The sequence below is a fragment of the Tenrec ecaudatus genome, assembly GCF_050624435.1.
Source record: "Tenrec ecaudatus isolate mTenEca1 chromosome 10 unlocalized genomic scaffold, mTenEca1.hap1 SUPER_10_unloc_1, whole genome shotgun sequence".
Taxonomy (NCBI): Eukaryota; Metazoa; Chordata; class Mammalia; order Afrosoricida; family Tenrecidae; genus Tenrec; species Tenrec ecaudatus.
Window position 1 is genome coordinate 3,928,229 of NW_027457623.1, and position 72,089 is coordinate 4,000,317.

Sequence of the window (72,089 nt, forward strand, 5' to 3'; positions counted from 1 at the left end):
TACTCTGTGCATTTTAGTTGTGTGTGGGTGAGTGGTTGTCAGTCTGGTTGGCATTATTGCCCCAGTCTGTGTCTTCCTCTTTCTCTCTTTTTCCTCTCCTTTCACTCTCTTTCCCATCACAAGACAATAGCTGTCTCCAGGCCACTCCCCTCTGCCTAGGGCAAACCTGAAGGCCCAACTGAGGGAGCTCCCACCCCCCACTTATTGGTGTGGCAAGCAGCTGGGGAATTCACGCTGGTCCTCTCCCACACACTAAGCCACAGGTTGTTCTCCCCTATAAAAAGTGGGGGCATCCCCAGCCTAAATCCTGAGGTCCTACAAGTGACTGTGGGAAACGCCTGACCACCACTTGTGAGGCTCCACGCTACTGTGGGAACATCCACCCAATCTCCAAGGCGATCTCTCTGTACATCCCCTTGTCTAGCCAGATTTGTAAAGTAGAATTTGGATCATGATAGTGGGGGGAGGAAGCATTTAGGAACTAGAGGAAACATGTTTCATTGTTGCTACCCTGCACCCTGACTGGCTTATCTCGTCCCCACATCCCTTCAGGAAGGGGGTGTCCAGTTACCTACCAATGGGCTTTGAGTCTCCACTCTGCACTCACCCTCATTTACAATGACATGATTTTTGTGTTCTTTGATGCTTGATATCTGATCCCTTCAACAGTTCATGGTCACACAGGCTGGTGTGCTTCCTCCATGTGGGCTTTGTTGCTTCTGAGCTAGATGGCCGCTTCTTTATTTTCAAGCCTGTAAGATCCCAGATGCTATAACTTTTGATAGCCAGGCACCATCAGCTTTCTTCACCACATTTGCTAGTGCACACATTTTTCTTCAACCATCATGTTGGAAAGGTGTTCATCATGGAATGCCAATTTAATATAACGTGTTCTTGCATTGAGTAAGTATTTGGCAATGTCCATCTACTGCCTTAATACTAAGTCTATAAATATATGCACGTTGATCTATTTACAAACCCTCCTGTATAAATATATTTACATATGTACATGCCAGTATGTAGACCTCTAGAAATACCCTTTGTCACCTAGTTCTTTCCTCTATTTACTTTTACTTTCCTCTTGTCCGACTATCATGCTCAGCTTTCACTTGGGTTTGAGTAATTTCTCTTGGTTACATTGCCCTTGCTGAATACCTACCAGGCTTCTCACACCCTCCTTGCGACGGATTTTGGATTACTTGTTGCTCCCCTGTCGCTGGATTGGTCAGCATCACCTCCTTACCCCCTCCTCTCTCTCTCCCATGTCCCCGGGAACCATTGGTCCTGTTGTTTTCTCCTCCAGCCTATTCTTCCAGCCTATCTTATCTAGATAGATCTGTTGAGATAATAATATGCACCAAAAATCAAACCATAGCAAGATAGGCGATGGGTGAGAACACAGTGATGACAAAAAAACAACAGAAAACCAATGATCAATAAAAGAGTAAATTAATTAAAAGACAAACAAAATTTTTAAGAAAGAAAAACCTGTAAATAGATCAAGGTCTGATTTTTTTTTTTTCTATAGGTGTGTCCTTCAGTCAGGTCTGATGGCGTATCATGCTCTGGCCCCAGAGTCTGTCCTTTGTACTCCCTCAGGGGCTACCCGCTCTGCTCCCATGGTTGCTCTGCTGCATGCTTTTAGTGATTTGCCTCCGGGTTGGAGGGCCAGTCGGGTCAGTCCCAACACAGAGTCTCCGGTATTGTCCCCATAGGGCCCTGGGCCAGCAAGGGATGGCATGTCTCATAGTGGGATCAGCCATATGGTCCACTCTGTACATTGGCTGTTCAGAGTGCCAAAATCATCCTCCAAGCCTGGTGGACCAGTGTGTGCTCCACTCTCTTCCTCCCCCTTCATTTGCCCCTGTGTGCTCTGATCAGACATGTCCATCTCCCCTAGCTACAGGTTCAGTGCCGTCTTCTAAAGTAAATTCTTCTGGGGGGAGGGGCAGTTGTCCACGTAGCTGGTATGGAGGCTGGACCATCCACTTTTCATTTAGGATCAAAAGCATCTAGCTTTTAGCATTAGGTGCTATTGAGTCAGTTCCAACTCAAGGTAGAATGAACCACTGCGCAGTCCTACACCATCTTCAAAACTGTTGTTATACTTGAACCTAACATTTCAGCCTTTTCCAGGGACTGGCATCTCCTGATAACATACCCAAAGCATGTGAAGTCTCCCCGTGCTTGCTTCTAAGGACCTTTCAGACTGTTCTTCTGACACAAATCTGTTCATTCTTCCAGCACTCAATGGTATTTTTAATATTCTTGGCTAGTGTCATCTTGATGGGTTGAAACACTATCTCGCTCTAGTGTTGATGTACATTTTTCTGATGCCTAATTATACTGAGTATCTTTTAAGGTAATCATTTAATTTTTATGGCATTTTGAAAAGATGTCAATGAGGTCTATTTAATTTGTGTTCAGATGGAAACACATAACTCAAACTAAATATGTGACAGTAGAATAAGAATCCATTTTATCCTAAATACTTGAGATATTTATACAGCCTACTCAAGTTTTTATCAACATAGATAAGGTGGTGGTGGTGGTGGTGGTGGTGGTGGTGGTGGTGGTGGTGGTGGTGGTGGTGGTGGTGGTGGTGGTGGTGGTTTTTAAGAGTTAATCTCTAAATAGGGGGCTGTAGTACCGAGCACTGAATCTCCTTTGCTTGATTAATTTTTATGTTAGGGAAGTAATACAAGGATTCCATCAAATGACCCATCAGTTTGAGGAAAAAGCATATCAGAATTGATGGTCAAAGCCTATATGGCTTTATGGTTTAGTCTCTAGGGGTATGTAATGCTCTTGTGAAAATAGTATTCCTCATGATAATAACGAGGAACTGGTGGGCCTCCAGGGCTGGGAGCTGAACTGAGGGGCAGTTCTACCCTGTCTAATAGGGTCACTATGAGTTGGCAAAGACTCGATGGCTGTCAGTTTGGTTTGTTTGACTTGAGTACTGGCATTCAGTGTGTTTATCGAAATCAATAAATTACAAGCATTTTTGATGTCTATTTTTTACATACAAAATTTAAATCCCCCAAGCCTCTGAAAACTGCGAAGATTTCACAGCACTAGGTTGGTACTCTCCCATCCAAGAATCAGTGAAACTGGCAGGGTGTGAGGCATTCAGGCTCCCTCAGTTCCTCCTGCTGCCTTCCCTGACCCTGGTCACTTGCTTCTATTACCTCTCTTGGACCTTACATGCATTTGAATTAGAACACCATAGAGTACAGTGCTCTACATGTGCAGCAGCTCTAACCATGTCACTCTCTGTCTCTATGAAGCCTCTTCCAACAAAATTCAAATGCGATTGTATGTGCACACATAAACACACGCATGCACCAGAGCACCCTTCTTAACAGAGAGTCAGGAGGGTCTCTTAATTATTTGCTGTCCTCACTTTGGACACAAGTCCCTTGATGATGAGTAGGAGAAAAGGAACATCAGGTAGTGGGGGAAACCCTAAGGAGGAACAGAGGAGAGCTTTAACTAAGAATAATGCTACTAGGGGAATGATGGCATGTGAGGAAAATTAGATACTTCCAGACTGTCAGATTTTTCCATACAGCAAAATTAACTTTTCTAGTTTTGTCTAAAACTGGCCCCAGGAAATTTCAAATAGCACATCTCAGATTATCTAACCTACAAAGGAGTAGCCGGCCTTCCACCCACCCCCACCCCACCCCCGCCAAAAAACCAAGCGGTACAAAGCTCCACTGGGTACACATTTCAAAATATACATTCTCCTGTTTGGGCAGGCATCTGGCAACTTGCTCTGAGCTAGTGCACCCACACTTTTTTCCCAAGGTCATTGCTGGTGACAAGACCTTGTGCTCTTCTCACAAGCCAGAATGCAAACATAAATCAAGTCAGTGTAAGACGCCATCATCACCTCACTCAAATACACCTCGTCAAGTGAACTCAAACTTCAAGAAGATGCTCATTTGTTTGGTTTTGTTGATGTGAGGGTGATAGTGCATTTGGAGTTTAGTCATTGCACTAGGTCAGACTGTTAATCAAGCTTCCTATATAGAGGTTCTGAAGATATTGTGTAAGAAGGTCTGAGTTGTCTGGCTAGACCAGAGCTTGCACACTGCTATTGACTAGAAGTTCCGACACACAGAATCCAGGACAGATAAACCCCTCAGGACCAATACTGAGAGTAGCAACACCACGAGGGAAGGTAGGGGGGAGAAGCAGAAGAAAGGGGAAACCAATCTCAATGATGGACATACAGCCCCACTCCACCACCCAGGGGAACAAACAGCAGAAGTTTGGGTGAAGGGATACAGCAGAGGCGTAAAATATAAAAATAAAAAGTATGTATAAAGTATCAGTGGTTCACGTGGGTGGGAGGAGGGGAAAAAAGGAGCTCAAGGAGAAAGAACATGTTTGGAAATGATGATAGCAATGTATGTACAAATGTGCTTCATACAAATTGGTGTATGAATTGTTACAAGAGCTGTAAGATCCCCCAATAAAATGATTTATTTAAAATAAAAAGGACTGATTAGTGGTAGACAGGGGACTGGTTTTGCCACCATGACAGTGCACCTGCTCACACACAAAAAACAGCATGCCTCTATCGCCCGATCTGATCCCAGCACACCGAGGCAAAATACTAAGGGTGTACAACAGAACAGGAAGGGGAACAGAGCAACGAAGTCCCCAGGGAATACCAAAAATAGACTTTGAGGCCAGGGCTAGCTGACCCATCATACTCTATGAGAAAGCACTCCTAAAGGCCAACAAACAGTCCTTGAACTAACTAAAAGCTTTTCTTTCTTGTGTTTTGTTTTGCTTTTTGTCATTGGCTTGTTGGTGGTGGTGTTGTTCTTTTGTTTCATTTTGTTGCTTGGGTTTGCTCTGTCTCGTTTTTGTGCATGCTATGATTTCCACAGGTCTGTCTAAATGAGATAGGCTGGATGAACAATCTGGAGGAGAAAACAATGGGACTGACAGCTGGGGGAGGGAGATGGGAAAGGGGGGTGTAGGGAAAAAGGAAGTGCTGTTAACAAACCCAGGGACAAGGGAACACCAAGTGATCCAAATAGATGGTGAGGAGGGTGTAGGAGGCTTGGTAAGAGTGTGACCAAGAGTAATGTAACCTAGAGGAATTACTGAAACACAAATGAAGGCTGAACATGAGAGTGGGACAATCAGAAAGTAAAAGGAAATCAAGGAAAGAGGTAGGAAGCAAAGGGCATTTATAGAGGTCTAAATAAAGGCATGTGCATATGTAAATATATTTATGTATAACGATGGGGAAATAGATCTATATGCATATATTTATAGGTTTAGTATTAAGGTAACAGATGTACATTGGGCCTCCATTCAAGTACTCCCTCAATGCAAAAATACTTTGTTGTATTAAAGTGGCATTCCGTGATGCTCACCTCCCCAACACAATTGCTGGAGGCAAATGGGTGCATAAGCAAATGTGGTGACTGAAGTTGATGGTGGTCGACTATCAAAAGTTATACATTCTGGGGTCTTAAAAGCTTGAAGTTAAACAAGTGGTCATGTAGCTGAGAAGCAACAAAGCCCACATGAAAGAAGCACACCAGCATGTGTGATCACGAGGTGTCGGAAGAATCAGGTATCAGACATCATCGGAACAAAAAAATCATATCTTTGTGAATACGGGGGAGTGTGGAGTGAAAACCCAAAGCTCATTTGTAGATAATTGGACATCCCCTTACAGAAGGGTAGCAGGGAGGAGAGGAGCCAGTCAGGGTGCACTGTAGCAACAATGAAACATACAACTTTCCTCTAGCTCCTAAATGCTTCTTCCCCCACAACTAAAATGATCCCCATCCTACCTTACAAATCTAGCTAGACCTGAGGATGTACACTGGTACAGATAGGAACTGGAAACACAGGGAATCCAGGGCCGATGATCCCTTCAGGACCAGTGGTGAGAGTGGCGATACGAGGAGGGTAGAGGGAGGGAGGAATGGAAAGGGGAAACGGATTACAAGGATCTACATATAACCATCTCCCTGGGGGACAGACAACAGAAAAGTGGCTGAAGGGAGATATTGTATAGTGTAAGATATGACAAAATAATAATTTAGAAATTATTCAGGGTTCATGAGGGATGGGGAATAATTATCAGCTGATGCCAGCGGATTAAGTGGAGAGCAAATGTTTTCAGAATGATGAGGGCAATGAATGTACAAATATGATGTATGTATCAATTGTGATAAGAGTTGTATGAGGCCCCAAAAATTGATTATAAAAAAAGAGAAAAGAAATAACAGTATGAAAACATCCCCCAAAAAAGCATGCCTCTCTTGTCCCTCATATCCTAATCACCTGAACTCACTCCATGTGACTTCTTTCTGTTTCCATGAATGAAGGACAGTGGTTTGACAACACAGAAGAGGGGGAGAAAAAACAAGGGTGTCACCCAAACTGCTGAGTTTGAAAAATGTTTCCAAGAATGTAATCACAGATTAGACAAATGTGTGAAGTGTAATGGAGAGTACTATGAAGGGGATAAAAAATTTAAATGCATAGTTTTGAAAAAATTGTAGTTTTTGTCGGGTTCCCCCTAGTAGCTTCCAATTTCATAGCAACTCAAGCCATCACCATACATCAAACTGACAGAGAAGGGGTGGGTTTTGTGTGTAGGTGGTGTTGGTTATTGCACAGGGGCAAGGGACTTCTGGTGGCATAGTACCTTATGCCTTGGGTGTCAACTGTAATGTCAGCAGTGGGGAACCACCAGTCAGTCCTCAGAAGAAAAGGATGAGGCGTTCTACTCCCATAGAGTTAGCCTTTGGGAAACCCACAGAGATAGTTCTGCTCTGATCTCATAGAGTCGCTATGGCTCAGCATCGACTCCATCGAAGTGAGCTGACAAACTAAAGGCAGGAGATCTGAAAGAGGATGCGGAGACGTTGTCTCAGGTACTTTGGACATATTACTATGGTGGAACCAGTCCTGCAAGAAGGGCGTCATTTTTGGCAGAGGGTTAGCAAACAAGAGGAAGACCCTTACTTAGGTGGATTGACACCGTGGCTGCGAGAATCGGCTCAAATACAGTAACAAGTGCGAGGATGGCGCAGGACTGGGCTTTGTTTCTCTCTCTAGTGCACAGGCCCCTATGAATCCGAACTGACTCCAGGGCTCTACAACATCAACTACTACAACCCTGAAGTTCAAACCTACCCAGTGGCTTCCCAAAAGGGAGGTGTGGCCATGTGCCTCTGTAAAGATGACAGCTAGGGAGCCCCTGCGGGGCAGTTCTACTCTGTGGCACAGGGGCAGCCAGGAGTCGGAATGTGCTTCACAGCAAAGGGTGTGCTTTGTCTCAGTTTGTGCCTGCTGCTGTTTATGCTATGCACTGAGTTTAACATGTGACACTCAGGAGCGAATGAATGGAAACACACCCATGATGCTTCCATGATGCCAGATGCAAGCTGACACTGTTTCTGAGTTCTGAGCATATTATTTTTTCAGAGATAATTTCCTGTAGCGGTGACACACCGAGTCCTATTTCATGTAAAAGCATCAGCAGCAGAGGAAAGCACTGCACAGAGAGAAGACTATGACACGTAACAGGCTTTCCATAGAGGAACAAAAGGGTGGATGTCTTGGGCTGCACTCTTTTCTTGTATACAGACAGTAAACAAGCTGAACACATCTCACCTAAGCATAACATTACAACTACTTGAAGCCCAGCTCAGGCATCTGGACAAGAGGCAGCAAGGAAGGATGGGAGAGAGTTAATGGGCTGGGCGTCCCCAAAGGTGCAGAGTGGGAATCAAGGGAGGATCCAGGACGAGCCAAGGCTTCTGGCAGAAGTCTGAGAGGAGAGCAGCAGAAAGGAGCTGCTCTCTGGGTCCTCACAGATGTAGCCAGTGAGAGAGCAGCAGTGCTGCCCCCTGGCGGTGCGCCGAAGGCAGGGCCGCTTCCCCCAGGGCTGGAGAGCTCTGGGGAAAGACAAACCGTGTCACTTTGGATGCCAAGTAAGGGGGCACTGTGTGCCGGTGGTGTACCTATGTTGGCCAAAGCGCTGCCCACTGTGCATTTGCTTCCCACAAGCACAGTTATCCTTCCTCGTGCATCCAGGAAAGACAGTTCTAGAAAAACACAAGCAGTAAAATAAAACACTGCCAGGTCTCGAACCATCCTCACCATTGTTACTATGCCCACTGGTGTAGCCACTGGTTCGAGCTGTTTTATTGCCCGTCCTCCACTTTTTGCCAAGCATCATGTCCTTCATGGACTTGATGTCCCTTCAGGGACTGGTCTCTCCTGACAGCACGTCCAAAGATATCAAATGAAGTCCAGCCATCCTTTGTCCCCATGTTCTCTTGGCAGTCCTTGTACTTTTATTGCTCAGTGTCTGATTATTTGGGACCAGGCCTTATTGCTGCCCCTTCCTCACCTTGGCCCCCAATCCCGACCCCAAGCCCTGCACATCCACTGTGTGAAACCTCCTGTTCCTGTAACCATCCCTGTGCTTTTGTGTGGGGGGTCTAGCTGGGTTCCCCTGGCAATTCGCCAGCTGCCCTTGGGAAAGTTCATGGAGTCGGCTAATTAGTAGAAAAGCCAAACGTCCAGCTGAGATTGGTTTACTCCCTAGCACCCTTGGGCAGGAGCACAGCCCCACTCCCGGTCCCAGGTAGCCAACGACCACACCTAGGTTCTCCGGACTTGGCAGCTGTAACATGTGGCCTGGGCTTCCCCTTCATTTCCTGCTCCTTTCTGGCTTGCTGTCTGACTTTTCTTTGCGGAATTAAAGCTGCAAATTGACAGGATCCCATAAACACTCTAAAGCCACAAAAAAACACCAAATGCCCACCCAAACATGTGAAACTTCCAAAAATCATCCTTAGAAGATTCCCAAACCCTAAACATTCCTAAACCCCATATATGCCCTGAAAACACCATGAAAGCCCTAAGAAAACCTAAAATGCTGGGGGAAAAAAACACATATAATATTAAAAATACCCTAAAATCCCTAAGGAACTCTGCAACATCACTAAAAACACCCTATTGTGCTGAAAAATACCTATACACTCTAAAAAAACCACCCCTAAATCCCTTAAACACTCCCTAAAATCTTATAAAACACCCTAAAAACCCCAAACCACCCGAATGCCCCAAACACACCTTGAACGTCCACAAACAACCTAAAAGCCCTAAAAAATCACATGCCACCAAAAAGCCCTAAATGACCGCAAAATTCCAACTCATAGCCACCCTATAGAGGGCTTCTGGAGCTGTCAGTCTTTTATGGGAACAGCTTTATCGTTCTCCCAAGGAGAAGTTGGTAGGTTTGAAACCCTGACCTCATATTTAGCAGTCTAATAATTGCTGGACAGTGCCACCAAGGCTCTACTGGTGTAGTGGGTTACACATTGGGCTGCTAACCTCAAGGGAAACGGTTCAAAACCACCACCCACTCCTTGGGAGAAAGAAGAAGCTTTCTTTCTATTCCCCTAGATTTCTCATTGAAGGTGTAAAGTAACCTGTTAAATGCGCGCAGTGGCAGCAGCAATGTCTCATAACCATGGGGAAATGTGGTTCAGAAACTTCAGAAGCAAGCATCCACCAGTAGGTGACTGACCAGCAGTATTGACTTGGGCAAAGAGAAGGTGACATGGAAGGGTAAGGAGAAGAATGCGTGCAGAGGGCAGGTTGGCAGCTGAGCCTAAGTCCAGTAGAAACAACAGCAGAATGGCCTGTTCCTGGAAGGGCCACAGGAGATGGTGCGACTTCATGTAGCCCCCACTTACATGTGTAACAGCAGCAATTGCCTGAACACGTGGTCTCCCCAGGGAGGAGCCTTTGTGTGGTGTTAAGATGCTGTTACTGTCTGTTGTACTGTGGTGGCCTGCATTTGGCTGTAATGGTGGAAATTTTGCAGCCAGTAGTTCAAATGCCTGCTGGGTCACTCACTGCAGGTAGACTTCAGCAGTTTCCAGACAGAGAGACGAGGGAGGAGGACCTGGTCTTCCACTTCTGAAAGAACTGGCCAGTGTGAACCTTGTGAATGGCAGAACACTATACCTGAACATGAGTACCGCAGGCTATAAGGCATGATGGATTGACACAGTGGCTGCAGCAATGTGCTCAAACATAGGATAGTGCTGGCCTGGAAAATAGTTCATCGTCCATTAAAAAAAATCATTATATAGGGGCTCATACAACTTTTGTTGTTGTTTTTCCCTAAGGGAGAGCAGTGTATTGGTACACTGAGAGGTATATAGATCAATGGATTCGAACAGAAAAGCTACACATATATTCACCAGTCAACAGGAAACTAGCCTTCGAAAAAGGACACAGAAATATCCAAAGGGACAAATTCTGCTTGCTCAACAAATGGTGTTGGACAAACTGAGATACCGTATGTAGGAAAATGAAGCAAGCCCCAAACCTTCCCCCATGCACAGAAATTAACTGAAGAGGGGTTAAAACCTGAAAGTAAACCTCCGGGCTATCATAATCAATTTTTCGATGACCTCATCGGTCAGAAATCATTGTAGGAACGCCAAAGCATTCTTGTGTTCAACGTCTACATACATAGCAGGTGCTCCAGTAAAGGGGAATCTTGGTGGAGCTGGCTCATCCATTCCTGAAGAGAGTAGAGCACCACGTTGGCCCATCACAGAGCTCAGGTGTAGAATCTTCCTCACTGTCATCCTTTATCTCAGCAGTGTCAGTGTTGGATTATGAATTTCCCAAAGAACCAGTATCGCTCAATTCTGTGCACAATGCTGACTCACTCTCGCTGTATCTCTTACAGCATCAGTTAGTGGGCTTGTTGTCTGCCTCAGGCTTTGTTCACGGAGATCCTCCAGCTAGTTGGTGGTGTGTGCGCATGAGCAGAGGCTTCCTGCCAATCCCCCATGAGTAGTAGAGCTCCCATGGTGTGGACTCCATGTAAGCCCTGTCCCAGACAGCACGCTTACATAGGAGGGTGGGCCCTGCAGCACAGAGGACCATTCCCCCTGTGGAATGGCCTCAGAGACCCACGTCCCTCACTGGCCAGCTGCTGGGGCTGTGGGCCCTAAGCTTCATGCCTGACTCAGGAATTGACACAGGGTGAGGCGACTCCAGTAGCTGTTTTGACTGGTCTAATCCAGCCTGAGATCATCCTTGCATGAGCCCTCTGCCCAGATTATTTTTGTTTCTTTTATGATCATTTTATTAGGGGCTCTTACAACACTAACCACAATCCATATATACATCAGCTGTTTGAAGCACATCTGACCATTAATTGCCCTCATTATTCTCAAAATCTCCACTCTTCACCCAAGCCCCTGGCCTCAGCTCCTCATTTTTTCCCCCCTCAATGCCCGCCACCCATCCCTCATCAATCCTTGGAAATGTACTAATTCTTTTGTCATATCTTCACCCACCTTTCTTTTGAGGTCAATGAAGATCCTTGTAATCGGTTCCCACTTTCCATCCTGCCTTTCCTCCACCCTCCCAGTATCTCCACTCATAACACTGGTCCTCACAGGCCCATCCACCCTGGATTCCCCGTGTTTGAAATTCCTATCGGTACTACAATACCTTCTCTAGTTTGGCCAGATTAGTATGGTAGAACTGGGTTCTGGTTAGTGGGGCAAGAGGAAGCATTAAGAACTTGAGGAGGCGGCCACCCGCCCGCTGGGTGCGCGGGCCCGGGCGTCGCGCGCTACAGGCCGCCCAGCGCAGCCAGAGGCTGGGAGCGCCCCGCAGGGCACATGGGCGGCCTTGCAGGCGGGGACTCGGGACGCGCCCCTCGACGCCCTCGCGCATCCCACCGTCTTCCTGCCCGCGGGGCCCCCCCGAGGGGCTGCGAGCGGGGGTGTCGCAGGACCTGCGGCTGGATAAAACGAGAGACCCCCCTTGGTCAGCAGCGCGAGACTGTGGGGACGCGCGGCTCCTCGAATGTTGCGTCGTCTCATTTCTGGTTCCTCCATCCATTCACGCAGGCCGACCCCGCTCGCCTGATCAGTGGCACACACCCAGCCCAGTGGGAAAAGGAATGCTCTCCCACGTATATGCATTTTAGTTTGGAGTCCCTACAGGGTTTATGTACCCCGAGTCCTGGAGATGGGGATTGGTTTGATCTAACTGCACTTTACTTGCAGTGCGAGCCAGCGCGGCGCGGTGTCCCACTGGAAGCGCCGAGCCACACGTGCGTGTCAACACTTAGGACCATCCCCAAACATGCTTTTGCCAGGTGTCCGTGAGGAAGCCAATCAAGAGGGATCGTGCTATTCGGATTCGGTCCCCATGTCGCCGTTTTCGCCTTGCTTTCTGTTTTTGAATTCGGTTTCCCAAATGTCTGCCTCCAAACGAATACCCAACCAGGGGGTCCGCAGCCCTGGAAGTTTCCGGGGCTGTTCCCCAGACGCGCCTCGGGGGCTGCAAGGACTGCGCGTGGAGACTTTTCCGGTCGTGAAAAGTCGGCGGCGACAGCTCGGGGGCCCTGGGTCACCGGGTGGTGTTGAGCAGGGACTCTGGGGCCCCTGCGTGGGACGCTGGCGGGTGCAAGTTCAAGAGGGTCAGGGGCTGATGCCTCCCCACGCCCCTGCCCTCCCCCAGCAAGGGCGCTCTGGGGTGCTGGGTCCTTGAGGCCCCGGCTGGCGGGGCCGCCCGCGGTCAAGGCTTCGGGCACACGCGCGGGTGCGCTGAGGCCTGCGCCGTGCGGGGGTCTGGGCTCAGGCAGGTGGTCGCGGCGGCTCCGCGGGCGGGCGGGCGCCCAGCAGGACCACCGACGACCCCCGGCGCGTCGCCGGCACCCAGCGCCCGGGCGTAGAGGCGGGCGGGGGGGGGGGGCTGCGCTCCGCCGCCGCCAGGGCCCCCTCCCTCCGCGCCCCCCCCGCGCCAGGTGAGCCGGGCCTGGGCCTCGGCGGGCCGCGGGGCTGCCCTCTCGCCGCCCTCCAGCGCCCCCTCGGGGCCGGGCCGCGCCGAGCCGGGCGGCCGCCGGCCGGGGCTGGGGGTTGGGAGGGGCGGGGGTCGCGGGCGGGTCGCTCGTTCGGCCGCTGGCGGGGGGCGGGGGCCGGGCGGCCGCGCGCGAGGCCGGGCCAGCTGCCGCCGCGCCCTCGGCCTCCGACTCCGGCTCCGGCTCGGCTCGCCCTGGCGGCGGTGGCGCCGTGAGGAGGAGTCCGCACTCCTCTGTGGCGGCGGCGGCGGCCGGCTCCAGGCCGGGTTTTGGCGCCGCCCGCCTGCTGCCTCCTGGCGGCTCCTGAACTCCAGCCCCCTCTCTATCAGCCTCTCACTCCATCTCAATATGTCTCAAGATGGCGGCCAATGTGGGATCGATGTTTCAATATTGGAAGCGCTTTGATTTACAGCAGCTGCAGGTCAGGCTTCTCCTCTCTCGGCCTCTCGCTCGGGGGTGGGGGCTGCGGGCGGTCGCGGCCTCCCCGGGGGCGCCGGGCTGCCTCGCCGCCGGGGGGCCGCGGCGGAGGGGAGGAGGGGGGTGCCGGGAAAAGCGGGGCCGACTCGTGGACAAGTCCCTCTCACTCCCCGGCCCCCATTGATAACTCGCTTGATCGGAAATTGATCCTCTTTGTTCAATTCATCGATCAGCCCAAGATGGCGCCGGGAGCCGCCGCTGCCACCACTGCTCCTGGTGTCTGCCCCCTCCCCTGGCGCCCCCCCCCCCCCTGTCCCGAGCCGCCGCCGCCGCCGGTTCCCCAAACTTCATGAGTGGAAAAATGGGCTCTTGGCACAAAATGACATTCAATCTTCACCAAGAGATTCAGAGCTAAATTGCTGCCCTATCTCTGACCTCAGCTTTTGTTTTATTTTAATTCTCATATAATTCACATATATCATTCAATACTTCAGTCATATTAAGATTTGTGTAATCCTCACCACAATCAGGTTTACATCATTTCCTTCTTTTATATTCATTTTTGTTAGCCCCCCCCTCACTCCCCCAAATCTTCCCTGCCTGTCCCTAGGAGATTGTTAATTCTGTTAGTGTCTCTCTGGATTTGCCTCTCCTGGATTTCATATGTATTAAAAAAAAATACAAAACAAAATCAAGAAACAAGTAGAAAAGAAAAACTAACAATGATAAAAGAGAGAAAAACCTCAATCGAACAGAAAGTGAAAAATACTAAAAACTGGAACCAAATTAAAATTAGTCTGAAGAGATCAAATGATCAGGTGTTACATTTGAACTTAACTGTATCTGTTCATGTCCATGGGCTGTGGTCAGAGGGAATTCACCCCGCATGTGCATTTGAGTCCTTTTGCAAACTGGGTGTTCCGAACTTAAGCTCTGATTCTTGTTCATACCTGCAGATTGAGATTCTATTATTTATCACCCTGGCATCACACTGGCTGTGCTGCTTGTTCTGGGCGGACTTAGTTGACATCTCACTTAGATGGCTGCTTATTTTCAGAAAAAAGGTTTAAGTACAAGGCCCTGTTCTTTGTGATAGATGTGCACCATCTGATTTCAGGGTTTTTTTACACCCTATGCTTTCCAGTCAAATATTCACTTGAGGTAATTCAAAACACTCACTTGGCTCGATGACGCCAGAATAGCTCCCCTCCATGCAGTTCCATGGAGCTCAGCATAGTTAGGGTGCAGAGATGAAAAGACGATTGAACCATGTACTGAACGTTCAGGTTTTTCCCTGCTTTTGAAAATCTGTTTGCGCTTGTAGAGTAAATGTTTTGTACTTTTTAAGAGTGTAAAAAAAAATAGATGGAGGGATTCAGAGAAAATGGCAACCAGATAGGACCCATCTATCTGGAGCTCCTGCTGCCAGACCAGAAAAATAGGAAATTAGGTGAAGGAAACGGGGAGGTGGAGTTCTGAAATTAGAACTAGGGTAACAGGGTTTCTCCTGAACCCCTTCTTTTGTGGGATTTCCACTCACAAAGCAAACCAAGAATGCTTTAAAGCAGCACTATAATTTTGACGAAGTGGCAGGCGCCAGATATGCCCTTGCCTGGAGCAGGGATCCCTGCAGGTGGACGCCCTGAGAGGGGGCAGAATCTCAGACACGAGGGGAACCCCACACTGAGCTCTCCATGCGGTTGGATGCCTTGAGCTCACGGTCAGGGGTTGGTGGTGGGTAGCCATAATTTAGAGTAGAAGAAAAAATATATTATTACCTTAGGAAGATCATGGTGTGGGAGAAAAAGGCAGAAAGTCGGGAGTCCAGGGAGCAAATTTAGTTCCAATTGGCCGACTAGTAAACAACCCCCCTGATAAGCTGCATCTCCCCCTCTGGGGGTCAGCTTGACAGCCACCAAATCTGAGCACATCACAAGTAGAATTTTTTTTAAGGGTGAAACATAAATGATTGGTTTAAAACTCAAACCCAAGTCTGGTTGCTCAGCTCCAAGCACCACATGGGGAGTCCCTTAACATAAATCAGCATAAGAAGCAACCTAGCTAAGGAATGCCAGAACTCAGCCACAGGGCCTGGCAGCTTTTACCATAACAAAGACCCGCTGTAGCAGTGTCAGCCTTAAACAGCACTGAGCTGTAGCCCAGAGACTGTGGGAGACAATTTCATTCTAGCTGGCCAGAGGGATAAAAAAGAAAATCCTCTGATCTAGGAAGCATCAGCAGTCTAGATAGGACAACAAGCTTCCCTCTCAGTGATTCTACACATAGCTGGGGAGGCCCTGCCGGTCTTGGAGCCCTAGACGGGGCTGAGGGAGCCCCCCAGTGCCCCCTCCCAGCCCCTGCTGCAGTGCTACATGCAGCACAAGGCAGGTACTCCAGCACCCAAGTGACCCCTGGCCACGGGCGCGATCTTGCTTTTGAAGTAATCTCACACAGCATCTGTGGAACCCTACATCAGGGATGGGAAAGTCCATTAACGCATGCCCAGGAGAGCCAGCATAGGAAAGCTGGATTTTCCTGCCCGTGGGCTCCGATGGATGTTGCACCTGGAGCAGCCCACCTGGGCCAGATGATTGCAGTTCAGCCAATGGGATTGACCTGGGGTCCTTCACCAGCCTCCCCGGGAACCCTTGAAAAGGCAAGAACCAGAAGGGAGAGGGGTGGTCCAGGTCGTCTTCCTGGGAGGAGAGAGATCCTTGCATGACCTGAGGCAGTCTCTGCCAGGCCCCATGGTCAAAGGAATCCTATGGGTGCCTTGTAAAACCTGAAGCTTCTTTTAACTCTCATTAAATTCACTTGGATCACGAGCCCGGCTTCCGCATGAAATTTTTCTCGCGGGGAGCCAAGGACTGGGGTTGGAATTTAGGCCAGAGAGAGAGACCTTACAAGTCCATGACCCTGTGACCTTGAGGAAGAGTTGGAATTCCTCTGGCCTCAAGGACAGGTGATCAAGTATCATTACCTCCTTACCCACTGCTCTACTTATTCTCACTTTATTCACTAGCCCTTCTAACTTTTCCACCGCACTCAGTTTCAACGTGCTCAGGTTGGTGTTGGGCTTTTATTTACTCGCTTTCTTCTTTATCCCTCTTTTTTTCCCCTTTTCCCCTCTTTTTCCTCTTCTCTCCCACTCTCTCCTCTCATATGCCACTAAAGGCTTCCAGGTCACTTCCCTCCGCTTAGGGCAAATCAACCCAAATAGCAGGAGGCACTCCAGCCTGCCCTGTGTGGGAGTGCTGTACACCACACAAGGCACCTGGGACAAACACCTACAGTGCGCTGCACCGTTGAAGAAACCTCCGTCATGCCCCTAAGGTGATCTCGTCAACTAGGGCAATTCTGCCCAGCACCACTGGGTCCCGGCATTAAAAGGGCACACTGACCTGCCATGTTGGAGCAGTGTCTAAACCCCTCTGGCCCCTCATCCAAGCAATCAGGGATCAGCTACTACTTTATACTTTATTTCCTCCTTCTCTCTCTCCTTGCTCTTTACCATCACAGCCAACCTTAGTGAACTCAGTTGGATTTATTTCCTTCTTTCTCTTTATTCTCTTTTTCTTTCTTTCCTCTTTCTGTCTTTGCTTTCTTCACCTCTCTCTTAGCTTGTACGATTCTCTCTGCTCCCTCTCATTGCTTGCACATACCACTGCTGGTTTCCAGAGCCCTACACTCTGCCTAGGGCAACCCTGTCCTCCTAGTGGGCAGCCTGACCCCTAAGACAGTACTGCACACAGGACGAGTCAGAGCTACACACAGCATAACACAGGGTCAGTTATTTCTTTAACCATTTAAAAAATACTCTCTCCTCCTCCTTCCTTTTCTCTTCTCTCTTTTTCCTTTTATTGGGCTCTTCTTACAGGTTTTCTGCTTTTCTCCGCTCCATCTAGCTCTTCTCTACTTCCTACCACAGCCTCCACAGATTTGGTTCTCCTTTTTAGTTGTTTTCTTTTCTTTTCTTTCTTTTTTTTTTTTTTTTTTTACTGTTGTCACCTTTGTTTACTCTGTGCATTTTAGTTGTGTGTGGGTGAGTGGTTGTCAGTCTGGTTGGCATTATTGCCCCAGTCTGTGTCTTCCTCTTTCTCTCTTTTTCCTCTCCTTTCACTCTCTTTCCCATCACAAGACAATAGCTGTCTCCAGGCCACTCCCCTCTGCCTAGGGCAAACCTGAAGGCCCAACTGAGGGAGCTCCCACCCCCCACTTATTGGTGTGGCAAGCAGCTGGGGAATTCACGCTGGTCCTCTCCCACACACTAAGCCACAGGTTGTTCTCCCCTATAAAAAGTGGGGGCATCCCCAGCCTAAATCCTGAGGTCCTACAAGTGACTGTGGGAAACGCCTGACCACCACTTGTGAGGCTCCACGCTACTGTGGGAACATCCACCCAATCTCCAAGGCGATCTCTCTGTACATCCCCTTGTCTAGCCAGATTTGTAAAGTAGAATTTGGATCATGATAGTGGGGGGAGGAAGCATTTAGGAACTAGAGGAAACATGTTTCATTGTTGCTACCCTGCACCCTGACTGGCTTATCTCGTCCCCACATCCCTTCAGGAAGGGGGTGTCCAGTTACCTACCAATGGGCTTTGAGTCTCCACTCTGCACTCACCCTCATTTACAATGACATGATTTTTGTGTTCTTTGATGCTTGATATCTGATCCCTTCAACAGTTCATGGTCACACAGGCTGGTGTGCTTCCTCCATGTGGGCTTTGTTGCTTCTGAGCTAGATGGCCGCTTCTTTATTTTCAAGCCTGTAAGATCCCAGATGCTATAACTTTTGATAGCCAGGCACCATCAGCTTTCTTCACCACATTTGCTAGTGCACACATTTTTCTTCAACCATCATGTTGGAAAGGTGTTCATCATGGAATGCCAATTTAATATAACGTGTTCTTGCATTGAGTAAGTATTTGGCAATGTCCATCTACTGCCTTAATACTAAGTCTATAAATATATGCACGTTGATCTATTTACGAACCCTCCTGTATAAATATATTTACATATGTACATGCCAGTATGTAGACCTCTAGAAATACCCTTTGTCACCTAGTTCTTTCCTCTATTTACTTTTACTTTCCTCTTGTCCGACTATCATGCTCAGCTTTCACTTGGGTTTGAGTAATTTCTCTTGGTTACATTGCCCTTGCTGAATACCTACCAGGCTTCTCACACCCTCCTTGCGACGGATTTTGGATTACTTGTTGCTCCCCTGTCGCTGGATTGGTCAGCATCACCTCCTTACCCCCTCCTCTCTCTCTCCCATGTCCCCGGGAACCATTGGTCCTGTTGTTTTCTCCTCCAGCCTATTCTTCCAGCCTATCTTATCTAGATAGATCTGTTGAGATAATAATATGCACCAAAAATCAAACCATAGCAAGATAGGCGATGGGTGAGAACACAGTGATGACAAAAAAACAACAACAGAAAACCAATGATCAATAAAAGAGTAAATTAATTAAAAGACAAAAAAAATTTTTAAGAAAGAAAAACCTGTAAATAGATCAAGGTCTGATTTTTTTTTTTCTATAGGTGTGTCCTTCAGTCAGGTCTGATGGCGTATCATGCTCTGGCCCCAGAGTCTGTCCTTTGTACTCCCTCAGGGGCTACCCGCTCTGCTCCCATGGTTGCTCTGCTGCATGCTTTTAGTGATTTGCCTCCGGGTTGGAGGGCCAGTCGGGTCAGTCCCAACACAGAGTCTCCGGTATTGTCCCCATAGGGCCCTGGGCCAGCAAGGGATGGCATGTCTCATAGTGGGATCAGCCATATGGTCCACTCTGTACATTGGCTGTTCAGAGTGCCAAAATCATCCTCCAAGCCTGGTGGACCAGTGTGTGCTCCACTCTCTTCCTCCCCCTTCATTTGCCCCTGTGTGCTCTGATCAGACATGTCCATCTCCCCTAGCTACAGGTTCAGTGCCGTCTTCTAAAGTAAATTCTTCTGGGGGGAGGGGCAGTTGTCCACGTAGCTGGTATGGAGGCTGGACCATCCACTTTTCATTTAGGATCAAAAGCATCTAGCTTTTAGCATTAGGTGCTATTGAGTCAGTTCCAACTCAAGGCAGAATGAACCACTGCGCAGTCCTACACCATCTTCAAAACTGTTGTTATACTTGAACCTAACATTTCAGCCTTTTCCAGGGACTGGCATCTCCTGATAACATACCCAAAGCATGTGAAGTCTCCCCGTGCTTGCTTCTAAGGACCTCTCAGACTGTTCTTCTGACACAAATCTGTTCATTCTTCCAGCACTCAATGGTATTTTTAATATTCTTGGCTAGTGTCATCTTGATGGGTTGAAACACTATCTCGCTCTAGTGTTGATGTACATTTTTCTGATGCCTAATTATACTGAGTATCTTTTAAGGTAATCATTTAATTTTTATGGCATTTTGAAAAGATGTCAATGAGGTCTATTTAATTTGTGTTCAGATGGAAACACATAACTCAAACTAAATATGTGACAGTAGAATAAGAATCCATTTTATCCTAAATACTTGAGATATTTATACAGCCTACTCAAGTTTTTATCAACATAGATAAGGTGGTGGTGGTGGTGGTGGTGGTGGTGGTGGTGGTGGTGGTGGTGGTGGTGGTGGTGGTGGTGGTTTTTAAGAGTTAATCTCTAAATAGGGGGCTGTAGTACCGAGCACTGAATCTCCTTTGCTTGATTAATTTTTATGTTAGGGAAGTAATACAAGGATTCCATCAAATGACCCATCAGTTTGAGGAAAAAGCATATCAGAATTGATGGTCAAAGCCTATATGGCTTTATGGTTTAGTCTCTAGGGGTATGTAATGCTCTTGTGAAAATAGTATTCCTCATGATAATAACGAGGAACTGGTGGGCCTCCAGGGCTGGGAGCTGAACTGAGGGGCAGTTCTACCCTGTCTAATAGGGTCACTATGAGTTGGCAAAGACTCGATGGCTGTCAGTTTGGTTTGTTTGACTTGAGTACTGGCATTCAGTGTGTTTATCGAAATCAATAAATTACAAGCATTTTTGATGTCTATTTTTTACATACAAAATTTAAATCCCCCAAGCCTCTGAAAACTGCGAAGATTTCACAGCACTAGGTTGGTACTCTCCCATCCAAGAATCAGTGAAACTGGCAGGGTGTGAGGCATTCAGGCTCCCTCAGTTCCTCCTGCTGCCTTCCCTGACCCTGGTCACTTGCTTCTATTACCTCTCTTGGACCTTACATGCATTTGAATTAGAACACCATAGAGTACAGTGCTCTACATGTGCAGCAGCTCTAACCATGTCACTCTCTGTCTCTATGAAGCCTCTTCCAACAAAATTCAAATGCGATTGTATGTGCACACATAAACACACGCATGCACCAGAGCACCCTTCTTAACAGAGAGTCAGGAGGGTCTCTTAATTATTTGCTGTCCTCACTTTGGACACAAGTCCCTTGATGATGAGTAGGAGAAAAGGAACATCAGGTAGTGGGGGAAACCCTAAGGAGGAACAGAGGAGAGCTTTAACTAAGAATAATGCTACTAGGGGAATGATGGCATGTGAGGAAAATTAGATACTTCCAGACTGTCAGATTTTTCCATACAGCAAAATTAACTTTTCTAGTTTTGTCTAAAACTGGCCCCAGGAAATTTCAAATAGCACATCTCAGATTATCTAACCTACAAAGGAGTAGCCGGCCTTCCACCCACCCCCACCCCACCCCCGCCAAAAAACCAAGCGGTACAAAGCTCCACTGGGTACACATTTCAAAATATACATTCTCCTGTTTGGGCAGGCATCTGGCAACTTGCTCTGAGCTAGTGCACCCACACTTTTTTCCCAAGGTCATTGCTGGTGACAAGACCTTGTGCTCTTCTCACAAGCCAGAATGCAAACATAAATCAAGTCAGTGTAAGACGCCATCATCACCTCACTCAAATACACCTCGTCAAGTGAACTCAAACTTCAAGAAGATGCTCATTTGTTTGGTTTTGTTGATGTGAGGGTGATAGTGCATTTGGAGTTTAGTCATTGCACTAGGTCAGACTGTTAATCAAGCTTCCTATATAGAGGTTCTGAAGATATTGTGTAAGAAGGTCTGAGTTGTCTGGCTAGACCAGAGCTTGCACACTGCTATTGACTAGAAGTTCCGACACACAGAATCCAGGACAGATAAACCCCTCAGGACCAATACTGAGAGTAGCAACACCACGAGGGAAGGTAGGGGGGAGAAGCAGAAGAAAGGGGAAACCAATCTCAATGATGGACATACAGCCCCACTCCACCACCCAGGGGAACAAACAGCAGAAGTTTGGGTGAAGGGATACAGCAGAGGCGTAAAATATAAAAATAAAAAGTATGTATAAAGTATCAGTGGTTCACGTGGGTGGGAGGAGGGGAAAAAAGGAGCTCAAGGAGAAAGAACATGTTTGGAAATGATGATAGCAATGTATGTACAAATGTGCTTCATACAAATTGGTGTATGAATTGTTACAAGAGCTGTAAGATCCCCCAATAAAATGATTTATTTAAAATAAAAAGGACTGATTAGTGGTAGACAGGGGACTGGTTTTGCCACCATGACAGTGCACCTGCTCACACACAAAAAACAGCATGCCTCTATCGCCCGATCTGATCCCAGCACACCGAGGCAAAATACTAAGGGTGTACAACAGAACAGGAAGGGGAACAGAGCAACGAAGTCCCCAGGGAATACCAAAAATAGACTTTGAGGCCAGGGCTAGCTGACCCATCATACTCTATGAGAAAGCACTCCTAAAGGCCAACAAACAGTCCTTGAACTAACTAAAAGCTTTTCTTTCTTGTGTTTTGTTTTGCTTTTTGTCATTGGCTTGTTGGTGGTGGTGTTGTTCTTTTGTTTCATTTTGTTGCTTGGGTTTGCTCTGTCTCGTTTTTGTGCATGCTATGATTTCCACAGGTCTCTCTAAATGAGATAGGCTGGATGAACAATCTGGAGGAGAAAACAATGGGACTGACAGCTGGGGGAGGGAGATGGGAAAGGGGGGTGTAGGGAAAAAGGAAGTGCTGTTAACAAACCCAGGGACAAGGGAACACCAAGTGATCCAAATAGATGGTGAGGAGGGTGTAGGAGGCTTGGTAGAGTGTGACCAAGAGTAATGTAACCTAGAGGAATTACTGAAACACAAATGAAGGCTGAACATGAGAGTGGGACAATCAGAAAGTAAAAGGAAATCAAGGAAAGAGGTAGGAAGCAAAGGGCATTTATAGAGGTCTAAATAAAGGCATGTGCATATGTAAATATATTTATGTATAACGATGGGGAAATAGATCTATATGCATATATTTATAGGTTTAGTATTAAGGTAACAGATGTACATTGGGCCTCCATTCAAGTACTCCCTCAATGCAAAAATACTTTGTTGTATTAAAGTGGCATTCCGTGATGCTCACCTCCCCAACACAATTGCTGGAGGCAAATGGGTGCATAAGCAAATGTGGTGACTGAAGTTGATGGTGGTCGACTATCAAAAGTTATACATTCTGGGGTCTTAAAAGCTTGAAGTTAAACAAGTGGTCATGTAGCTGAGAAGCAACAAAGCCCACATGAAAGAAGCACACCAGCATGTGTGATCACGAGGTGTCGGAAGAATCAGGTATCAGACATCATCGGAACAAAAAAATCATATCTTTGTGAATACGGGGGAGTGTGGAGTGAAAACCCAAAGCTCATTTGTAGATAATTGGACATCCCCTTACAGAAGGGTAGCAGGGAGGAGAGGAGCCAGTCAGGGTGCACTGTAGCAACAATGAAACATACAACTTTCCTCTAGCTCCTAAATGCTTCTTCCCCCACAACTAAAATGATCCCCATCCTACCTTACAAATCTAGCTAGACCTGAGGATGTACACTGGTACAGATAGGAACTGGAAACACAGGGAATCCAGGGCCGATGATCCCTTCAGGACCAGTGGTGAGAGTGGCGATACGAGGAGGGTAGAGGGAGGGAGGAATGGAAAGGGGAAACGGATTACAAGGATCTACATATAACCATCTCCCTGGGGGACAGACAACAGAAAAGTGGCTGAAGGGAGATATTGTATAGTGTAAGATATGACAAAATAATAATTTAGAAATTATTCAGGGTTCATGAGGGATGGGGAATAATTATCAGCTGATGCCAGCGGATTAAGTGGAGAGCAAATGTTTTCAGAATGATGAGGGCAATGAATGTACAAATATGATGTATGTATCAATTGTGATAAGAGTTGTATGAGGCCCCAAAAATTGATTATAAAAAAAGAGAAAAGAAATAACAGTATGAAAACATCCCCCCAAAAAGCATGCCTCTCTTGTCCCTCATATCCTAATCACCTGAACTCACTCCATGTGACTTCTTTCTGTTTCCATGAATGAAGGACAGTGGTTTGACAACACAGAAGAGGGGGAGAAAAAACAAGGGTGTCACCCAAACTGCTGAGTTTGAAAAATGTTTCCAAGAATGTAATCACAGATTAGACAAATGTGTGAAGTGTAATGGAGAGTACTATGAAGGGGATAAAAAATTTAAATGCATAGTTTTGAAAAAATTGTAGTTTTTGTCGGGTTCCCCCTAGTAGCTTCCAATTTCATAGCAACTCAAGCCATCACCATACATCAAACTGACAGAGAAGGGGTGGGTTTTGTGTGTAGGTGGTGTTGGTTATTGCACAGGGGCAAGGGACTTCTGGTGGCATAGTACCTTATGCCTTGGGTGTCAACTGTAATGTCAGCAGTGGGGAACCACCAGTCAGTCCTCAGAAGAAAAGGATGAGGCGTTCTACTCCCATAGAGTTAGCCTTTGGGAAACCCACAGAGATAGTTCTGCTCTGATCTCATAGAGTCGCTATGGCTCAGCATCGACTCCATCGAAGTGAGCTGACAAACTAAAGGCAGGAGATCTGAAAGAGGATGCGGAGACGTTGTCTCAGGTACTTTGGACATATTACTATGGTGGAACCAGTCCTGCAAGAAGGGCGTCATTTTTGGCAGAGGGTTAGCAAACAAGAGGAAGACCCTTACTTAGGTGGATTGACACCGTGGCTGCGAGAATCGGCTCAAATACAGTAACAAGTGCGAGGATGGCGCAGGACTGGGCTTTGTTTCTCTCTCTAGTGCACAGGCCCCTATGAATCCGAACTGACTCCAGGGCTCTACAACATCAACTACTACAACCCTGAAGTTCAAACCTACCCAGTGGCTTCCCAAAAGGGAGGTGTGGCCATGTGCCTCTGTAAAGATGACAGCTAGGGAGCCCCTGCGGGGCAGTTCTACTCTGTGGCACAGGGGCAGCCAGGAGTCGGAATGTGCTTCACAGCAAAGGGTGTGCTTTGTCTCAGTTTGTGCCTGCTGCTGTTTATGCTATGCACTGAGTTTAACATGTGACACTCAGGAGCGAATGAATGGAAACACACCCATGATGCTTCCATGATGCCAGATGCAAGCTGACACTGTTTCTGAGTTCTGGGCATATTATTTTTTCAGAGATAATTTCCTGTAGCGGTGACACACCGAGTCCTATTTCATGTAAAAGCATCAGCAGCAGAGGAAAGCACTGCACAGAGAGAAGACTATGACACGTAACAGGCTTTCCATAGAGGAACAAAAGGGTGGATGTCTTGGGCTGCACTCTTTTCTTGTATATAGACAGTAAACAAGCTGAACACATCTCACCTAAGCATAACATTACAACTACTTGAAGCCCAGCTCAGGCATCTGGACAAGAGGCAGCAAGGAAGGATGGGAGAGAGTTAATGGGCTGGGCGTCCCCAAAGGTGCAGAGTGGGAATCAAGGGAGGATCCAGGACGAGCCAAGGCTTCTGGCAGAAGTCTGAGAGGAGAGCAGCAGAAAGGAGCTGCTCTCTGGGTCCTCACAGATGTAGCCAGTGAGAGAGCAGCAGTGCTGCCCCCTGGCGGTGCGCCGAAGGCAGGGCCGCTTCCCCCAGGGCTGGAGAGCTCTGGGGAAAGACAAACCGTGTCACTTTGGATGCCAAGTAAGGGGGCACTGTGTGCCGGTGGTGTACCTATGTTGGCCAAAGCGCTGCCCACTGTGCATTTGCTTCCCACAAGCACAGTTATCCTTCCTCGTGCATCCAGGAAAGACAGTTCTAGAAAAACACAAGCAGTAAAATAAAACACTGCCAGGTCTCGAACCATCCTCACCATTGTTACTATGCCCACTGGTGTAGCCACTGGTTCGAGCTGTTTTATTGCCCGTCCTCCACTTTTTGCCAAGCATCATGTCCTTCATGGACTTGATGTCCCTTCAGGGACTGGTCTCTCCTGACAGCACGTCCAAAGATATCAAATGAAGTCCAGCCATCCTTTGTCCCCATGTTCTCTTGGCAGTCCTTGTACTTTTATTGCTCAGTGTCTGATTATTTGGGACCAGGCCTTATTGCTGCCCCTTCCTCACCTTGGCCCCCAAGCCCTGCACATCCACTGTGTGAAACCTCCTGTTCCTGTAACCATCCCTGTGCTTTTGTGTGGGGGGTCTAGCTGGGTTCCCCTGGCAATTCGCCAGCTGCCCTTGGGAAAGTTCATGGAGTCGGCTAATTAGTAGAAAAGCCAAACGTCCAGCTGAGATTGGTTTACTCCCTAGCACCCTTGGGCAGGAGCACAGCCCCACTCCCGGTCCCAGGTAGCCAACGACCACACCTAGGTTCTCCGGACTTGGCAGCTGTAACATGTGGCCTGGGCTTCCCCTTCATTTCCTGCTCCTTTCTGGCTTGCTGTCTGACTTTTCTTTGCGGAATTAAAGCTGCAAATTGACAGGATCCCATAAACACTCTAAAGCCACAAAAAAACACCAAATGCCCACCCAAACATGTGAAACTTCCAAAAATCATCCTTAGAAGATTCCCAAACCCTAAACATTCCTAAACCCCATATATGCCCTGAAAACACCATGAAAGCCCTAAGAAAACCTAAAATGCTGGGGGAAAAAAACACATATAATATTAAAAATACCCTAAAATCCCTAAGGAACTCTGCAACATCACTAAAAACACCCTATTGTGCTGAAAAATACCTATACACTCTAAAAAACCACCCCTAAATCCCTTAAACACTCCCTAAAATCTTATAAAACACCCTAAAAACCCCAAACCACCCGAATGCCCCAAACACACCTTGAACGTCCACAAACAACCTAAAAGCCCTAAAAAATCACATGCCACCAAAAAGCCCTAAATGACCGCAAAATTCCAACTCATAGCCACCCTATAGAGGGCTTCTGGAGCTGTCAGTCTTTTATGGGAACAGCTTTATCGTTCTCCCAAGGAGAAGTTGGTAGGTTTGAAACCCTGACCTCATATTTAGCAGTCTAATAATTGCTGGACAGTGCCACCAAGGCTCTACTGGTGTAGTGGGTTACACATTGGGCTGCTAACCTCAAGGGAAACGGTTCAAAACCACCACCCACTCCTTGGGAGAAAGAAGAAGCTTTCTTTCTATTCCCCTAGATTTCTCATTGAAGGTGTAAAGTAACCTGTTAAATGCGCGCAGTGGCAGCAGCAATGTCTCATAACCATGGGGAAATGTGGTTCAGAAACTTCAGAAGCAAGCATCCACCAGTAGGTGACTGACCAGCAGTATTGACTTGGGCAAAGAGAAGGTGACATGGAAGGGTAAGGAGAAGAATGCGTGCAGAGGGCAGGTTGGCAGCTGAGCCTAAGTCCAGTAGAAACAACAGCAGAATGGCCTGTTCCTGGAAGGGCCACAGGAGATGGTGCGACTTCATGTAGCCCCCACTTACATGTGTAACAGCAGCAATTGCCTGAACACGTGGTCTCCCCAGGGAGGAGCCTTTGTGTGGTGTTAAGATGCTGTTACTGTCTGTTGTACTGTGGTGGCCTGCATTTGGCTGTAATGGTGGAAATTTTGCAGCCAGTAGTTCAAATGCCTGCTGGGTCACTCACTGCAGGTAGACTTCAGCAGTTTCCAGACAGAGAGACGAGGGAGGAGGACCTGGTCTTCCACTTCTGAAAGAACTGGCCAGTGTGAACCTTGTGAATGGCAGAACACTATACCTGAACATGAGTACCGCAGGCTATAAGGCATGATGGATTGACACAGTGGCTGCAGCAATGTGCTCAAACATAGGATAGTGCTGGCCTGGAAAATAGTTCATCGTCCATTAAAAAAAATCATTATATAGGGGCTCATACAACTTTTGTTGTTGTTTTTCCCTAAGGGAGAGCAGTGTATTGGTACACTGAGAGGTATATAGATCAATGGATTCGAACAGAAAAGCTACACATATATTCACCAGTCAACAGGAAACTAGCCTTCGAAAAAGGACACAGAAATATCCAAAGGGACAAATTCTGCTTGCTCAACAAATGGTGTTGGACAAACTGAGATACCGTATGTAGGAAAATGAAGCAAGCCCCAAACCTTCCCCCATGCACAGAAATTAACTGAAGAGGGGTTAAAACCTGAAAGTAAACCTCCGGGCTATCATAATCAATTTTTCGATGACCTCATCGGTCAGAAATCATTGTAGGAACGCCAAAGCGTTCTTGTGTTCAACGTCTACATACATAGCAGGTGCTCCAGTAAAGGGGAATCTTGGTGGAGCTGGCTCATCCATTCCTGAAGAGAGTAGAGCACCACGTTGGCCCATCACAGAGCTCAGGTGTAGAATCTTCCTCACTGTCATCCTTTATCTCAGCAGTGTCAGTGTTGGATTATGAATTTCCCAAAGAACCAGTATCGCTCAATTCTGTGCACAATGCTGACTCACTCTCGCTGTTATTTCACTGGTCTAAAAACCCATTTAGGTTAAAATGACACTTTTTTGATGCCATGACCTAAAATTTTTAGTGAGAAAATGTTCCTAATGACATTACTTGGGTCTTCCTCTAATCCTGATGCCATGTTCTTTTTCACATAGGCCAGCTTCTTGTATAAATTGCTCAGCATACAGATGGAATAAAAACAGTGAAAGGATACAACCCTGATGCACACCTTTTCTGGTTTTAAACCATGCAGTATCACCTTGTCCTGTTCACAGTCTCACCTGGTTCTATCTCTTGGCCTTTGTATAAGCTCCATATGAGTACAATGAAGTGTTGTGCAATGCCCATTCTTTTCCATGGTATCCCCAAGATCCACCTCCTTCCACTCGTGGTTTCCAGAACGTGGGGTTGGGACAAAGCCTGGATAGTCTCATGGCAAGACCAGATCAGGAATGGAGCTGAGCCGGGAGCAGCTTTATTTGCTTGCTCCAGGGAAAGTCTGCCAGGGGCTTTCTACAAATGATAAAGGTGAATCCCTCTCTCGTTACCCACTGATCATCTCTGAGCCTCTTGCTCTCATATCCCTTGCACAGACCTCTACCATTAGATGGACAATTAGGTAACGTTTGAACACTTTTCTGATGCTGAGCCTGGGGAGCAACTAATAGCTGAGTAAATATTGATTGAAAGATGGTGAGTGGAAGAAAATAGCTTTGCCAGGTCCAGGTTGTGATGGAGATGAGAGTGTTACCAAATCCTGCTGTCCCCATGGTGGGTTTGCTGTATTGTGCCCAGTCCTGAAAGTCTGAGCCAGGGGTTTTAACATGGCCCCTTTCAAAACATATAGGTGGAATTCTTGGACCATGAGCTGTCCTTAGAGTGTGGCTTTACCAAGGTGATGTCCGCCCTGGAACGAAACAACCCAAGAACCTAGATCTTTGTGAAGGTGTTGGTAAGGGATGCCGCGGAAATCATAAACTTGACTGAAAGCAAAGGAAACTTTGCCTTCATGTGTCTGCAGCTGGACGAAGTGGTGCTGGAGCACACCCTCCTTTGCGATTCTTCTTGTTCTTTTTATGAGCTGCTCCCTGGCCTGTGCAGTCCCGTAAATCTGGAAACTCTTTGCTGGTGGGGGCAATTGTTATATCCTCCCCCCAGATCCAGATGTCTTGTCCATGGTCAGTGCGCAATCCTTGTTAGCCAGAGGAGTGGGGCATCTAAAGGCAGGCAGGGGTCACATACTTTTTTTCTACACTTTCTAGAAAGACCAGAGCTAAACATCTTGCAGCCCTTTTCATGTCCTCTTTCTTTTCTGTATTTATTTTCCAGGAAAGAGGAGAAGAAACGCGACAGCATCTACTGACAGCAAGTCAAATGCCATCGTGTGTGTTCAGAGGGCAGGCTGGTTCTCATTTGCCTAACTCATCAGTCCCATCGTGCCATGTCCATGTTAGATTGTTTAGGGAAACAGATGACATATGTTATGATGCTAAATAAGCTGAAACAGTGCCAGGATGGAGGCAGAAGGGGTTTATTTGTTTGTTTTTAAATGAAGCATGGCTTTCTAGTGACTTATTGTGGTGGGGAAGGGGGGCACCGAGGGCAACAAGACATGGTTGTGACAGTGGTCTGGGAATTGAGACAAATCATTGCTTCTGCAGCAGAGATGAGCTGCCTCTGACCTGTCAGTTACTTGAAGGGAGACTCTGCATTTGGTCAGACAAGTCTTAGTTGGAGATGGTACCAGCTTTCCTCCTGAGCCTCTGTGGTTCCCTTTGGACTACACAGGCCCGAATCGCTTTTAGCTGAGCAACAGCAAATGGCAACACAGACTTGCCATATTGCTCTTTTGCGTACACTCTTTAAAAATCGTACTAAATATACATGCATCAAAACATTCGTCACTTCCACGCTCTACAAGATTATAACTAAGTGGCATTCTGCATGTTGTTCATATTATCATCCTTACCCATTCCAAAATTATGTCATCACCCTTATGGAAGCTCAGTATCGTCTCAGGGATGGCACTTCCCCTCCAGGCCCTACTGGGTTAGGCTGGGTTGACTAGAGAAATAAATCCAAGGACACTCATATAGGTATAAGAAAGACTCCACCTCACTTATTTGTCCAATTGACATGGCATTATGTAACAACCATACTTACCTTCCTACCTATCCCTGGAAACAATTGGGATATGTTTGTCTCTATTCATTTTCCTAGCCTAGATATTTCTTGTAAGTGGAATTAAGCAAAATGTGTCCTTTTTGAAGCTGATTTATTTCACTCAGCATAATGCTTATGAGGTTCATTCCTCTTGTAGCCTGTGTCAAGAGTTCATTTCTCTTTATGGCTGAGTAGTAGTCCATTGTATATACCATAGGCAACATGTTTGACTTATCCATTCACCTATTGATGGGTATTTAGACCGTTGACACGTTTGCGAGATTGGGAATAATGTTGCAAGGGCCATCTGTGTATTTGTATCTATTTATGCGCTTGCTTTTAATTGCTTATATCCTTCATTTCCTTTTCTTTCCTTGTTAGACTCAGTATGATCCCCTTCTGCCCATCCTCTAGCCTCACAACCTCTGTGTCTGATGTGCCAGGATCTCACCAGGAGCCTTAACACCAAGATTCTGAGCCCTGACTGACCATTCTGATCATCCAGGGAATTGAATATTCCGGAGCACACAGAAGATGAAGTTATCAAAACTCCTTAGGCATAACCGAACAACTGGAGGGAGTGCTTTATTGGGCTTGGGGGCTGGGGATTATAGTTGTGAAGGACACCAAGGACAATTGTCATTACCTAGACTGTAAAGACTATGGTCGACATCCACACTGGTGAGTAGCAGCTGGATCTCAGAAGCTCACAAGTGGCCATCTAGGTGGCAAGTATTGTCACCCTCACTCTGGAGGAAAGAGTGGTGAGTGGACCACATGAACATTAGACTTCATGACTCTGAGCACAGAATAACTAGATGATCTCCAACTATCAATTCCAACTTCTTTGAAAGTGATCACATCAAAAGGTCCTAGATAGTGAAGCAAAATTCACAGTCATAAAAGAGACCAGGCTTATTGGCTGGATAGGGACTAACAGAACCTCTGAAATGATGGTCCTTATTCACTAAGTTTGAAAATGAACTCCTACCTGTGGTTCAATATTCAGCCAAATAATAGATTGGTCTATAATGGGAGCAATTACACAAGTGAGGCACACAAACCTGAAAACAGCAAACCATTTGATCTCAAAAGGGCAGTATTAATCCAAGGCCCAAGTTCAGAAGGGTAGGAAGAGAGGAGGAAGGGAAACAGAAGACATAAGTAGGGAGTGGAATAAGTCATGTTATATTGTGGAGATTGCAATAAGTGGCATAAAACACAATGTGTATGAATTGTTGAATAAAAAACTGATGATCTTGGTAAACCTTCACCCAATTCACAATAAAAACTTATGAGAGAGAAAAAAATCCAAGCACCTAGGCTGCATTCCAGACCAATAAAATCGGACTCAGTGGAGATGGGACAAAGATGTCTTTTGGACAGCTCTCTGGCAATCCCAATGAGCACACAGGCTGATACCCACCATCTGGAAACTATGGGGTAGCTGCTTCTCCGGTAATGCCTCGGGGGAGCGCTTGGGTCCGTCAAAGAATGCGGGATGATGAAGGGGCAAAGGTCATCAAACCTCACCCACAGCTTTACACTGGGGGGCTGCTCTCTGAGGAATGTGGGAAGGGTCCACTTGCATGCTGTCTCTGTGCAGCAGATCCAACAGACTCAACACCTTTCCAAAGCTGGCAAGAAAGTCCGAGAGACTAGATGTGGGCACCACGCTGTGAGTTTCCCAGAAGGCACGAGACATATTGAGAGCAGTCACGGGAACACAGACTCCTCCGGAAATGCTGCCATGCGCAGAACATGCATCTCTAATTTCATTTCACACTGACTCAAGCATTCAGTCCTTTTTACGAAAACCCAGCTTCTCATTACAGTAACCGGTTTAAAATGACAATCTTCTGTTGAGCAAGTCTAAGAAATGACCTTCCTTTATTTTACATGGTATAAAAATTCAGTTTCCTAGGCCAATGGGCTCTAGGGACAGGTGTTTTTATGTACTAGACATGGCTTTCAAAGTTCTTCAATTGCCTAAATTAATAACGACTTTTTTCCTTTGGCTTTTCTAAGGGACACATTAATTTCAATCTTTTTCTAAGGAAGTGAATCTCTAGCTATCTCATTGGGATAACTTTCTGCCTTCAGAGTAGAATTTGAAATAATCTGCAAGGTTACCCCTTCCCCACCCTGCCCCAGCAGCCCAGCCTCTTTCTTCCTTCCGGCCTCCAGCCACCGGGGTTTGGTTGGGAAAGGAGATGCAGAAGGGTGTCTCTGGATTTTTCTATCTAAAGGTTGGCCACAACCCCCAGTAGACCAAATGTAATTCATTATGGGGGGTTTTGGTTTTACTACTTTAAGAGTTATCCTTAGGGAAATTACAAACAAACAGAAATAGGAAGACTTTATATTTTATTAAGGGATGTACTGCTCAGTCTCATTATATTTTAAAAGACAAAGTATAAAAAAAAATCTGGCTCCGTTTAAAATGTCCTGACTAGCAGAACTTAAAATACACAAATCTTAACATGAAAGTCTAGATGAATAAATAAAATAAACAACGAAACAGCTTTCTCAGGAAAAGCCATAATAAAGAGCTCGACTACTTTTTGAGCTGTTTAAGATGCTCGTGTTAAAGGGAAAAGAGTATCATTGTTGACTTTGAAATGTAGAACCATTTGCTTAATTCAGTGATGCTAAAATGGGCAGTTTGGCTGAAGAAAGAAATTGGCTTGTAGCATTTGATGAGCAATTTCTTCTTTTGAATATAGAAATGACCAGGGATGCGGACACGCTTTTTATTCTTTTGAGGACCCTCTAACCAAGAAATCTTTTAAATGATCATTACACAGTGAATGCCTGGAGGCTCTGGAAACTATTATTTTGACATTATTATAAGCTCAAAATGATTCACCAATGCAAAAGAAGAAGAGAAAAAGCAATTAAATACTAAGCTGTAAACGCTGGAAGCTTTTCTGTGCTGAAAATAATTGAACAGAGTTTTTTCTTTTTTTAAGTAATAGTGTCCAAAGAGATTCAATGATCTTATTGCTTATGGATTTGGAGCTTAACTATATTCCTTATTTTAAATTTGATATTAGAATAGCAAGATTATAGACCATGATACAGTGTGACTTGGAGAAGTATAATTTCATTAAATTATCAAGTTAAGGCTCAAGGAGCCTGGTGGAATGTGTGTGACCATGAGGCCGGCCAGTTGGAATCCGCTAGTGGCTCACAGAGAAAGATGCGGTTCTCAGCTCCTGTAAAGATTTAGAACTTCGGGAACCCACAGGCATAGTTCTACGTTGTCCTTTCAGGGGTCCTCAAACTTTTTAAACAGCAGGCCAGTTCATTGTCCCTCAAACCCGCTGGAGGGCCGGATGATAGTTTAAAAATAAAACTATGCACAAATGCCTATGCGCACTGCACATACCTAATTTGAAGTTAAAAAAAACGGGGCAAAAACACCCGGCGTGCTGAATAAATGTCCTCTGAGGGCCATGCGGCCCGCAGGCCATAGTTTGAGGACCCCCTAGATTGATATAAGTCAGAATTGACTTGATAGTGTTAGGTTTCTGGGGTGGTTGACCTCAGTTCTTGCTTAGCAACGCTGAAAGAATTCATATGGCAGAAGCAGTTTTGTAAATCCAAGTGAATGTTATGGAAGAAAGTTTCAGGTATCGCAGTCCCCAAAAGTCCCCAGTATCTCCGGAAAGCACGCCGGGCTGCATGGCAGGGGTGGGGAAAGTTTGCAGCTGAATATGGCGGTTTCATGGGCGGAATACCTGAGCAGGAGTGCAGAACCAGCTGAGGAGCCACGGCAGGAACCCCCAAGGGCCTCACCCTCCACTTGCAGAGCACGTGAACAAGGGAGGGTGACAAGGAGCCCAGGCCTACTTCTATCACCTCCCAACACCACTGGAGGACATTGGTCGATCGTATTGGTTGATTTCGGTGCACTTTTGTGAAGTCCTATTCTGTATGACCAGGTGGACCTTCCACCTGGGTCTACATGACTTGGGTCAGAGCATGCTCAGTTCTGAATTTTGCCATAGGTGTCTAATGAGTGTGCCTGATGTATTTCCAACCCCTTTGTTGTGGCCTGGACAGCTCAATTTCGTTTAGTGCTGGCATTTGGGAAGACAAGCCCTAATCTAGCAACCTGTCAATAGCAGTAAGTGAATGGAATTACAACTCAACTCATAGCCATAAATTCAATTCGGACTCATAGTGACCCGAGAGGACAGGGCAGAATTTCCCCCTCAGGATTTCTGGGGCTGGAATTCTTTACAGGAATAAAAGTCTCTTTTTTCTCCCTCCCAATGGCTCCAAAGGACTGACCTTGCAAGGAGATGTCCAGCGGGTGCCAGCAGGCTCCTTCATTGAAAATCTCTGCTAGTTTCTGAAGCGGGAGGGAAATTTTGAGGAGGCCGTCTGCGGCAGAGTTAACTCCCCATTAAAGCCAATGAGCTTTTCCACATCTCTCAAAAAACAAACAAAAAAACCTAAAGTGACTACTTCAGATTAATATGCTGTAGGTAGAACCACCTCCCACTCACCAAACCAAACCAATCAACCAACCAAACAAACAAACAAACAAAAAACCCAAATCCTGTTGCCTTCAAGTCAGTTCTGACTCATGCTCACCCCTTGTGGTACAGAGTACAATTGTTGCATGAGGTTGGCTAGGCTGTACCCTTTATGAAAACAGATGACTCCTTCCTTTTGTGGTACAGCTAGGTGGTTTGAACTGATAACCTTTATATAAGCAGCCCTATCCAGCGATCTATGTCAACTAAAGTGTCAAAGCATGTAAAGACTGATCCACAACCCCCACTTCTCTCTTCCTCTTCTGTGATGACCTGGAATCCACCTTTTGATCTGGTGGCACCATATTTGTGAAGCAGCCCGAATCACTGACGGACGGTGTGCAGGACAAACACCCTGTAGAATTGCCCTTCCAGTGTCAGAATTTGCATGAACAAGAATAAACTTCTAGATTTTAAGCCACTGAGGTTCCAGGGGTAGCTTCTTTCTGCAGAACAGACTAGGCTATCCTGCCTGATCATCTCTTCACAGGGTTTTTGTGGAGAGCTACTGGAGCAGCTCGATCCAGGGGAGCTGCCAAAGCAGATACCTACACTTTATCTGGGATTGTAGGTTGTAGTACCAAAGTTTTTATTTGCCCGGGAGGCACTGAGTAAATTTTTTTTCTTCTGAAAACAGGACAATATGTAAGTAAGTTTGGAGACATATGTAGCTGGAGCTGAAAGTCCTCTTACCTTGCAGTTTTCTTTGGTAGAGATAGACTTGTTCTTAATGAAACCCATGACAGTCAGTGTCACAAATGACTTCTGAGGAGAGGCCAAACAGCTAAGTCAAGGCCAGCCTACCATTCTCTTAAATGCTGTCTCATGCTCTCATCTGCTCTGACGTGTCTGCTCAGGGGCATGTGGCAGCCACTAGGCGGGCCTTACCATTGGCACTGAAAATCATTGTAGGGGATATTAGAGGATTTACATCAAGAAGACCTGACTTCCTGGCCATTGCTCGGGGGCCACAGTTCCCAAGACAATCAGTGTCAAGGGCAAAACAAAATAAAACATGACGAGGGCTCTGGGGCTGGGTTGAGCTGGATATGTAACCAAAGCCCCTTTCTACCAGAATCTTCCCAAGAGGAGATTGCTCTTTTCCATAGCTAAACAATTTTGTTTAACACACGTTCTGCTGAGGAACCTTCTGGGAAGCAGAAGAAAATAAATCTGCCTTCCTTTGAATTAAGCTGGGTTGGGTCCAAGCCCTGTGTAGTGTCTATTCTTCTCATAACATCTAAAGGAGTCTGATTTCACCATTCTTAGCTATTAAAAAAAAGTTCCAGGCACAATAATTCAATTTAAAATTACACACCAGGAGTAGTTCATATTTAATACACTTTATACAGGTATTACAGGTACAAGGGACATACTTGTTAACTGCCAGGTTGCTGGCTTGAACCAACCAGCTACTCCACAGGAGGTACTGTGTTTCTGTGAAGATTTACAGCTTGGAAGCCCACTGGGAGAGCTCTCCTCTGGCTTGAGTCTGAAGGTGCTTGACAGCAGTAGCCTTTTGTTTTTATAGAGGTAAAAAGCTTTCTTTCTTTCTTTTTTTTTGGTATAAAGCTTTTTAGAACAACAAAAACAATTCCTTTTGGAAGTAAGCCAGAGCTAAAACCACAAGTTACATGCTTTACTTTTTTTCTGTCCTGCAGCTGGCAGCCACCCTTTCATCGATTGTGCACACCAGCATGGTGGTGAAGTGGTGAACTCTGCGCTCTCATTCCCCTGGCTTCACACTCGGTCTCCTCACTCATCGTGTGGCTTCACCCAACGCACGGAGCCTCCTGCAGGCTCCTCTCCCAGCGTGTGTAAAAGTGCGAAGGAGACAGACTTCCTCAGAGCTGTGCTTTAGAGAGAATCCTCCTCACATACTCAGCACCGCCTTGAATAGGGCAGCACTGCATACATGACAGCTACTTGATGATTGTTGATGGTGGTGGTGGTGTGTTTGTACGGATAAAAAAAGAGCCCTGAATGGTTATGTAACAAGTAAGGGAATAAATAGATCTTCCTTCATCCACCTTCATCTTTCATTGTTCTATCACTCTCTGATTGCAATATTAGAGGCTAAAATGGGCAGAATTCCCACCTCTGAACAAAGTTTGTGCACATGGGTGTGCATGCTTGTGTGTCCATGTGAGTGGGCCTGTACAATGTGTGTGCACGTGTGTGTGCACATGTGCACTGGAGCCTGGCAGCAGCAGGGGAGGCGCCTGTCTCTGTTCAGCAGTATCTGACGGCTGCTGCAGGTGTAATGAGAAGTGATTGATGATCTGTTCAGGGAGCTCCTGGGGTGGACTCAGGGAAGGAGCAGCAAAGAAGACATACTCATCTCCCCTGTATTTAGATGAGGTGACGGAGGTGGGTGGTAGAGGAGCAGCTACTCAGTAATGAGATCACAGGGGAAAGGCCTTGGATGAGGTGCCAGACAGCCCTGCTTTCCCAGAGAGGGTGGGGACTGGGAATGAGGCTGCATCCTGCCTAATCAGTTACAGTTGCTCTGTCACTCTGGGGAGGGAGGCAGATGAGGCAGGGAGCTTCCGGAATCTCTCATCTCCAGTCCTTCTAGGTGGATGTGGGAGCGTGTGAGGACGGCCACACTGGAGGGTCAGGGTTGATCGCCTTGCAGTGTGGAGCCCGGCCTGGACCTGCGTTGTGAAGGGTGACTAAGGAGCTCTGGGGGCAGGGTTCTGGGTGGGGGCTTTGTCTACTAAGACCCACAGCCGCGCCCTGTGTCGCAATGTTGGCATGCAATGTGCAAAGACTTGAGACAACGTGAAATGGACCATCCACTTCACTTGGAAAGACAGGAGGGCTGAAAATCAGATTGGGGGATCTGATCTCGTTTGCTGCACAGTTGTGAGAGGAGATATTCCTGGCTTCTCTCATGTTGGGAACCGGACATAATCAGCCTGACAAAACCAAGGCCATATTGCCTGCCCAGCAGGGCTAAAGCCACGTCACCTCAACCTTATCTCTACCCTGACACACACCAGATGGCCCACCCTTGTCTGCTCCAGCACCGGACATTCCAACTGCAGACTTGCGGCCGCCTGCCCTGTGTGCTCTACACCCCCGCCCTTCCTTTTTTTTATCTCCCCTTTGAACTCCCTTGTTTGCCTCACCCTTTATAGAGAGGCTTGTGTAGCAATAAACTCAGACCTTGACAAGAATCTGCTTGGTCTCGCTCCTCTCTCTCGCCCGTTTCTCTTTCAGGCTGGGTCCTCCTTGGAACCCCTCGAATAACTGAGTCCCTCTGGCATGAAGGAGGTGATACGAATGCATTGATAGCCTAGTATCTGTCAGCTGGGAGCCACAACATAGTGAGAGCCCTTATTAATCATTTGGAGATTAGCTGAGGGGTGGGAGAAGCCAGGCATGAGGCTTTCCAGGGCTGCTCAGCATGCACAGGAGTCCTTTCCTGGGTTGGACAGAGGTGCTGCCATCTGAAAGCTCAGATAGAGCAGTTGGAAAATTAACTGACCTGGTACAAGATCTATTTACATATATCAAAAGATCCTGGGTAATAACATCTCATGTTTGTGCAGCATGCCACATTTGTCAAAGGGCTTTCTCATTTACTGTCTTACTTGGTCCTCAAACTAAGAGGCCTTTGGGCAGCTATTGCTGTTTAATTTTGGGCGTGGTAACAGCTTTGGGTATAGTACTGGGCTTGGAATCAGGCTGTGCAACCCACAGCAGGTCACTTAGCTGCTCTGGATTGGCTTTCTTCCTCTACGAAGGTCAGCACTTGGACTAGACCATTTTCCCAGTGGCAGCTCTGCTGACATTTTGGCCAACATCCTTCTTGTGGGGCTGTGTTGTTCCCTGCACCAGGATGCTAAGCGAGCATCCCTGGTCTCAGCCCACTAGATGGCAGTGGGACTCCCTTCTTCAGAATGTCTCCAGGCATGGCCAAATGTCCCCAGCAGAGCATGCTGCTGGGCTGGCGCACGGCAGGATGATGCACTCAATGAGTTGGATTTTAAGTTTTCAGGTACTTTACATGTCTGCACAGGGAGACTACATCAACAATTACCCAGCAGTCAATGGGTCATCACTGACCCTCTCTATAATTCCAACTGAGATCATGAAGCACCGACTGAGTTTCTGAGCTTAGCACCCTGCATGGCACAAGTTGTTTAGCACTCAGCTACAAACTAAAAGGTTGGCAGTTCAAACCTATCCAGAGGCCTCTTAAACAAAATCCTGGTGGTCTGCTTCAGAAGAGTTGGAGCCATGAACACCCCATGGAGTGAAGAGATATAAACATGAATGTGGATGTGACTCTAGGTATAGCTAGAACCATGGAATCAACTACATCATGGAATCAACTTCAACTCCTGGCCTCCTTGTGTGTCCAAGAAGAACTGTGCTCCCCAGGGTCTTGAAAGGCTGCTTGGTCTGAAGTAGATTTGCAGGCCCTTCTTTCTACGTGCCGCTGGGTGGCCTCAACCTTCCAAGCATGCTATTAAAAGCCAATCCGTCACCTGTGTGCATCACTGAAGACACACGGACACAGGGAGCAATGCCCTGGCTGGGGCACTGGAACAGCGCTGGCATGCAGTGAGTGCTGCCCAGTTAGCGAACAGGTCTTCCCTTGGTACTTTCTTAGGTCTGTGTGAAGCTTTCTAAGCATCCAGAGTTCTCGGCCTGATTCTGCTGCCAACTTGCAGTGTGACTTCGAGCTAGTCTCTTGCCCTCTCTGGGCTTGATAACAAAAGCAGGGCAGGCCAGCCACAAATATCGTGTGGCTAGCAGGGGAAAGCAGTTGAGGACACAATTGCAGATGGAGTTCATCCTTTGGACTCATCGCCCCTCCTCCCTAACACCCCCCCCCCCCACTACACACACACACCTTTTCAACTGCACCAGATGGGTTTTAACTTTCCGGCACCAGAAAAGCAGACCTTGAGTTTTTTCCTTTATGGAATGTAGGCCACCCCTGCTTATGTGTCACATTCAGTCCTCGTTCTTCTCCCTACTCTTGTCCCTCCTCCAGTCTTCAACAAGTGACTGCAGGGCGGTTTCCCAGCAGGGCTGTGCTCAAAGATTCATAATGCTGGGTTTTCCTTTAGTTCTCCACAGTCTGGGGCTTGGGACAATCCAGGCATTACCTTATCAACTGCTCATTTTAGGGGGGAAGGACGGGGGCACTGGAAACACCACATGGGGCCCAATCCTTCTCTGCACGCATGTGAGGGGTTTCCAGGAGCTCGAATTTCAACTTAAGTGATTTATTTTTTGTTGTTTAATCGCGTGCCTGTCATCTGCTGGACATTTCTTCTACAGTGTTTTGTTGTTGTTAACCCCATTTCTAAGATCAGAGATAGAAGGGTCAGGCACAATAGGCAGTTAAATTGACTCAATCTGGGCTGTGAACCTGCTTCTGTCTGGTTCCTCATAGCCCTCAGTCATTTTAATGGAGGTGTTGTGAAGGGTGTGGGTTCAGCAGCCACACACTGCCTCATCTCGCCTCCTCGTTGAGAGGCTGTGTACCCTTATGTGAGTTGTTTAATCTCCTACCAAGCTTGTGAGAGCACTACTTTTATTAGCTTCAATTTACCGAGGCTGTGAGAGGTCAGGGGAGCGAAGGCTTACAGATTGCCTGGCATATAATATGCTAATGATAGTCAAGATATATAACTAAGCATGTCTCTGTTCTTGGTTCTGTCAGTACCTGGTGTGTCCACAAAGGAGAAACCTGGTTTCCTGCTATTTTGAGCATCTAGTGTGAATGGCAGGAGATAAGTCACATGCTAATGAACCCTTGTGGTGTATTGGTTAAGCACCCTGGGGCCCGGCTATCAAAAGATATAGTGTCCAGGGTCTTAAAGACTGGAAGATAAACAAGGGGCCATCTAGCTAAGAAACAACAAAGCCCACATGGAAAAAGCACACCAGCCTACCCCAACATGATCGCTGAAGACAAAGCGGGTGCATAAGCAAATGTGGGCATGTTTTCTTGATGTGCACTCACCCTTTACATAAAACTCTCTCTTATACATACGCGTTTCTGTGGATTTGTTTCGCTAAGGCACCCAGACTAACATAAGCAGCGTGGAACGCATTTAAGAAGCCTAGACAAGGGCAGGGCAGGATATTTGGAGGGACTGGATCGAGAATTAGAGAGGAAGGGGTGCTGGAGGTGAAACGGGCTGCTAGCTCCCTGTCCCAAGGAGGACAATGAGACTGCTGGCTCCCATGAAGATTTACAGTCTTGAAAACTCCATATAGGGTCACTGTGGTTGGAATCCACTGGACGGCAGTGGCCTTTTGGGATTGAAGGTGGAAGCCACCAACGGCTTCCTGCCATTGAGCCAAGGAGCCTCCGGAGAGTGTGGGAACTTCTGGAATACAGCGAACAACCTCTGCACATCTGCTTTTCGTGCTGCCCAAGTCATGCATTGACATTTTTCCAAAAGTGAACCATCACAGCTGCTCTCTCAGGAAGCTGGGGGCTGAGCCCGCTGGTTCCACTCCGTCAGCATTTCTGGTCCGGGTACCTGCCCTCTGCCCCGGCACAGGCAATGGGCTTTTGGAAGCAGTGCTCCCTGGGTAGTGGGTGTGATTTGGCTCCTCTGGCCTAACATGATGAATGCTGAGAGGGGGTGGATACTAGGGGGTTAAGCTCCCTGACCTTTCCCTAGCCCAGGGGAAAACTTACTATTTAAAGTAAGTTTTAGACAGAATCTTTAGAAAGATAAATTGTTTACTTAATGTACACAATTACTCCCCAACACATCTGTTTTGTGTCTGCTCAACTCAACCTCATAGGCTATGGATGACCTTGAGCAAGTTTTTAAAGTCACAATGGGTTTCTACCAGGATTGAGAGTTCAGCTCTCTCAACTCTCCAACTGGTTATTAGCACCATAGTCTCATTTCTATTTATGGATTTACTTTGTTTGAGGGAAAAAAGACTCCCAATTCAACTATATTTTATTAGGAACTCCTTTGCTATGTTTTACACAAGAAAAAGGCACAAACCGCTGTTCTGGATGAAGGAGAGCATCCGCATGAGGCCCCAATGGTGTCGGAAGGACCCACAGCCACAGTTACTTAAATAAAATGACACCCATTCTGTCCTGCTGACTCTGACTCATAGTGACTCTGTGTAGGGATCCTGAAGTTGCTACCTTTACAGGAAGCAATAACCTCATCTTTCTCCTGTGGAATGACTAGTGGCTTTGAACCAGCGACCTTGCTGTTAATAGTCCAACACTATCCAGCATCACCACCTGAGCTCCTGAAAGCTTAAATGAGACATGGAAAACAAACACCTTTGTCACAAAACTGTCCCTGAAGACGGATCAATTCATGGAGTTGCGGGAGGGCCTGTGAGAGCATGAGCGGGACCTTCATTGGGATGTGCACACGACCGTATATCGCTGAGTCTGGCCCGGGGAGTGGACGCAAGCACACTGCCTGATGGACAAGCTTTCTACTGCCAGTCAGCAGTAGGAAGGAACTCAATGGTGGCTGAATGTGTGGCCCCTCAAAATGGATTTAGGGTCTCCACATAGACTCTCACTGTGAGCCACAGCCTATTGCTCAAAATTTAAGCTCAAATATGACTTAAATGCCTAACATTCTGTTTCCTTAAACTAGAGTACTGCCAGGATCAACTAGAGGCCTGGATGACCTATTAGGTCTGAACAACGATCTCAAATCACTTCACATGATCCATTCCACCAGTCATGTCACCAGTCGCGCCTCCTCACTTACCCATTGCAGAGACTGTGCCTGTATAACCTATCGACTAACACATTCCCACATGTCGTGATTATGAAACCAACCATCATGCTGGAATAAGGACCAATCACGATGTAAGGGGCAGGGTCAGTGGGAAAGCAAGATAGGGGCTGAGGGGAGCCAAGAGGGTCCCATCACTCAATCCCTAAACCTGATCTAATGTCACTAGACTGGGGTCTTCCTCACATCTCAAGGGCACCCGATTCATGATTGAAGTGAATTGTGTTTATTCAATCTTTGTTCTGCTTGCCGTCCTGCTATGCTGCCTCCTCTTCTTGCTTTATGTTGTGGTGACAAATGGCTTGAGAGGGATTTGACATAGGGAGAAAGCCCACCCACATCAACTGTCACCAGAAGCAGACACTAAGTTCATTTCTCTCACCTCACAGAACTATGCACATCAGACACTGGTAGAGCTGCCCGGAAGGGGAACCCTTAGTGCAGTGGTTCTCACCCTGTGGGTTGCGACCCCTTTGGGAGTCATATGACCCTTTCACAGGGCTCGTCCAATTCATAACTGTAGCAAAATTACAGTGATGAAGTAGCAAGAAAATCATTTAATGGTCAGGGGGTCACCACAACAAGAGGACCTATATTAGGAAGGTTGAGAACCACTGCCTGAGTGTGCTTAGGACTTTGCTGCCCTCAGGGTCACCAGACATTCCTGAAGGCAGAGTCACTGCAGGAAGCCCTTCTGGGAAATGCCCTGAAGCCAGGTCTCAACCAACTCCATCCACCCTCACCCTCCTAGATCCTAATCATAGGCCGCTTGGAAATGCTCTCTGCCACTTCAAAGACTGTAAGTCCATGGGAGCAGAAAGCTTCCTCTTTCTCCCTTGGAGTGGTGGTTGGTGAGTTCAAACTGCTCACCTTCTGGCTAACAAAACCCACAGACCAGCTCCCCCTGAGCTCAGTTTGGTTTGCCGCACAGCACACATTGTTGGGAACCTTCTGAAGTAGCTGTGCCATGTGCAGGTTAGGGGATTTCGCACAAGATGCAGAATTCCACCCTCTTTTGGCAAAAATAATTTTTGCAATAGCCTTGTATTCTCTTCTGGATCTGAGTAGCAGCTACTCTCATGCAGTCCTAGCACATACATGCATGCACAGTCCTCCCAACTCCCTAAGGTCTTATGCCGAGTCTGCTCCATGCTTTCCTGTGTCCTATGTGGCGCTGTAGGCACCCAAGGCATGGGCTCTGCAGCCTGGGTTCAAATCTCTCCTTTCCACTTCCTCACTGTGTGGTCATAGGCTCATGACTTTATCATCCTGTGCCACTGATTTTTCATCTGTAAAATGAGGCAAGAATAGAGTCCACACATAGGCTTGTTAAGTGAAATAATTGAATTATTATATACAAAAAGCTTAGAACATTGCTCGGCATCTTGCAAATACTGTTAGGTAGCTTAGCATAGGGACTGGGTCATCCATTACATATGCTCAGGTTCAAACTTCCGGTGGGTGTTACATCTGGATTGGCCCATCTGGGCCAGGTGAATTCAATCCAGCCAATGGGGTTGACCAGGACCATCAACCATGCCTCCCTATGGAGGAATTGAAAAGGCACATCTTGACCTCTCCGATGTCTCCCTTCACCCACTTTTCTGTTGTCCATCCCCCAGGGAGGAGGTCACATGTAGATACTTGTAATCGGTTCCCTCTTTCCAATCCACCCTCCCGCTACCCTCCCAATATCACCACTCACAAATTATCAAGGTTTCTTGAGGGATGGGGGAGCGGGGAGGAGGGGGTAAAAATGAGGACTTGATTGATGCCAAGGGCTTATGTGGAGGCAAATGTTTTGAGAATAATGAGGGCAGTGAGTGTACAATGTGCTTTACACAATTGATGTATGTATGGATTGTGATAAGAATTGTATGAGCCCCTAATAAAACGATTTCAAAAAAAAAGAAAAGAAAGAAAAGGCAGGATCCTGGAGCCCACGTAGTGACTTTCTCTCCAGCAGCTTCTAGGCAAGCTGTGCAGGGGTGAGGGGCCCTGAGGTGCCTGTGTAAACCTGAAACTTCTTCTCTCAAAAAACTCACTTGGATCACAATCCAGGCTGCGGAGTGAATTCTTTCTCTCGCGAAGCCAAGGACTGAGGTATATTTCTCCCACGAGAGATCTAACAATAGTATCTCTTATTATATCATTAGGAGCCCTGGTGGTGTAGTGGACTATGCATTAACCTGCTAATCGCAAGGTCAAGGGTTTGAACTGACTAGCCCGTCCGTGGGAGAAATATGAGGTTGTCTATTTCTGTAAGGCAATGGTTCTCAACCTTCTGAATGCCGCCACCCTTTAATACAGTTCATGTTGTGGTCACCTGCAACCATAAAATTATTTTCATTGCTACTTTATAACTGTAATTTTGCTATCGTTATGAATTGGATGACCCCTGTTAAAGGGTTATTTGATCCCCAAAGGGGTCGCGACCCACAGGTTGCGACCCCTGCTGTAAGGATTTAAAGTCTCAAAACCCCAAAGGGGCAGATCTTTGTCCTACTAGGAGTCAATAAAATGGTAGTTAGGTTTTTTTCTGCATCAGTATCAGATTCTGGTGGCAATCTCAGTCATCCTGCATTGTGGTCTGGTTTGAACTCCGGAAATGACTGCCCTGGTTTGAGGTGAGGGCCACGGTGCTTCAGTGGTAGACCTCTCATCGACTTTCACCGGGAAGACCCGGGTTTGATTTGCAGCCAATGTGCCCCAGACTGTCAGTGAAGGTTTGTGTGTTGCTATGACACTGAGCAGGCTTCAGTGGTGTTTCCAGACTGAAACAGAATAATGAAGAAAGACCTGATCATCCCCATCCACACATTGACCTATGGCCCACCACTGTTGGCTTCCTCTCCCAGTCCTGGTGGTAGCACAGATAGGCACAGTTTGCTCCACTGCCCATGAGGTGCCCATGAGAGGCTGACGCGACAACCACAGTCAAGATCAACAGCTTAAACTCCATTCTGGGTCTATGGAAACAAGAACAACCTTCTGAATTGAGGTTGCATTGCTATTTGGGACTGGAAGGATGCCTTTGTGATATGGATTGCACTCTGGATCCCAAGGGGGACTTTTAAACACAGCCACATAGCAGCTCCGGAAATTGCCATAGTGAGAAGGCAGGTTTAAAAAAATTAAAAAAAAGCTTTTACTGGCTTGCTCAAAGGAGGCTGCGGGTAGATTGGGGGGTGGAAAACTCCTCTGGAAATGGAAAATTTTTTATCCTTACATATGCATCATTTCTTCTGGTCCTGAAAGAAAACACAAAGCAGAGGAGAGGAGGAAACGGAGACTGGCAGTCATCTTGTTGGTATTCCCACAGCACCCCCTCCTTAAGCGCTTGCTGCCATCTCATCCAACTCCACTCAGTGTATTTTCACCCGGCAGTGATGCAGAAATGTCTGCGTACTCCAGTTTTATTGTAGTCTGGCAGCGTTTATGGCTTTGACGTTCAACTGAGCATGGCAGGACGTCTAGAAGCAATTATAACCAGCACCTGCTCTGTCTGTGCGATGGGCAGGCAGTGACGGATTCCCAGCCTCCGGAACACTAGTGTTCCCTCCCAGCTCAGGATAATGACGGTGACACTCGGCCCCCTTGTTGTCTGGGGAGCTCAAGGAGCTCTCCTCTGAAACCTCAACTTATGGGCATTTCTTTGAGTGAAGACATCAAATTAGTGACTGGAAAGGAAGGCGTAGGAGATGATTATTGGCCACAAGACAAGCCTTAATCGCCTCCAGAGAGCATGTCTCCTAAGTGCCAAGTGTGGAGAGGGAGGAAACAATTGATCACAAATGGAATAGACTCTGAGTCTCGCCACACAATGTGTGTGTGTGGTCACTGAGGCGGCAACATTATGACTGGGGATGGATACGGTTTGTGCAGCCGTGATTGCCATCCAGAATGTGGCATGCTATTGTGAAAAATGATTTTTTATTCTGAGCAAATCTCTGCTTCCACTTGCTTTAATGCTTCGCCGGAGAGCAGGGGACTCTGGGAGGGGTGGGGGGCGCACAGGGCTGGGCTGACCTCAGGAACTCATGTGTAAAGGGCTTTTTCTCACTTGGAAGCAGGCTGTTCTTTCTGGTAAAGCTTGTTTGTGAACCTTGCCACATCTGCGTCCGAAGAGGGAACTGAAGGTGACAAATGCCATGAGGAGCCCCGGGCACATCTTGTTTCATTTGAATCCCAGTTTTACCTTTCTGGGTTCTGAAGCATCAGATGGGTGCCAAACGCTTCCACGGACAACTAAAGCTGAACAAGGTGGAGGCAGATGAAGAGCAACGGGAGGTTGGTGTTTGGGAGACTGAATACTTGGGCTTCCTAGGCCAGTCCAGTTGGTGGTTAGAGCCCTGTTTCAGATTCCACTGTAATCTCCTAGTGTCCAAGGACCAAGTGGCTCCTAAGTCCAGAATTTCTGTTGCATGTGTCACCAAGGAGGAGTTGGGCTAAAATGCATTGAAGAATAAAGCAGGAGCTTGGCTTATGAATCCACTCTCTGATTCTGAAATTTCAAAGGCTCCGTGCACAGACATTTCAACACTGAAAGCACAGCAGGGAAAACCAAAGACTTGGGCTTCCTCCTTGTCCCTCTTTTCGGGCTTTTACGGTTTTCCAAGGCGCCTCCCTGAGCCGAGTGTTGTATAGGTCAGGTTTAAAGATGTCCTAGTTCCGAGGGACTTGCTGTTCTGCTTTCTTTTTCAGGGAGACCTGGTTTCTTGTCTTGTGGCCAAACACAGAGCACAGATGTCTGTGGGCCTCCTCCCTTTCCCCTGACCTTTGCTCTCTTCTCTGGATACACTACTGACCTGTTCTCCCTTACAAGATCTGAACTGCTCACAAACTTCGATGAATTCTCATCCTAGCAAGAAGCATCTGAGCATCTTATTAGAGCCTGTATGAGTTCTGTTCTGGATGCTTATTTGTGCAACTTCAGGGTCTGGCATGGAAACATTCCATGTCCACAGACCCGCACAAATAATATAAACTCCAACAGTAGTTTAAGGTTTAAGGTGGTAACAGGGAACGCTGGGGCCTGTGGCTCCTGGTGAACCTCACAGGCTGTCTAAAGGGGCTACTTCCATCTCAATGTAACCATACAGGAATGTAGACCTGTTAGGTAGCAAGACAAGGGGTTGTTCCTCTCCATGCTTAGGGGGCCCCCTACAGGAGGTTGGAAGCCAATGCAGGCTAAAGGGCATGCACCAATTCAAGGCCAAGCCAGGAGAGCTTAATTGACGCCTCACAGCTGAAAGCCCTTAAAAGGCTGGAACCTTCCCTTCAGCTGCTTCTCTGCCTTCCGCTCAGCAGGGCTGGGTGTGCAGTGTCATGAGGGTGCCCGTGTTCAGTTTACTGTAACGCCGGAACCTTCTTCTCTCCTGTATATAAACCCACTCGGATCACCACCCAGGCTTTGGTGTGAATTTCTTTCTAGTGTGTAGCCAAGGACCGAGACATTTCCCACCCGAGAAACCTACAGACCCAGACTTACAATAAACCCATATGTGTGTGTGTGTGTGTGTGTGTGTGTGATACACACACACACACACACACACACACACACACACATATATGGCAAGAGGTGAACAGGTCTAGCCAGCAATGGTGAAGAGGGCCCTGGGATTGAGATTGAGAACGATTCTGAAGTAGAATCCATAACCCTTAGAAATGTATTGGCCTGCTATACCAATCCAATTACCCTCAACCTTCTTCAAAGAATTGGAAAAACTGACCACCAACTTCATATGGAGAGGGAAGAAACCCAGAATTAGCAGAGAACTCCTCAAGAAGAAGGACACAATTGGAGGACTCGCCCTACCTGATTTCAATGCCTACTACACAGCTACAGTGGTCAAAACAGCATGGTACTGGCACAATGATAGACACTCAGACCAGTGGAAAAGAATAGAAAGCCCAGGAGTAAAATCATCAGCATATAGACAACTGATCTTCGACAAGGGTTCCAAAAATGTCAAGTGGGAAGCAGATGCCCTCTTTAATAAGTGGTGCTGGAAACAATGGATATCCACATGTAGAAAGTTGAAATAAGACGTCTACCTCACCCCATGCACAAGAATACACTCAAGGTGGATCACAGATCTAGAAGTCAAACCCCAAACCATCAGGACCATTAAGGAGGGAATTGGGACTAATCTCAGAGTACTGGCCCAGGGAGCACATAGGCTCACTGCAACAGGGAAGGGGACACACACAGGTGAATTGGAAATCGACAAATGGGATCTAATAAGAATAAAATGCATGTGCACCTCGAAAGACTTTGCCAAGAGGGTGACAAGGCAACCCACAGACTGGGAGAAGATTTTTAGTAATGACACATCAGACAAAGGGCTCATTACTAAAATCTACAACACCATCGTGACCTGCAAAAAGAGGAAAACAGTTAACCCCCTAAGGAAGTGGGCAAAAGAAATGAGAAGAACTTTCACTAGAGAGGAGATCAATATGGCCAATAAACATATGAGAAAGTGCTCGAAGTCCCTTGCCATAAGAGAAATGCAAATCAAAACAACCATGAGATACCACCTAACACCCCTGAGGCTAGCCCAGATCAGTAAATCAGAGAGCAACAAGTGTTGGAGGGGCTGTGGTGAAGTAGGAACCCTCCTCCACTGCTGGTGGTCGTGTACATTTGTACAGCCACTGTGGAAAGCAATCTGGCGATACCTAAAGAAAATGGAAATTGATCTACCTCATGACCCAGCCATCCCTCTACTGGGCATATACCCGGTTGAAGCAGCAAATAAAACACGACCAGTCATATGCGCTCCAATGTTTATTGCGGCACAATTCACAATGGCAAAGACTTTGAAACAGCCTAAGTTTCCATCGACAGACGAGTGGATTAGCAAACTTTGGCACATACACACAATGGAGTATTATGCAGCACTGAAAAGCACCGATGAGCACATGAAACACGTTATTTCATGGGAAGAGCTGGAAGGAATTATGTTAAGCGAGGTAAGCCAGACCCAAAGGGACAGGTACAACATGAGTCCCCTGAGGTAAGTACAATCAGCATGACAGAAATAGAAGAATAAACATCCATCCCACAATAAACGGCAGGAAGCATAGATAGTTGGAGGGAGGACAGGCCACACCTAGGGAGGTACATAAGAGCCCAGCATAAAGAAGGGGTAGTGGGGTAGGGAGAGGGAGAACCGGGAGGGGGAGAATCCGAATGGATGGTATGGGGGGGGCAGGGTACTAACCCACCCGGGGGAGAGTATCGGTTATGTCCCCACAGATTTGGAACATGCATACGGACCCCAACACGACACACCAAACAAGGAGGACAACGCAAAGTACAGAGGTCTACACAAAGAGGCTGGACGACAAGCCGGCCCAAACCAGAATTAGGCCGACCCCCACACTCGAAGGGAATACCACAGAAAACAAAAATAGATCGTCTGGAGTGGGAAAGGAACTGACCCACCACACCACATCCAGAAGGAAGCTGAAACAAAAGAAGGAGAAAGGACATAGTGGAGTACACCTGGGTCCACCAAGCCCAAAGTCGATAGACCAGCTAGAAGAGCCCATCATACAGAGAGGACCATTCAGCTGACCACACTACGAGATATGACATCCTGCACCAACACATGGCCCTACACGGGACAGCACCTGAGACACAATGGGGGATGGGCAACTGAGCTGACCCCGCCACACTGAGGCAAACACTGGGGACATGCAATGGAGCAGCAGAGGAAGCAGAGCAAAGGGAGCCCGAGGGAGTAGAAAGGATGGTCTTCTGGGCCAGGACGTGGCGCCTCACAAGCTACACCTAGAAAACACTCCTAAAGGCCAATGAAAGGACCTTGAACTACTAGCAATTTTTTCTTTTAATATTTGCTATCTTTTTGTTTAGTCTTTTTAAACTTGTTTTGTTTTTTTACCCAGTAAATTTTGTATGTTAGTGGCTTTTCTGCTTATCAGCGTGTCGATGTTGCTTCTGTCAAAGCCATGTTCTTATGGGCCACTTGGGCGCAGTCAAAGTCATATCCATTTGTATGCACGTATTACTATGTCAGCAGGTCCACCTAGACAAGATAGGCTGGACAAATAATGAGAGAAGAAAACAACAGGACCAACGGTCCTGGAGGGACATGAGAGCGTGGGAGGTAGGGGAAGGGAGGAGGTGTCGCCCAACACAGGGACAAGGGAACAGCGAATGGTTCAAAACCAGAGGAGGGAGGGGAGGGGAGGACTGGAAGGGAGTGACCAAGAGCAAGGTAACTGAGAGGAACTACTGAATCCAGAATGAAGGCTAAACATGGTAATGGGTCGGGAGGAAAGCGAAAGGAAATAGAGGAAAGGAGTAGGAGGCAAAGTGCATACAGAGAAGCCTAAATACAGACATGTACATATGTAAACATATTTATGATTATGGGGGCAATAGATTTATATGCATATATTTATAGGTTCAGTAGTAGGGTAGCAGATGGACATTGGGCCTCCTCATGCATAATCCCCCAATACAATAGCACCTCGCCCTGCTAAGCAGCCATTGCAGGATACCCATCTTCCCGACATGATCACTGAAGACAGCCGTGTGTGTAAGCAAATGTGGTGAAGAAAGCTGATGGTGCCCGGCTTATCAAAAAAAGATATAGCGTCTGGGGTCTTAAAGGCTTGAAGGCAAATAAGCGGCCATCTAGCTCAGAAGCAACAAAGCCCACAGAGAAGAAGCACACGGCCTAAGCGAATACAAGGTGTTGAATGGACCATGTAGCAGATACAAAGGAACAAAAACAATCATTGTGTGATCACCTCTCTCACATAATGGCTGAAGACGAAAGTGTGCATAAGCAAGTGTGGTGAAGAAGGCGGATGGTGCCCGGCTACTGAGAGATGTAGCGTCTGGGGACTTAAAGGCTTGAACGCAAACAAGCGGCCATCTAGCCCAGAAGCAACCGAGCCCACACGGAAGCAGCACACCAACATAGGTGATCATGAAGGACAGAGGAGACCAGGTCTCCAACATCAAAGGTGGGGTGGTGGTGAGAATCACATCACCGTGAAAGAGGGGGAGTGCATGATGGGGACCCAACGCCCACCTGTAGACAGCTGGACCCCCTTCCAGAGGGGTAGTGAGGAGGAGATGGGCCACTCAGGGTTCAGTGTAGCAACAATGAAACTCAAAACCTTCCTCTAGTTCCTGAACGCTTCCTCCCCTCCCAATCATCATGACCCCAATCCTACCTTGCCTTGCGGACCTGGTTATACCAGAGGATGTACAGCGGTGCAGTGGGGATCTGGAGGCACAGGGAATCTAGGACAGACGAACCCCTCAACACCAGCTGTGGGAGTGGCGACACCAGGAGGGAAGGGCATGTAGAAAGGGAGAACCGATCTCAGAGATCTATGTGTAACCTCCTCTCTGGGAGATTGGCAAGGGGGAGGCGGGTGAGGGGAGACGCCGGGGAGTGTAAGATAAGATGTAATAATTATTTATAAATTATCAAGGGACCAGGGGTGGGATCGGGGAGGGAGGGGGATGGGGGGGAAAAAAGGGAAACCGAGCTGATTCCAGGAACCCAAGTGGAAGGTGAATTATGAGAGTGATGAGTGCAACGAATGTATAAGGGTGCTTTGCTCAATTGATGTATGTACAGATTGTGATAAGAGCCTTATGAGCCCCAATAAAACGATTAAAATAAATAAATAAATAATGAAAGAAAAAAAAAAGAAATGTATTGGCCTTAGGGGAGGGGCAAAGAGGGCTGGATTGAGAAAGTCTGTGGCATCCAGTTCTGACTTGACTTTTGGATCCAGAATCTTTCAGGAGTCATGGCCTTGCCCTCCAGCCAGAACTTCCAATAACCGTCTTCTCAGAGCCTTGTTAAATTCTCATAATACGTTACACCTGCCATCCTGTGAGCAGCTACCAAACCCAGGCACTTTTTTCTTTCTTTTTTTTTTTTTAACAGGAACAATAAAGTTTATTGAACCGTAGCTTAGTACAGGCGCTGGGGTTTCCCCACGGTGCTCTTAATGTACAAAGCACGGATATTCTGCCAATTCTTCTTCAGCAGCGAAACCAAAAAGTTGACAGCCAAGTGGATGTTGTACACGAGTTCATCATCTGTCATCTTCACATGGCCAACTGCCACTGCCAGACACAGCACCTTCTTCATCTGGAACTTGAAGGTGGACTTCACCTCGTCGACCTTGGCCACCATGTTCTCATTGTGGGTCAGCAGGGAAGGGAATTTCCCGGCCTTGTTCAGGCCCGGGCCCAGAATTCGAGGAATCTGCTTGATCAGGGTCTCTGAGGCCAAAAAGGCATCATACTTCTTGGCCAGCTTTTTGACCAACTTCTTATTCTTGTTGAGCTTCTTGAGCGCCTCGATGTCCATGTGAGGGATCTCCACGGCCTTCGCTTGTCGCAGTGCTGCTTGTCCCCAAGGACACACACTGAGAACTTGGGGCGCGGGGTGGACTTAAGCCTGACGGTGCCAGAGAAGCGTTTGTCCTTCTGAGGGTCGTAGTTCTTCAGGCTGATCTGCAGCTCCACCGTCTCCAAAAACTTCCGGCGCTTGCTCTGGTTCCTGTGCAGGACTTCCCGCACCGCCTCGTAGAGGGTGTCGCGAGAGACTTTGGTACTCATGGTTCCTAGCGCTGCGGCAACCGGAAAAGAGACCCAGGCACCTTTTTCAAAGACAAGCTCGCTCTCTCTACCCTTAAGAGCAGGTAGTTTTTGGATGATGGATATGAGATACCACAGAAGGCAAATCTGTAATCTTCCATGATGCCCAAAACATGCTGTCACAACCAGGACCCATGACAATCCCTCAGTTTCCTAAATTGCTTCACTGTTGCTTTTTAATTAATATATGACATTAACTTGTCATATATTGATAACAGGGAGGACCCTGAACTAGATGAATAAATTAAAGCTCTCCTCATCCTGTGCTTTTATATGAATGTGTTAATTATTTTTGTCATTAGGGAGAATGATGGAGGGATGGAGCAATACCAAACGGAGTTTGACAAAGTGTTGTGTTTGCTGCGGGAAACATGGTGCGTGTCACATACAATCTGTCACCCAGTGAGTCTGCAATTAACACCAAGGGACCAAGGTAGGATTCCCGGTAATAAATAGCCTTCCTCCCAGATGCTAGTGGAGACCCAGCAGGACCCACTGTTGTGTTGTAGCAGTTGTACACGGGACCTTATGGGAGACAGAGCTGGTGTTTGAAATGAGTTTTGTTTGTCCCCAGTTGGCTCAGATTTGTTTTTTAGATAGCATAATCACTAACATTTAAACACAGGGTGATGTCACGTAACAATCTGCAGCTTCTGAGAAATGGAGAGGCCCGACTTTGCTGGTTGACAGTGCACCTCTGGAAGACAAGGGGGACCACAGAGGGACTGGGGGGGGGGCAGGCAGATGTGGTGATCGGAGTTTGGAATCCTTGTTTTCCACGTAGAGGTGGCAAGGAGTTCAAGGGTTCAGAAATTGAGGAGGGAAGTTCCAGAAGACAAGTCTGTGTGGTCCATAATAAACCAATATAGGGGTTGAGATTTCAATCCGTTGGCTATTTATTTTGTGCCTGGTAGCCAACCAGCCCAGAATTCCTGACCTCGCCGACCGTGTGAAACAAGGACCATTCCAGAATTACATAGAAGCAAGCATGGAAGCAAGGGCATCCACCACCCCGAATGCGTAGGGGTCAGGAACCAAGTGCTTTCTGTAGAACAGCCCCAGAAGGCAGACCTTTGGCTGGAAAACCTGTTAGGGAGCTAGCATAGGGACTGGCAGGCCCATTACACAAGCTCAGAGGTCTGAGCTACCGGCTCATGAAGTAGAGGCTCACTGCATGCTCAGAAGTTCAGGTTTCCAGCCAGCAGGGGGAGCTATGCCTGGGTGGGCGCTGTACCTGCATTGGCTCACCTAGGCCAGGTGAATTCAATTCAACAACACAGCCAATGAGGTCGAACTACGTCATCGACCACGCCTCCCTAACCGCTCATAAAACTCAAGAGGATCCCAAACCAGGCCTCGGCGTGAGCTGTTTCTGGCGTGGAGCCGAGGACCGAGGCACACCTGCCCCAGGTGAGGTCCAACAGAAGCGGTGATGTTCGAACAGAAGCGGTGCTGTGTGACTGGAAGCTATGAGGTAAGCCGGCCCCAGGAGTGGGCCTTCCCATGCTGGTCTCACGGGTTGTGGGCCCCTCTGGGCTCCTTTCACCTCACCACCCTTGGGAGAATTGTTGGGTTGAGTTCACCTGGCCTAGGTGAGCCAATCCAAGTGGCGCCCCACCCAATACGGTGGAGGTCCCTGGGGACGCTTGTAGCGTATTGCCGCAGCCCCAGCCTTTTGTGTCGGTCTTTGCGCCATTTCTTGCTGGTGTCAGTCTTTGCGCCGTTTCCTGCTGGTGTCGGTCTTTGCGCCGTTTCTTGCTGGTGTCGGTCTTTGCGCCGTTTCTTGCTGGTGTCGGTCTTTGCGCCGTTTCTTGCTGGTGTCGGTCTTTGCGCCGTTTCTTGCTGGTGTCGGACTTTCCGCCGTTTCTTGCTGGTGTCGGTCTTTGCGCCGTTTCTTGCTGGTGTCGGTCTTTGCGCCGTTTCTTGCTGGTGTCTGTCTTTGCGCCATTTCTTGCTGGTGTCGGTCTTTGCGCCGTTTCTTGCTGGTGTCGGTCTTTGCGCCGTTTCTTGCTGGTGTGCGGGACTTGATGTGCCTCTCTGTGCCTGCCTTCCCGGGCTGCATTTGGGTGGGGGCTGGGACGCTGCTGCCTGGAGGCTGGGAGGATTTTGACTCCCAAAGCCTTCTCGAGGCTCAGTGTAAAAGTTTATTTGGACTCGAAAACAGAATCAAAGACCCAATTAATTAAGTTTTAGAAGCAGGCTTTATTGCGAACTTGTGGCGGGTTCAGCAACTCAGGGTATTGAGCTATTGAAGCCACGCCAGGGAAAAAATCCTGGCGGCGTTTTTATGCCCACTGCTGGCAGGCACAGCTGGAGAGAATCATAGCTTGGGGGGGGGGGTGGTGGTGGATCTGCGCACACAGGTGCTTCCGAAGGGAGAAGGTCGTTAATCTTACCTACATATGTCAGGGACGCGTGGAGTGACCATATCTTCAGAAAACTTTCTGGCTTTGGGAGGAGCTGGTTCCAGGAATTTGGGGTTGAGCAGAGGAGGGGAGGTCAGTTAGGGGTCAGTCTTGAGAGCTAAAATGGAGTCTGTTGTGCCAAGACAGGACGTTTTAGACTGACCCTATAGGGAAAAGGGACAACATTAGTCCATTTCTGTAACTGCTTCCTGTGGGTAGTGGGTGAAGAGCAAGGGGAGGGGCTTTTCCAGGCAGAGTACTGGGAGTTGCGGCCTGGCACAGGGTGGAGAGGTTGTTGTTGCTGGTGGACTGCTATACGGGTGATTTCGCGGAGTCAACTTTGCAGGAGCTGAATGAGACAAGGAGCAATTAAGAGCAAAATTACTACTAAAATTATGGGTTCTAGTATGGGGGCTAGGAAGGAGTACAGAGAAGAGTTCCACCAGGAAGAGGATCCGTCTGTTCTGAATCTGTTGTTTTGCAGCTCACGGTTTAGCTTGTTGAGGGTCTGGACTCTAGTTTCCACAATTCCCAGCTTATTGATGTAATAACGGCATTCCTCCTGGAGGAATTAGCAGGTTCCTCCTTTTTCAGCAGTGATGAGGTCTAAAGTGCAGCGGCTCTGCAAGGCAACTTGGGCAACAGAGGTTGTTTGTTTCTGCAGGGAGGCTAGAGATTTGGCAGAGGCATCGACTGCCAGCTGGAAGCGTGTGGATAACTTGTCTGCTGTGGTGATAGAGGGTCTAAGGGTCCCGCCGCTGAGTCCTACTGCACCTGCTGCTGAGGCTAAGGAGATTCTCACTGCTATCGGAAGAAAAACTGCTCTTTTAGTTTGGCGACTGTATACCTGGATGTATTTGTCCTGGACCTCAGCCGGAGTGTATGTAGTGAGCTGCGGAACCAGAGTGACGGGCAGGCACAAAAGGGTAAGGTAGAACTGATGTTTAAATGCTTAGTGTATAGTTGCACCAAAAGAAAATTTTTTTCTGGCGCTGTTAGTGGTTTGGAGGGGATTTGGGTGACATTACATGTCTGTGTCGATGGATTGGAGTAGCAAAAGGGCACTTGAGTGTTTTCTGGTTGGATGTACAGAGGAATATTGGGGATGGTTATGGGTTTTGTGGTCTTTACGTTGGATGAAAATGACAGGGCAGGACCTGGTACTGCTACCAGAGGAGGGCGTTCTAGGGCTGCACGCATGCAGCAGGTGGAGAGGTTGGCTAGTCCAGCAAAGTGGCGATGGCCAGTCCCTGCTGTAGCAGGGTAAGCTGGGAGAAGGGAGACTCAGAAGGTTTAGAAATTTGCTTAGTGAGTTGAAGGTCTTGGATCTGAATATTACAGTGGATGGTGGATTGGACCTGGAGTAGCGACCTCCATACATAGAGTTTGGCGTCTGGAAATTTCTCTCGGCGAGTGGCGCACCACGCTCCTGGAACCAGAGGTGTCCAGCGGCTATCCCAGGGGTCTGGGATTGTGAGAGTGTATTTAGATTTATGGTAGTAGAATCATCCCTGGGGACAAAGGGAAAGGTAAAGTATCTGGCAGAAAGACCAAGGACACCCTACATTTTTCTGTATTCACCTTTTGCACATTGGGTAGTTGCCTTCTGGTCATACAGGTAGCAAATAATGGGATCAGCTTTTCCTTGATGCCGCTTAAAGTCAGGGAAATTTAAGTATATGGGTGTTCTGCACCCTGTGGGTGGGCAGTCAGCGGTGGCCAGCAAATAATCATAACGCTTAGTGCGGGCGTAATTGGTATAGTTTTCAGTCAAGTAAAATCGCTAGCAAAAGGGGAAATTATATTAGGTTTAGCTGGCTGGCTTGGTGAGGCGAGTGAGGCGGAGAGACATAGGACCAGTAGACTGAGCCAGACCACTGGGAGCCATGGTCAGAGTTCACTGCTGCCTTGACTCGGGACAAATGTACCCAGGAATCTATTCCAAGACCCTTGACTGCCAAGGGAGTAGTGAGCACTACGGTGTAAGGGCCTTCCCACCGGGGTGCTAAGGGTCTGGGTGCTAGGGATTTAATTAACACAGCATTTCCAGGATGCACTGGTTTTTGGTGATCAGCAGAGGTCGGAGATGGTTCAGGGATGGGGGAGTTTTCGTGTTGTCTAAGAAGGTTGCGGAGCAAGGACAAGTATGGAAGGTACGAAGCTAGCAGAGGGCAATCAGTTGCAGGAAGAGGCGAGAAAAGAAAAGGTTGTCCGTAGAGTATTTCGATCATGGCTGGGGAGGATCTGCGCACATAGGTGCTTCAGAGGGGTCGTTAATCTTATCTATATGTGAGGGAGGGGTGGAGTGATCATATATTCAGAAAACATTCTGGCTTTGGGACGAGCTGGTTCCAGGAATTTGGGGTAGAGCAGGGGAGGGGAGGTCGGTTAGGGGTCAGTCTTGAGAGCTAAGATGGAGGTGCAGGCCTCAAAATGGAGTCTGTTGCACCAAGACTGGGACACAGTGGTGTGCTGCGGCTCCACCAAGCAGGATGGCTGGGAGCGCCCACATCTACCCTGTTGGTTTGGGCAGGTCTCTGGCTGGGTGGTTGGCTCCAGGCTGGCTTTCGGCTAGGCCACAATCTGCGGCTTCCATTTTCCCAGCCACATGACTCCACTCCCAGGCAGAATGGCGCCACCTGTGTCTGTTGTAGCTACTGTCTCTTCCCAGAAAGAAAGCCACCCAGACCGCGGGCAAGTTCAACAGAACAAGTTTTATTTTCTGCGCAGAGACTGTCAGCTCTCTTGAGAGGAGACTGAGTGGCCCCCAGTCTAATTTTCCAAAGGTTTTTATACTTTTGCAATGTGCAGGTGTGCAAGCAGGTAGAGTAGAGAAGCAGGGTGTTGCAGTTAGCCATTCTTAGTTGAACATTACCTGCTCTGGTCTTTCCTTCTGTACGTTCCCTTGGGCTACGTCTGCACAGCCTACCTCCCCAATATCAGCTAGTTCGTTGACAGTTCATAGCTAGTTTATTTACTGTTCATAATGGCTTCTATCAGCTCAAAATGACTTCTCTTGTCAAGGCTGTTTAAGCTTTGCCCAGAGCTGCTACATTCCCTCCTCTTCTTAGCCGAGTTCAAATCATTGAATCTGCGGTAGCCAGCCCAGTGTATGGTGGGCTCAGCACTAAGAGTTTTATGGTTTGTACTTTCTGTGTGAGGACTGCCACTAGCTTATTGGTTATTATTGGTCCAAACGTGAGGTTTAGCAGGAGGAGGATTAGGGGTCCGGCTAGGGGCGTTACTAGGGTGGTTCGCCAGGTTGCCCAATTAAGTAGCTTTTCAAACCAATTGGTTTCTTCATTTCTTTTCTTGACTCTTTCCTCTAATCTTTTCCTAACCAGGGCTAAACTATCTTTAATGATTCCTGAATGGTTTGCATAAAACAAGTTTCTCCTAATGCCATGCACAACACTCCTTGTTTCAAAAGGAGCAAGTCAAGCCCTCGGCGGTTTGGCAACACACTTCTACAAGGGAGTCTAAGGATCTTTCTAAATGGGAAACATGGTATTTTTATCCCTGTAAATCTAAAGCAATTTGCTGACTAAGAGTCTGATAGTTTAAGTTTCCTTGTATTAAAGCAACTGACCCGACTGCAGCTAATCCCATATCCCAAGCCCCGTTAACAGTGGGACTGACATTGGGGCTCTTTTAGCTCATCCAGAAATTCCAAAGTTATCCCTACCTCCTTCACCAGAACACAGGTACACTTGAGGAATAACATGCACTAGGACACAAATACCCGGGTCTGCTGCTAATACTGGGGAAAGGAGACAGGGTGCTAGTCCTGTGGAACAAGTAAAGCAAGTACCCGTTGGGGCAGATAACAAATAAGGATCACCATTTGGTTCAATAGGAACAGCTTGAAGGCAAAAATCTTGATATTTTGATATATTAAAGGGATAATTAGATGAATAAAAACAGTCTTCGCCCTTGGTAATCTTTTAAAGTGAGCTAGAGTTGAGTCCACTCTAACCTCACCTACAGACTGCTGCTTCGTGTAATCCTTCTTACTAACATTTCTAATTGGATTACGCTCTGCACCAATAGTGCTATTTGTAGCCGTGCCTACCGAGTAAGGGGGAGCAGGGTTCAGACAAAGCCAACAATCAGTTGCGAGGTTAGGATTTGAGTTCATAAATTGGAATACAGCATCCAGAGTATCAAACACAGAACCTTGAGGTGGCTCCTGAATGGGAAGGGCCCTTTGAGTTGGGCTGGCAGTGAACGGGAAAGTTACTGAAGAGTCTGGAGGGTGCGGCAAAGGAATCTTAATGACACCCAGCTGTGGCTCTTCAGGATTTATCACCAGGTTTGGGCCTATTTATGGACAGGAAGTTGCCATATTTTACTTTGCTGCATAGTAAAGGTTGTCCCGGGATCTCTATCATTTACATAATACTGAATTCCCATGTGTTCCCAGTGAACCCAATAACGCTTGAATCCAGTTCTTATTGGGTTACATTTGGAAACCATACACGTGGTGGGATCAAACCCCTCCGACTTGAGTCCCATTCTTGTAAAAACAATAGGGTCGTCTTTAACAAGTTTCCACCCTGAAGATGATAGTTTCACAACCCTAAGCTGCACAATGGCAATGTCCCTCCCCTTGGCAGTTAGGGAGCCCATGAGCCGGGCATCTATAGAAATGGTGTGTTTGGAGCCTTCTTTCTAAAGAGGGTATTCCGCACCCATAGGACGGGATTCCGGTTATGGGCCCCATTGTGCCCTTTACCTTTAAAGGATCCGGAATGCCAGCTCTTTCCTAGCAAATCAAACAAATCAAAGCGGAAACGGGGGTCAGACCCAGTGTAAGAAGTTACATATTCACTGTTGGAGGTTCGAGTAGCAGTCCACAGATGTGTTTGTGGTTGGGCGAAATGGCGGGTGCTGACAGCAATGCTCAGACAAAAACAATTAAGTTCTGTAAAGCCTTAATTTTGAGGGTTTTTCTGTCTTTCTGAGTGTTCATCTTTTCAGGATATGCTCAGGGAGGGCTTTTTTTGACTTGTGACTGATGAATCCACGGCCCCTTCCCCACTACTTTAATAGCAGTTGGTGTTATAAGTATCACCTAGTATGGGCCAGTCCCCCTAGGTTCTAAGGTCTCGGGTCAGTGCTTCTTTACCCACGTTCAGTCTCCAGGTTGCAAGTTGTGGGCTGCCTCTTCACCTTTCCCTTGGTTGGGCCCAAAATGAAGGTGTCGGAGCAGATGATTTGTCTCACCTGCTGGACAGCCTGCAGGCACTTCATGAAGGAACAAGTAGTGACTTCCATTACTTCTACTTCCTTCAGTCTTGGGAGGATTGGGGAAGGTCTGCCAAACTTAAATTCAAACGGGGTCGTGCTTTTCACATAGGGAGTGCATCGGACTCGAAGTAGGGCAAAAGGTAAAGAAAGGATCAATCCAGTTCTCGCCAGTTTCTAAATGCAACTTAACTAACAATTCCTTTAGGGTTCTGTTTATTCTTTCTACTTGCCTTGAACTTTGGGGCCTATAAGCCCAGTAGAGCTTCCAGTTAATATTTAGAAGCATTGCTAATACTTTAGTAATTTGAGCAATGAATACTGGGCCATTGTTGGACCCCAAGGTGGTGGGAAGCCAAATCTAGGGACAATTTTAGTTACTAATAATTTACACCCAGTGGCAGCAGTGTCCTTCTTCGTTGGGAAGGCTCCCACCCATCCAAAATAGGTGTCCACTAGCACCAGCAAATACCCGTAGCCATACTTTCTAAGTTTGATATCCATAAAGTCCACCTCCCAGAATTCTCCAGGAGTACTACCTCGAGCTCGTGGTTGGGGTTGCTCCTTTTCTTTTCTAGGGATGTTTCCCCGAGCGAGCACAGTGCAAGCAACAGTGGTGTCATCTGCCACCCAGTGTCCAAGCCTGGGTATGTAAAAGTACCTGAGGAGCAACTGAGACCATTTAGAGGATCCTGAGTGCATACCTTCATGTAGTCCTTGAATCAGATCTCTCCCAGAGCTTCTGGCATGAATCTTCTTCCATCAGGATGGAGCAGCCACCTGGATGCTCCGAGTTTCTTTGGCAGCCCAGCTCTTGGCTTACCTTTAGATCATTTTCCGAGTATGTAGGTTGTGGCAGTAAACACTGGGGATGGCATGGTCATGGCCATTACCTTGGGGATTTGTGGTATAATCCTGGCATTCGAGATCCACCGGTCCAGGGGACTTGTTAGGAGGGGCTCAACCATAGGTCCCCCTACCCCAGCAATATCCTGCCCCAGTGTAAGCTTCCTAGCTTCTATAACTAGGATGGCCGTGGCAGCCTCAGCTCGCATGCAGCTCGGCCATCCTGCAGTTACAGAGTCTAGTGTGATTGAAAGATCGGCCACAGGTCTCTTTCATGGCTGCAGGTTCTGAGTTAGCATTCCTTTTGCTGTGCCCCTGGCCTCATAGACAATTGGAAGGGATTTTCTATGTCTGGAAGGGGAAGAGAGGGTGCCCATATGAACGACGTTTTTAAGGATTCAAAGGCTTGCTGTTCTACTTCAGTCCATTGAAGTTTTTTCCTTTCCCCAGTACTTGCATATAGGAGTTTGGCTAATCCCTCAAATCCCAAATTCCACAATGGACAGTACCCCACAAATCCTAGAAACTCTCACACCTGCCTCTTAGTCTCAGGGACTGGGATTTTGAGGATTACCTCAGTGCGGCTGGGGGACAAGGTCTGTTTTCCCTCCTCCAGTTGGTAGCCTAGGTATACAGCTTTATTGACACACAGTTGAGCCTCTCTTTCAGATTCCCTGGACCCCAATTGGCCAAGGACTATTAACAGGTCCTCGGTAGCACTTGGGCATTCCTCCAGGGTTTCGGAGGCCAGGAGGAGGTCATCTGCATACTGGAGCAAGGGGGTTTGGGGGTGTTCCTCCTTGTATTCCTGTAAGTCTTCATTGGGTTGACGTACAGAGGACAAGGGTATGGAGAACAAAGCATCCTTTAAGTCCAAAACAGTATAACAAATTCAGTTTGACGGGATAGTACTCAGGAGGGTCTCGGAGTTTGGTACCGTGGAGTGGACAGTTTCTACCCTCGCATTTACCTCTCCGAGATCCTGCACCATTTGGAAGTCCTCAGTTCCCGGTTTCGGCATGGGCAGCAGGGGAGCGTTCCATGTGGACTTGCAGGGCACCAAAATGCCTGTCCTCTTTAGTCTGCATATGTGAACAGCAATACCCACCTGTGCTTTCCAGGGAGTAGGGTTTTGCTTGACACTCACCAGTGTGGCTGAGCTCAGAAGTTGTACGACCGCAGGCACCTGATGTTCAGCAAGGTCTGGCAGGTTGTTCTCTGCCCAAACAAAAGGAATATCTTTTAGCCATTTATCAAGAAGTTCCTTTGAGGAGGTTTCTTCTGCTCTTTGATAAAACACATATCCCTCTGGCAGTGGAGCGGTGAGCAAAACCTTTGCCTTTTCAAGTTCAAGGGTTAAGGTGGTTGCAGCAGATGAGAAAGTAATCATGGCCACCATTTATCGTAATAAATCCCGACCAATTAGGGGAAAGGGGCCCTGAGGCATTACCAGGAAGGAGTGTGGAACTGTCTCTTGTGCTAAATCTGTTATTCTGGCCGTTGTCCATGGGTATGCTTGGGTCTGCCATGTGGCACCTGTAATTAAAATCTTTCCTTTTGACAATGCACCTGTAGTCTTTTCCAAAACCAAGAAGGTGGCCCCTGTGTCCACCAAGAAATTTACTGGCTGGCCCCCTTTTTGGAGTGTTAGCGTGGGATCCTGGAGGCCAAGTGAAACAGCCCTGACACCTTCATTCAGCTTCTTCAAGCATTATTGTCTCTTGCTTGGGTCTTTCTAGGTGTGAATGAGGCCCGTCCTCTCTAGTGGAGGGTCGTGCACCTCTCCTGGCGTTTTCAAGGGACTGATGTTTCCAATGTCCTTCTTTCCTGCAGTAGGCACATTGATCCTTCTTCGGGGCTTGGTGGTGCCCACAGGTTAGTCTCTCCGTGAATGGGCCATGCTCTCATTTTCCTGAGCCTCTGGGGTCTCTCATGGCAATTACTAGTATTTTAGCTAGTTTCTTTGTCTCTGTTGTTATACACTCAATGAGCCACTTCTACCAAATCACTAGGATTTTTCCCTTCAAACCCTTCCCACTTCTTTTTCATGTCTGAGGCAGACTGACTGAATAACACAGGCAATACTTACTTCCCTCCTGTTCTCAGGGGGCTTTCAGGTCAATAGGGGTATAAAGCCCGTAGGCGTCCATCAGCCACTCTAAAAAGGCAGGCGGACATTCTCTTGTAGGAGCCTGAGAATTCTCACTGACCTTAGATAAATTTATAGGCTTCCTAGTGGTTAAGCGGAGGCCCTGCAAGAGCAACTGGTGATATCTGCTTAAGCCCTCTGGGCCTTGCTAGGAGTTTGGATCCCACATTGGTTGTGCAGTGGGGAAAAAAATTTCTCTCAAGTGGGGAGTGCCCGCTGGCTGACCATTAGGTCCATTGACTGCCTTCTGGGCCTCTCTGGAAGGGGTCCCATTCCTCTGATATGAACAGCACCTGGAGAAGTTGCAGGAAATCACCTCAGGTGGGCTGATGAGTATGGAAAACCATATCTAGCAAAGAAATCAGACCTTATGGTTTGTCAGAAAAAAGGGGTGTTGTTGGTTCCAATTATACAAATCCCTGGAACAAAAGGGAACATATACTGAAAAAGGGATTCGGGAGTCTTCCCAGGTTTGGGGGCTGCTTGCCTTAAGGGGAGAATGGCTGCTGCTGAGTGATCTTTCTCTGGGGGTTGTTAAGACATGCCTGCCCTAGTGTATTTGTTGTGGGGTGGGGGGGCTCAAAAAGAGGCTGTGAGTATCCCTCTCTCCGGCCCCTTGGGAACCTGATAGGGTGGCAGCGGCACCAAGGGTCGGAAGCCAGCTCTCCTGCTCCCAGAGTCCTCTTGCAAAATGGGATAAATCAGACAGGGAGGGAAAGGGGGAAGGGAGGGGGAGGGACAGGGACAGCCTCCACCTTGGTGGTTTTAGGAACTTGGACAGGTTGTTTTTCCGGTCCTGCCATGTTTACTGAAATCTTGGAAACAAGAACTCTTTATGTTGGGGGACGAAGTAAGTCTTTTATATATGTTGGCTTCTTAGTGGCAATGTCAATCCACACATGAATTTAAGGGATCAGATCAGGATGTCCTGGTTCCCTTTTCTAAGCAGGCTCCGACAGTGGCACTCGGATCTCGGTGCACCTCGAAATGTTGTAGCTACTGTCCATTCCCAGAAAGAAAGCATCTCCGACCACCGGCAAGTTCAACAGAAAAAGTTTTATTTTCTGCACAGGGTCTGTCAGCCCTCTTGAGAGGAGACTGAGCAGCCCCCAGTTGAATTTTCCAAAGGTTTTTATACTTGTGCAATGTGCAGGTGTGCAAGCAGGCAGAGTAGAGAAGTGGGGTGTTGCGGTTAGCCATTCTTAGTTGAACAAAAACTGCTCTTGTTCTCAAAAGCCTTCTGAACATCCATTTCCTTTGGGACATTCCCTTGGGCTACGTCTGCACGGCCTACCACCCCAATATCAGCTAGTTCATTGACAGTTCATAGCTACTTTATTTACCTTTCATGGTGGCTTCTGTCAGTTCAGAATGGCTTCACCATTATCAAGGCTCTTTATGGTTTTCCCAGAGAACCTACATAGCCGCCATGGGGAAACAGGGCCTATGACCCTGGCCAAAATGGTGCCCACCAGTCCAAACACGTGGAAGGGCACTGCCTCGGGAGCTGGTTGATTTAGGCCTGGGAGATAGCCCTGCCTTGTCCCGGCAGCCAAATGTTTCCCTTTTACCCTCCGTTCCCTTTGCCTTCCTCCTGGTTTTTAAAACAAGCTGCTTGAGCCCTATAACACTGAGCAGGACTTTTTTGTAACATTTAATTAAAATGTATCTGGTACCAAAATTATATATTATAAATATGACAATTTGGTTATATTTTTGAAAATTTATACTTTTAAAATATACTTTGGTTGTCATATATATTGATAACAATGAAAGTAAAGAATAAAAACAAAAAAATATTATTTCCTGCATTGAAAACTTCAGGTGTTCTAGGGTTAGTGTTCTACCAGTGTAGGTTTGTTCCTTGTTACTGGCTGGTTTTCCGTTGCTCAGTCTTAAGACAAAGGCGTTCAGAAGCCTAGCCTGGGTAACCCTTACTTTTAGGCTTTCAGTGGTGTTTCTTCACGCACTTTTGGGGACAGCTCTTAATATAGCTCAGCTGCCATGATGTTCCAGCCAGAAATTCCAATTTTCCTAAAGGTTCCCTGAGCTGCCAGATGCCCCTTCCCTTCAGAGATTTGAGAGTCTGCTCCTGCCAGCAGGCATCTTGGAAGGCTGTGGGGCCATCCCAAGCAGTGGTCCTCCTAGCTTATTGTCTAGAAAATGGTTGGACCTAAAGTCGCCCACAGCGACTGCTCTTTGACCCTTTGTCTATGGTGGGGGCACCTGTCAGAGGCATCAGTTTAATAGCACACCAGGGGTCTGCTCTGAAGCGGGGTTATTGACCTTGAGGCAGCAAGCTCTAAATAGCCTTGTTTTGTGCTTTCCAGATGGGACTTAGCAGCTTCATACTCAGGAATTGCCCCCTTGCATGAATCCTGTCCAATTGGGATAGAGTTGACACAGAGGCTAGACAAACAAAAGCTGATACACTATGCAACTTTATTTGAGAAAGGAGAATGGTGGCCAGAGAACGGCACACTTTTCCTTCCAACCCTGATTCACCTGGAACAGTTCTGTAGAGTGATGGGAAATGGGCGGAGATGCCAGAAGTTAGAGCATTTCTCCTTTTGAGGAGCAGTAGAGACCTTCATCCCCAGTGCACACAGGAACCCCTAAGGCAGGCGTCCTCAAACTGTGGCCCGTGGGGCACATGTGTGGCCTGACGACATTTATTCCACCCTCAGGGTGTTTTTGCTGCCTCTGCCTGTCCTGCTTAGCAGCCGACTCGTGCAGTGTGCATAGGAACTTGTTCATAGGTTTTTAAAAAACTATAGTCTGACCCTCCAATGATCTGAGGGACAGAACTGGTCCCCTAGGTAAACAGTTTGAGGACCCCTGCCCTAAGGGATCCTGGACTTAGGGGTTACTATTCTCGCAGCCCTGACACACCCCTGATCATTCTACCCATAGTAGAGGCACCAGGGAAATTTGGTCCCTGGATAATTTACCAGCCTTTTATTCAAATTGAAGCCAAGAAAATTAAAAATGACTTAGGCAGTTACTCTACTTTTGATTACTGTTGACTCCCCCTGTAGTACCCCAATATTACCATTTAACTCTATAACGCTGAGCATATTTCCATAACATATAAAGAAATGTATATATTAATAGATAGATAGATAAACAGACAGATAAATAGATAGATAACTTTGAAAATAAAGAATAAAAACAAAAACATTTCCCCCAAATTGAAAATTGAGCCCTTATAGGGTTAAAAAGGATGGGTCTTATCAGCAGGTGTAAGACCTTAGGATCATAAATGAAGCAGTGATCCCACTGCACCTAGTAGTGCCCAAACCCTGTGCCCTCCTAGGGAAATTGTGAATGCTTTAATCCCCGTTCCTGTACTTAGAGTGAACAAACACATGCCTGATAATCCTAAGTATACTTATTTCTTGTGACACTCACCTAACTTGAAGGGAACTACCTCCTCCGAATCTTAGACTTGTCTCACTTAAACTCTTCAACCTTTTGTCTTTTTGTTTGTTTTTCCAGAAGTTCTCAGGTTACCAAGGCCTCCAAATCAAGTGTGCCAGCTGCAGGACCACGATTTCCTGAACAACCTCAACTTTATCCATCCTGGGACCTGAGTGGACAATCCCTTCTGAGCCCCATTTGCCCCTTTTGCAGCAGGAAGTACTTAGAGATGTCGTCGCCCAGTACCCCAAAGATTTGGGTCCATACCTCTTCAGGGGGCAAATGTTAGGTAGCTATCCTAGGGACTGGGGTGTCCATTATGCATGCCCAGAGCGCCAAGGTAGCAGCCCAAGAAGGAGTGGCACACTGTGCGTGCTCAGAGGTTCAGGTTTCCGGCCAGGAAGAGGAGGTACACCTGGGTGAGTGCTGCAACTTGATTGAACCACCAAGGCCAAGTAAATTAAATTCAGCTGCTGGGGTTGACCAGGGTTGCCCACCATGCCTCCCTAATGCTCATAAAACCAACTTGGATGACAATCAGGCTTCTACATGCATTCTTTCTCACGCAGAGCAGAGGACCGAGGTCTGTCTGTCCCCAGAGAGATCTGACAAACCCAGGAAGGCTCTTTGGAGGCAGCAGAACTGGACATGAATGGCTGGTGGATACTGTTCAGATGCAGGACTTTCTACTTAGAAGGGTCTAATCCAGCCTGAGATGATCCTTGAATGAGTCCTCTGCACAGATCTTTTTTTTTTAACGTTTTATTAGGGGCTCATACAACACTAAACACATTCTATGCATACATCAGTTGTGTAAAGCACATTTGTACATTCATTTCCCTCATTCTCAAAATATCCACTCTCCACCCAAGCCCATGGCCTCAGCTCCTCATTCCCATCCCCACCCCCCATGTGCGCTACCCCTCGCTCATCAATCCTTGGTAATTTACTGATTTTTGTCATATCTTGCACTGTCTGATATCCCCCTTCACCCACTTTTCTGTTGAAGTAAAATGTACATCCTTGTAATCAGTTCCCCGTTTCCAAACTGCCCTCCCTCTTACCCTCTCAGTGTCTTCACTCATAATACTGGTCCTAAAGGACTCATCCACCCTGGATTCCCTGTGTTTCCAGTTGCTATCTGTACCAGTGTACATTCTCTGGTCTAGCCAGATTTGTAAGGTAGAATTGGGGTCATGATAATGGGGGGAGAGAAAGCATTTAGCAACTAGAGGAAAGTTGTGTTTCATCATTGCTATCTCATACCTAGTCTTGGCTCATCTCCTCTCTGAGACCCTTCTGTAAGGTATTGTCCAGTGGTCTGGAAATGGGCTTTGGGTCTCTACCAAGCACTCTTCTCATTCCCAATAAAATGTTTTTGTTCTGATGATGCCTGACACCTGATCCCTTCGAAACCTCGTGATCTCATAGGCTGGTGTGATTATTCCATGTGGGCTTTGTTGCTTCTGAGCTAGGTGGCCGCTTGTTTACATTCAAGCTTTTAAGACCTCAGACACTATATCTTTTGACAGCTGGGCACCATCAGCTTTGTCTTCAGTGTACCTGTGGGGAAGGTGAGCACCATAGAATGCCAGTTTAATAGAACAAAGAAAGTATTCTTGCAATGAGGGAGTACTTGAGTGGAGGCCCAGAGTCCACCTGCTACCTTAATACGAAACCTATAAATATATGGACGTAGGTCTATTTCCCCATGCTCATATATGAATATATTTACATATGGACATACTTTTTTAAAGACCTCTATAACAGGCCCTTGCTTCCTCGCTTGCTCTTCTATTTCCCTTTCATTTTCCTCTTGTGGCCACTGCCATGCTCAGTCTTCCTTTGGGTTTCAGTAATTCTTCTTGGTTCCATTACCCTTGATCCCGCCCTACCAGGCCTCCTACATCTACCTCACCACGGATATGCATGACTTCCTGTTCTCTTGTTTCTGGGTTTCTTAACACCGCGTCCTTTACGCCCACCTCCCTCTTTCCCATGCCCCACACCCCAGAAGTGTTGGTCCTGGGTTTTGTCCTCCAGATTGGACATCCAGCCTATCTAATTTAGACAGACCAGAAAAGGTAATAACATGCACAAAACCAAGACAAGCAACCCAAAAAAACCAAGACAACAAAAATCCAATGACACTAAAAGAAAACAAAACTAACCAAGAAAGAAAAGCTCATAGTTAGTACAAGGACTGTGTGGTGAACTTTAGGAGTGTTTTCCAGTCCAGTCTGTTGGGGCACCGAGCCCTGACCACAAAGTCCACCTTTGGCATTCCCCGGGAACTTTGATGCTCCGTTTTCTAGCGCTTCCGCTGCCCTCCCTTAGTGTCATGCCTCGATGTAGCAAGATCAGTTCGGGCGCAGTTCCCACACTGTGTCTCCAGTGTTGTCCCCTCTAGTGCAATGGGTCTTTGAGGGACGTTTCTCATCGTGGGGCTGCCCATGTGGTCTTTTCTGTGGACTGGCTTCTCTGATTGGGAACATCATCCTCAAGGTGTAGTGGGCCAGGATGTGCTCCATTCTCCCCTCCTCCCCCTTGTTCTGCTCTGTGTTCTCTGATCAGATATGTCCCTCTCCGCGAGCTACAGCTCCGGTGCCATCCTGTGTAATACAATCTTTGGGGGCTGCAAGGAGGTGGGAGGGGGGGCATCAGCTCAGATCTTTTGGGAGTCCAGGAGATATTGACTTCTCGATGGGCACAGTTCTGTGGGGCACCGTGCTCTTGGTCCAGACGCTGGTTGTGAATATGACTTTGTTGTTAACCAGTTGTGTGTCTCTGGGTCAACTCCTGTGTGTTTTTGAGGGAGTTTTCTCATCTGGAAAGTAAATGTACTGGATTATCCAGAAGCCCATGTCAGCAAGTTATTGAGAGGGGTTAATCAGAGACTGTTTCATATAGTTTGTATCTGCGCGCTGCATTCGAGACCTGGGGTGGCAATTATGAGCTCAGAATAGAGATGGTGTCCAGTAGGTGACAGACGTGGCTCCATATTGAAACAGGAAGCCCCCTGTGGAGATTTGGTCCTTCCGTTGATGACCACCGGCCACCTAGTATTCTCCTGCTATAACTGCTTCACTGACTCAGCAGCTGAGCCAGGAGCCAGTGCCATCATAACCAGGTGGCTAACTGGGAGAAAGGGCAGATAGATATTTGTCATCTTGTTGTCTTGGTAAGCCCACCTAACCTCCATGCAAACCTTCTGGTGTGAGTTATCTGTGGAAGGAATCATAGGCTCACAGTAATACACATCGTTCTTTTTGTAAATGTGCCCCTATTCCTTTCTGAACTTGACAAGGTGGCCCCTGTGTCCACCAAGAAATTTACTGCCTGGCCTCCTACTTGGAGAGTTAGCCTGGGCTTTTGGCGGCGAAGTGAAACAGAGCCCTGACCCCTTCATGCAGCTCTTCAAGCCTTATTGTCTCTTGCTTGGGTCTTTCTCGTTGCAGATGAGGCCCATCCACTCTAGTGGAGGGTCGTGCACCTCTCCTGGGGTTTTCAAGGCACTGATTTTTCCAGTGTCCTTCTTTCCTGCAGTAGGCACATTGATCCTTCCCCATGGCTTGGCGGTGCCCAGAGGTTAGTCTCTCCGTGAGTGGGCCATGCTCTCCTTTTCCTGAGTCTCTGGGGTATCTCATGGCAATTCCTAGTATTTTAGCTAGTTTCTTTGTCTCTGTCGTGCTAGGGTATCTCTGTTGTTATACACTCAATGAACCACTTGTATCAAATCACTAAGATTTTTCCCTTGAACCCTTCCCACTTCTTTTTCAGGTCTGAGGCAGACTGACTGAGTCATAAAGGCAATATATATTGCCCTCCTGTTCTCGGGGCCTCCGGGCTGATAGGGGTATAAAGCCTGTAGGCTTCCATCAGCCACTCTAGAAAGGCAGGCGGACATTCTCTTAGCCTGAAAATTCTCACTGACCTTAGATAAATTTATAGGTTTCCTAGCTCTTCCGCAGAGGGTCATGTGAGAGCAATGGGTGATACCTGGTAAAGCCCTCTGGGCCTTGCTAGGAATTGAGATCCCACATTGTTGGTGTAGTGGCCAAAAGAGTTTCTCACAAGTGGGGAGTGCCCGCTCGCTGACCATCAGGTTCACTGACTGCTTACTGGGCCTCTGTCTGGAAGGGCTACCCTCCTCCGTTGTGAACAGCACTTGGAGAAGTTGTTGGCAAGCATTCCAGGTGGGCTGATGAGTATGGAAGTCATACCAGTACTAGTGTGTGTGGGGGGCTGCTTGTTAGGGGTGGGGTGAGGTTGGGGGGCCGGTTGGGGATGGAGTGACTCAATAAGGGCCTGTTAGAAGTTTTCTATTTCTGGACCCTAGAAACCTTATGGGGCGGGGGTTGAAAGAAAGGGTTTGAAGCCAGCTCTCCCACTCCCATGGTTCTCCTTCAAAATGGGATAAAGCCGATTAGGGGAGAGAGATGGGGAGGGGAGGGGAGGGGGGTGGGGAGGGGGGAGGGGAGGGGAAGGGGAGGGGTGAGGGAGGGGAGGGGTGGGGGAGGGGAGGGGTGAGGGAGGGGAGGGGCGTGGGAGGGTGATGGGAAGGGATGGCCTCCACCTATGTGGTTTTGGGAATTTGGACCGTTTGTTTTTCCGGTCCTTCCATGTTTCCTGAAACCTTGGAAACAAGGGCCCTTTCTTTGCGGGAGGGAGTAAGTCTTTTATATTTGAAGGCTTCTTAGTGGCAATGTCAGCCCACACTTGAAGTAACGGGATCAGATCGGGATATCCTGGTTCCCTTTAACCATAACTATGCACTCTTAGTAATAGGGGATGGGAAAACTAGTCTTGCGTGGGTCAATCAGGGACT

At 47.4% G+C, this 72,089-nt stretch overlaps 1 long non-coding RNA gene across 2 annotated transcripts; it reads left to right on the top strand.

The window, feature by feature from the left end:
- The first annotated feature begins 13,197 nt into the window (after window positions 1-13,197).
- On the top strand, window positions 13,198-37,947 carry LOC142435916 (uncharacterized). 2 transcript variants are annotated; one of them, XR_012781667.1, is made up of 4 exons: window positions 13,198-13,322; window positions 29,385-29,439; window positions 30,600-36,298; window positions 36,427-37,947. It is a non-coding gene; the product is annotated as an uncharacterized LOC142435916 (long non-coding RNA). The 2 variants fall into 2 exon arrangements; XR_012781666.1 differs by lacking the exon at window positions 13,198-13,322 and having other exon boundaries at window positions 28,053-29,439.
- The last annotated feature ends 34,142 nt before the right edge of the window (window positions 37,948-72,089 follow it).